We start from the raw sequence: 72,089 nt of genomic DNA on the forward strand, positions 1-72,089 counted from the left end.
CCCTTAGAAGGACTCGCCTGTCTACCCAAAATGTGGAGAGACTGACCTTTGTCAAGATGAATCAGGCATGGAGCAGCCAGGATTTCCACCCAGCAATGCATGATGCATCTGATTAGATCATCCATGCCGCCTCACCCAAACCTTGAAAAAAGAGATTGGTTTCTTCTGGCTACCTGTCTCTGCTTCTACTCTGATGCTGCCAACCAGCTGATGCCACACATCTGATGCCAAGTGCTCCTTCTTTCACACACCTTCGTCAGCGGGTACTGGTATTGCCACTCACCGCCCCACTCTGTCACCGGGTCACTTTGTGGTCTCCTGACGCTGCTGCTGCCATATCCACACTATGTCACCTTGCCACTCTGTGGTATCCTGATGCTGCTGCTGCCATCTCCACACTATGTCACCTTGCCACTCTGTGGTATCCTGATGCTGCTTCTGCCATCTCGAAACTATGTCACCTTGCCACTCTGTGGTATCCTGATGCTGCTTCTGCTGCTACCATATCCACACTATGTCACCTTGCCACTCTGTGGTATCCTCCTGATGCTGCTGCTGCTGCCAACTCCAGACTAGGTCATTGTGCCACTCGGTGGCCTTCTCCTGATGCTGCCAACTCCATACTCTGTCATTGTGCCACTTGGTGGCCTTCTCCGGATGCTGCTTCTGCCGCCACCTCCAGACTCTATTATTGTGCCACTCGGTGGCCTTCTCCTGATGCTGTCAACTTCATACTGTGTCATTGTGCCACTTGGTGGCCTTCTCCTGATGCTGCTGCTGCCACCTCTAGACTAGGTCATTGTTCCACTCGGTGGCCTCCTCATACTGCTGCCAAATCCAGACTCTGTCATTGTGCCACTCGGTGGCCTCCTCATACTGCTTCCACCTCCAGACCCTGTCATTGGCCCACTCTGTGGTCTCCTCATGCTGCTTGAACCTCACCACTATGTCATAGGTCCACTCTGTGGACTTCTCATGCTGTTCCCACCCTTCCCACTTCATGACCACTATTATGGTCCACTATTATGGCTTTAGGCTTGGCTGGCATCATCATTTATTTGACCCTTCTTCTGATCTGTCAGAAGGAAGGAAAAATGAGACACACAACGGATCCTGTCTATGTAGCAGCTGTAAGGCCTGTTTAGTCCCATCACAATTGGCTTATGATTTGGTAGCCAAAAGCAGGAGTTGGTACAAAACATAGAAGACATGCAAATTTTCCATTCACGTGTCATCTCTGTTTTAGATCCACTCCTGTTTTTTTTGGGCATTAGCAATACTGATAGATTATTGAGCAAAGGCTGGGCAAAGGCTGACCGAGTGAAGGCGTATGCTCCACAGACAGGATCCGTTTTTTGTGGGTTATTGTTCTGACGGATCTGAGGAAGGGCAAATTAATCAGTGACGTCAACACAAACTTACTGCTGACACCCTCTCCATTCTGTCAGGGGGCTCTACTTGTATAAGTGTTTAATAGAACAGGTTCTGTAGACATCTACGTAGAATCAGCTGACGAGGGTGTAAAAGGAGTGTGCTTCTTCTTGACGCTAACATCAATCTGTAAGGCTGAGTTGATACTACCGTTGTTTGGTCAGTTTTGGCCGCGTGACTGCCCAAATAAGTGAAGTATGCAGTGATTCTAAGAGCGACGCCTGTCATCTGCATGTCATACTGACTCAAAGTATTATTTCACTACCATAGCAGACTCCCTATGCGTGTTACTGCAAGGCACAGTGTTCTACACCCCTATAAAGGCTCTCTGCTGCCCGTAAATAGCTGTTTTTTAACGTAATTTGTCACTAATAAATTCGAATTGAAGCAATTTTTATTTTTACATTCGGCAAAAATCTCTAAAAATAACAAAAAAAGATAAAAAAAAGGGAAGCCAGCAACTTTTGTGACAGGTTACAGTAAGGAATACACAGTGATTTGTAATATCATACAGCGACATCTCCCTGTATTAAACTTTGACCCGAAGTGGAAAGGGATAGTCAATGAGGGGGTTAAATGTGCGGCCCGCAGAGCCACAACCATAGGACAAAAAATTAGCGCCAGTCTTTTCCAGGAACGATCAGCAACTCCACCTATGTGGCTCACCTATAAAGGGAGCTACAAATGTGGTAGTATCAGATATATCTGTTGTAAATACATGTCAGTGTGTGAAAATGTGACATCTCCTGTGAATGGCAAGAATTACACCAAAAAACAATATTTGAACGGTAACACAGATTATGCAATTTATTTAATCACCTGCAGAGATTGTCTTCTAAAATATGTAGGTTGCACTACAAAACAAATAAAAAGCAGAATACGCAAACATTTATCAGATATACCATATTATGAAACTCGCAATGAATCTGCAGCCAGTTTTCACTTTACCACTGTGCACAAAGGAGATACAAGAGCGTTTTCTGTTCAGGTAGTGGAAAGGGTTACTCATCCCATCAAAGGAGGAGATCACAAAGGTAAACTCCTCAGCTGCGAGGCATTTTGGATGTTTGAATAGGGAAGTTGCTTTCCCACAGGTCTGAACAGAAAACACGATCTAATTTTACAATATCGTTAAAAGAACAATTTTTATAGTTTTTCAGTACTATATACATGTTGTCTTTTCTTTCTGATGCATTGGGTGTTGGTTTCTGGTGTCTGATTAGTTCTCCTCCCTTTTTGAGCATGTGATGCCGAAGTCTTGATTACCTGGTGCACCACATGTTTAAAGAGAGGTGAACATTCACTTTTCTGTATGTCATGAATAAGGACCGAGATTGTGGAGTCTGAAACGCGTGGACATCGTGGATCTTGTATGTGATTAGTGTTTAGATAACAGTTTTTTATTGTTATTAATAAAGCTGCAAGTTTTATTGAGAAGCTGGGCCACAAGTTTTTTCTTTGGAGCCGTGAGACATGTAACATCTGTGGATACTGCATTTCTGTGGTACTGCATACTGCATCAGTTGCTCCATTACAAGGAAGACCTGGCCTGAATTGTTTGCATTTCAATTCTTCAGTAAAGTAACCAATTTATTGCATGACTTTCTCCTTATCATTACTTCCTGCACCACATTTGCACCTCAAGGTGCTGACGTCACGACAACATGGACCCTACCTCACACTGTAAAACTGTCAACATTAAGGGCACCTTGATCGCCATCAGGCAGGAGGATCCTGAGAACCTGAACATGCCCCGAAGTGAAGAACCGGTGCTCCCTTCCCGTCACTGCACATCAACACAGGGAACTTTAGAACCATCAGTACGACTACTGCATCCATCCGGCCACCCACACTCCCGAGAGACCCTGCTGCCCACATTTTGCAACACCAGCACCTGATGACTGATTTTCAGCTTGGATATTCATATTCCAACTATATTTTATTCCAACTTCACTATTGTGTTTTCATCATTTTAATGATACATTCCAGGTGTTGTTTTTCTTAGGCAAAACTCTCTACCTTTGCTCTATTAGGACTTATAAGTATGATAGAAGGAGACCCGAAAGTGGTGGAGTGCACACTGCTCATGCGGGCCCGCCTTCCTTTAATTTCTATGGGGCTGCTGAAAATAGCTGAGCGCTGGCTTGGCTATTTCCTTTGGGCCCATAGAAGTGAATGGAAGCGGAGGCCGGTCATGCACGGTGCACTCCCATACACTTCTACGAGGAGAGGGTTTGGTGGGGGCTGAACCAGAGTCCTCCAGCCACCACTTTGGCCCGTTCCGTTCTCAATATAGGTGCAGGTCCCCACGGTGGTACCCGCACCTATCAGGCAATGGGGGCATATCTTAGCGATATGCCCCCATTGTCTCAGATGAAACAACCCCTTTAGGAAAATCAGCTGTATATGGATACAAAAACTATTTTTTCCATGCAGTCATAGAAGTACATTATCCAACATCTTATCTGCTGGTTGAAAAAAATGAATAGTAACCCGATACAACTAGCTACCAGTGGGAAACTGGAGTTCCTTAGGGTATAGATGACCAGGATAGGTGGGTAAGGTGGAATCAAATATTCACACACAAGTATGCTCCATACACTCTCTGTACACCTGTGACATGTATGCCATGGTGGTTAAAAGGGCTAAAACCAATTATTTATTTAATGCCTGAAGAGTTCCTTTAAAGAGAACCTGTCACCTGGATTTTGGATATAGAGCTGAGGACATGGGCTGCTAGATCGCCGCTAGCACACCCGCAATATCCAGTCCCCTTAGCTCTCTTGTGCTTCTATTGTGTCCAAAAATTTTTTTTCTATAGATATGTAAAATAACCTTAGATGAGTACTGTATCCTCCATACTTCAGACATGAGTCCAGGGTGCTCTACTACTTTAGGTGGTTACAGCCGCTGCTCCACTCACTCTTTGTCTGTCACAGGTCCAGCTCTCTGGCAGCAGACCTACTGCCTGTGTCCTGTGTGGCTATTGGGAATATTCTTCATTGAACCTGACCTCTATCTACAATACTGCAAGAGTTGAGCCTTCCTTTGGTTCTGTGTGCTGCTGCTAGGCTGTCTCTGATGTGTAATCAGCTTCTGCTATATATGTTATGCAGTTTGTCTCATTCTCTGCCTGGACAATAGGTTTATTAGCTTGCTAGGTCCTGCAAAGGTGCTAGAATCTGTTTCTCTACCCGTGTATTGAATTCTGGCTTATTACCAGAGTCTAACCCTCTCCTGCCTGACTTGACCTGTTCCTGATTACTGTTTTGACCCTGTGGTGCCTGTCCTCGGGATTGTTTCTCATATTTGCACGTACTCTGCCTGCCCTTATTTTGACCTCTTTCTGATTTTGTGCATTGCCTGATCCCCCGGTGCTTTGCACCTAGTGTCTCAGACCCCAGCGGAGTCAACAGGCAACTACATTGGGACTATTGAAAGAGGTAGCTTGCAAGTAGCTCCCCTGCAGCAAAAGTCAGATTCCTATATAGGGGTTAATGGGTGAATACCAAGGGATTGCTTGGAAAATGCCCTTAGGTTTAGTCCAATGTCAAACTGGTGGATTGACACAGTGGTTCCACCCCGACTGCCAATAACTAAGCTGATAAGTACAGGTACTACTCTGGGCTGAGCCAGCTATGTGAAAGGATGTGTGTGCCATGTGTCTGGTAGCTCTGACAGAAACTAATTACAGACACAAACCAGTAATCTTAAGGTGTTGCATGGATAGTTTAGGGATTTATTTAGTTACGTAGGTAGATTTAATTAATAGCTAGAAAAAGGCAGAGTTTTATCAGTAGAGAGGCAGAGCCAAGTCTAAAGGTACTGTTCTGTGTGTGAAGCCGGCTGGAGTTGTTTATGTAATGCACTGCAGTCACAAAAATCTTGCTGTATCTGTACAAACATAATTTTTCTCTGTGCATGAGAAGGCAGAATAAAAAATTAAATAAAAAAACAACTCAGACTTCTACAGTTCATAAGTGTTTAACAGGCATATTCTTAGCACCTCCAGCAGCATACATTTCTCTGGATATGCTGCACAAAATCCCCTTTTTATTTCTAAAATCCAGTTGTAATTTTATTGCCATTTATAACTTGGCAGTTCAGCGTATTTCAGTATGTCAATGCAACGGCCGGGTTCAGCGTCTGGGGGATCCCTTGCCCCTTGGGAGGTTTCTACGAAATATGTTCCTCTTATAGTGCAAGTAAATGTGACACCAGTTGCAGTTAAGCAACGGGGAAATGGAGTCCCCTTTGTAGATGGTAGTGTAGGTACCCAGTGTAGGAAGGCCAGAGTGGTGTTAAATAGGCCACAATATCCCTGGAGATGTAGTGTAGCACTTTGTCACGGTGCTCCTACCTGAATACGGGTGAATTCCAGACATGGCCGTCCATAGCAGTGCAAAAGGGGTTGATAACTTGGATGGGGCAGAACAAGGTTGAGTCTAGACTCGGTAAACGGTTAAACAGTTGCTTTACTTTGCATAAACGGTAATCCATACAGTTTCCAGTCTTTATGTTGGTTTCCAATAGGTTTTAACAGGCAAATGGCAGGGAAATACTTTCTCTGCAAACAAACTCCTCTCTGCTGTATCCTTAGTGTAGCTCTCTCAGCTCTGCTATGTCAGCAATAGTAGTCTGTCTCTTACAGTAGGCAATCCTAGGAACTTCTTGTCCTGGCATTTAGTACCTCAAGATTTAGCTTCAGCTTGGAATTAGGCAATGCAAGCCCAGGAGGGGACAAGCAACCATGTAGCCCTTTGCAGGCACGACCTGCAGGCCCAGCAGAGCAGTCAGTGCTCTGCTGGCCTTCACACAACCTCTCCCTTAGGAGGGTAGACTAGACACTCACTCACATTAGCCAAATTCCTCCTCTCCTTCTTCCGCTAGAGGGAGATCCAGTCCATTCCCTGCAATTAGCACTGCCAAGTGTTTGCTTCCACCCTGTGGTAAACCAGGCACATAACATGAAATATAATAGTTACATAGGAAAGAATATGCACATTATTAGGAGATAACATAAAATATATTTGGATGATGTAAGTTAGAGTACAGAAGATAGTAGCAAGGTGCAAAAGAGTGGTAATGGCACTCCGGGTCATTACATCAATACCAGTGTGCTCGTAGGAGGAGACATTTAATCACCAAAGACTGTTGCAACATCAGGCCTGGCATGGAGAGGGTGCCAGGGGTGAAGATGGGAATAGTAGTCTGGATGGTGGCAGGAATCCCGATCCAACACTCCCCTATGTAGCCAAGTCCACAGTGAGAACGTGATGTACAATCTCCACCAGGGCATACCTTAGCAAGAGGGGTTGCAGCATCCCACTACGTGTGTGTGGGCACTGCTTAAAAACACTTTTTACATTATTAAAAGCACTAGGTTGTAATGTATAATTTTGTATGTATGTATCTGCAAAATCCCTGTTAACAGGCCTATTAGGTGTAATTTATACATCCCACCACTAGATGGGGATAAAGTTCAGGTCCTAGATATATCTAGGTTAGGCCTAGTGAGGGGGTGGTGTTTTAGTTCTGAGAAAAGATGTACAGTACAGACCAAAAGTTTGGACACCTTCTCATTCAAAGAGTTTTCTTTATTTTCATGACTATGAAGGCATCAAAACTATGAATTAACACATATGGAATTATATACATAACAAACAAGTGTGAAACAACTGAAAATATGTCATATTCTAGGTTCTTCAAAGTAGCCACCTTTTGCTTTGATTACTGCTTTGCACTCTCTTGGCATTCTCTTGATGAGCTTCAAGAGGTAGTCCCCTGAAATGGTCTTCCAACAGTCTTGAAGGAGTTCCCAGAGATGCTTAGCACTTGTTGGCCCTTTTGCCTTCACTCTGCGGTCCAGCTCACCCCAAACCATCTCAATTGGGTTCAGGTCCGGTGACTGTGGAGGCCAGGTCATCTGGCGCAGCACCCCATCACTCTCCTTCATGGTCAAATAGCCCTTACTTTCAAAGTTTTCCCAATTTTTCAGCTGACTGACTGACCTTCATTTCTTAAAGTAATGATGGCCACTCGTTTTTATTTACTTAGCTGCTTTTTTCTTGCCATAATACAAATTCTAACAGTCTATTCAGTAGGACTATCAGCTGTGTATCCACCTGACTTCTCCTCAATGCCACTGATGGTCCCAACCCCATTTATAAGGCAAGAAATCCCACTTATTAAACCTGACAGGGCACACCTGTGAAGTGAAAACCATTTCAGGGGACTACCTCTTAAAGCTCATCAAGAGAATGCCAAGAGTGTGCAAAGCAGTAATCAAAGCAAAAGGTGGCTACTTTGAAGAACCTAGAATATGACATATTTTCAGTTGTTTCACACTTGTTTGTTATGTATATAATTCCACATGTGTTAATTCATAGTTTTGATGCCTTCAGTGTGAATCTACAATTTTCATAGTCATGAAAATAAAGAAAACTCTTTGAATGAGAAGGTGTGTTCAAACTTTTGGTCTGTACTGTATGTATTTGACATCTATTTGTACTGGCCTGCAGTAAAATTGATATCTAATGATTGTCTAATAGATCTCCAGCCACATAATTACTTTTTCTTTTCTGTCCGGTGAATGCCTAATGTTTGGGGCCTGTACTACACTGGCCTGCAGTAAAATTGTTATTGAATGGCCGTTTAATATACCTCCGACCACATAATCACTTGATCGTTTATGTACGGTCAATGCATCATTTTTGGCGCCTGAAATCTAACTGGCAACCAGTAAAATTGTTATACGATGACCGCATAATTTACCTCCAGCCACATTATCAATTGTGCTTTTCTGTATGGTGAATGAATAATTTTTGGGGCCTGTAGTCCAGTGGCCTGCAGTAAAATTGATATCCATTGACTGTCTAATATACCTCCGGCCACATAATCACTTGATTATTTAGGTACGTTGAATGCATAATTTTTTGGGCCTGTAATCTAACTGGCCAACAGTAAAATTGTTATACAGTGACCGCCTAATGTACCTCCAGCCACATTATCAATTGCTCTTTTCTGTCCGGTGAATGCCTAATGTTTGGGGCCTGTACTCCACTGGCCTACAGTAAACTTGATATTAAATGACCTTCTAATATACCTCCAGCCACAAAATTACTTGTTCTTTTCTGTCCGGTGAATGCCTAATGTTTGGGACCTTAGAGAAATTCAACGCCTATTGACGACGACCACGTGTTATCGAATTTCAACTGTTATCATTTGGGGTTTTTTCAAGAGGGGGGATTTCGTTAGCCATGTTTTTTAATCCAATTTTATATTTTTTGTTCTTTTAAACATATGTATTTGTATTTGACATCTATTTGCACTGGACTGCAGTAAAATTGATATCCAATAACCTCTAATATACCTCCAGCCACATAATCGTTGATGTTTTCTGTCAGGTGAATGCCTAATTTTGGGGCCTGTACTCCCGTGACCTAAAATTAAATTTTTAACAGTTTCCCTTTAAGACGCATAAAAATGGCCCCTGATTAAAATAGATATTTTTTGTAGGAATTTTTGCCATTGATCCCCCTTTGGTATGTCACTGTCCATGTTGTTGGACGATTTGTGCACTTCTTGTAAATATTTGGTGGCTGCAATAATGACCTAAAGGTTTTTTAGGTTCACCTGCCATTAAAGTGAATGAGGCACGCCGCGAACTTGCGGTTCGCGAACATTTGATCACGTTCACGAATCGTCCTGGCCGATGTTCGTCCATCACTAGTCTTCAGCAAAACATCAAAAAGTATTTTGCCTTCGAAGGGGAAATATTAGATTTAATGTTACCGTTATAAGATCAAATTGTATTGCGATTGTATGTGTGTGGGGTCTGAGCAATCGGATATTGGCCAGCTGAGCAGAGATGTACCTGTCTAGTGAAGTGACGGTACGGTATGGGGTGTACATCTGGTTCGCCTCCCTGTGGTGCACCCTGGGTAACTCTAAATAAACCAGCAAATTCTTACGGTCAGACAAAGAAAGCTTCTCCTGAGTCCTGACCAACAGGACACAAACTCTAATTTATAGACTGTGTTTGTGTGTGTGTGTGTGTGTGTGTGTGGGGGGGGTGTATATAGTGTGCGGTAGGAAAATGGATGTGCAATGTGTGAGAGATATTTTTCTTATATCTATACGTACATGCTACAGACATAGTGCTGTGATGTCACAACAATACTTAGTGCACAAATCAGTAATATCTACTTAGACCCGATAAAAAGTGAAGTTATATGTATCGCGAAAAAAAAATTCGGATTATAAGTGGCTACTTTCGCTATCACAAATATTTTATAACACTTTATCTGCATATAAAGCGATTGGTCTGACATGCATGTGAAATGTAATTAAATACACTAGTGTAATGTGAAATTACCTACAATGATCAGGAGTTCTTCCTCGCTGTCTCGAAATTTGCTTCCGACCATCTTTTCCAATCGCCTCAAAACTTTGGGTAGTTCGAAAACAGTTGCTAGGCCACGCCCCTTTTTGCGCATGCATATTAAGTGAATTTTACATTGCGATTTTAGTAAAGAGAAAAAAATGTGAACGAAGAAAGCGAATTCGCGATTTCACAAATATATGACGAATATTCTACCATACATTCACGAAATCGAATATTGCCCCTGCCGCTCAACACTAGTGTTAACCCTTGCTGCATTACAGGAAAAATGGTATTAAATTGGAAAATCTGCAAAAGAAGAGAAACCTCTATTTTCCTTTAATTCTAGTGGAGCACCTAAAGAGTTAACTATGTTTTTAAAATCAATTTTGAATAATTTGAGGGGTGTAGTTTTTAAAATGTCATTTCTGGGTAGTTTCTATTATGTAATCCTCTTAAAGTGACTTTATAACTGAATTTGTTCTTAAAAAAGTTGGTTTTGAAATTTTTTTATGAAAATTTTAAAAATTGCTTCCAAAAGCCTTCCAAAAATAAAATGACATTTACAAAATGATAACAACATAAAGTAGACATATGGTAAATGTTAATTAATAACTATGATATTGTTTTATTACTATTGGTCCTAAATGCAGAGAAATTCAAATTTAGAAAATTGTGAATTTTTCTAAATTTTCTGTAAATAAAGGAAAAAATAATCTATTGACTGAAATTTAATGCAATGAAGCACAATGTGTCATGAGAAAACAATCTCAGAATTAGTCGATAAGTAGAAGCATTCCAAAGTTATTAGCACATAAAATGACACGTCAGATTTGCAACATTTGGCTCGATCCATAAGGTGAAAACTGGGGTTAACGAGGTATAAAAGCCATTTTGTACAGTTTTGGAAAATTTCCAAGCCCAGATATGTCTGGTGTGATATTCAAGTCTTTTGGGGGTACAGATGCTTTCAAGTTGAAGTTTTGAAGTATGGTAATTAAGAAGATAAACAGCTCCATTCGAGCCAGACCATCTCCCAAACAAATCCTTTTACCTGGAGCAAAATACAAATATACAGCGTCATTGAACTGCATCATTTATAATGTAATAATCCAAGCAACCAGGGTGTGAATTATTTCTATATTGTGTCTTGTTTCCAGGTTAAATATTCTATTACATATTTCCTGCATAGACATGCTGTTAAATGGTAGAATTTTGGCTGGTTGCAGACCCTATCATGGGAAGTTTAGGAGATAAAAGCGGTTGTCCACATATCCTGCACTTTTTTCAGACTCCCCAACATGGCTGGACCCACGGTAGTGAGCATACTTACCTAATCCCCGTCGCTGGATTCCGGTTCCATTACTCCCCTGGTGCACAACTGGTCCTATAGCTACCATAGCATGATGTTGATCAGGTTCATATGACCGCCGCAGCCAATGACTGGCTGAGTTAGCTACGTCCCCAGCAGCGCACAAGTGGGAGTGATAGAGCTGGAACTCAGCAGCAGGGATCAGGTAAGTATGCTTTCTATCAAAGGTCTGGCCATGCTGCAGGGTCTGAAAAAAAGCTAAAGAAAAGGAGGACTATCCCTTCAATGCATTACATTAAAGGGCATCTGTCAGCACATTTGTACCTATGACACTGGCTAATCTGTTGGATGTGCACTTGGCAGCTGAAGACATCTGTGTTGTTCCCATGTTTATATGGGCCCGCATTGCTGAGAAAATTCATGTTGTAATATATGCAAATGAGCCTCTAGGAGCAACAGGGGCGTTGCCATTACTCCTAGAGGCTCAGGTCTCCCTGCAACTGCTACGTCCACTGCTCTTTATTGACAGGACCAGGCAGGGTAAACGTGATCACACCTGCCTGGCCCTGTCAATCAGTGTGCAGAGGGCATGGCAGTTGCAGAGACCTGAGCCTCTAGAAGTAATTACAACGCCCCTGTTGCTCATTTACATATATTAAAACTTAATTTTCTCAGCAATGCGGGCACATATGAACTTTGGACCAACACAGATGCCTTTAGCTAACAAGTGCACATGTAACAGGTCAGCCGGTGTCATAGGGACAAATCTACTGACAGATGACCTTTTAAAGGTATAAATTGTATACAGTAATCTCCCATAGTCCCTCTAGTGGTGGCAGCCGACAGAAAGAATTGTTATCATTAATCCCCTAACAGTCACATTAAAATTGGAAAAGAAAACTCCCTAATAAGTTACTTTGATCGTAGATTCTGAATTCAGGTCTCCGATAATTATAATTGACACAACTCAGGTGAGTTTAGTGCCTTTTAACCCCTTAATGACTCATTTTAGCCTGAAAGGCTTTTCCAGGATTTTTCTTTTTAAATACCAAGCCCCCTTCCCCCCTCTACTGGTACCTTTTAACATGTATACTCACCTGCTCCCCTTCACTCTGTTCTGGCTCTGGTTTGTGTTCGCTGAAATTATGGTACCTACAGTACCTATCAACTTTTGCACGGACGTAGTCACGTACCCCACTGCAGCCAGTGGTGACGTGTCCCCAAGAGATACATTACTGCTTGTTTATGTGTCGCTTGGGAACATTTCACCTCTGAAGCCATTCATTGGCTGCAATGGCGTAGGTGACTATGTCAATGCCCCATCTGAAAGAAAGCAAGACGGGGACCGGACAATGGTAGAAGAGGAGCCAGCATGCAGGACCAGAGTGGTGGAGGTAAATATGAATTGTTCAGATATGGAGAAGAAGATATAGATCGGACATCCACATGCCATGCATTGTTTTACTTTGTCTCTCAGTAAAATTTATAAATATCTTTATTGCTGTACTTTTTGATCAAAATACATAGACCCACTCACCATGTTAAGCTGACCTCTATTGAGTAGATCCCTAATCTAAGTATGAATTGTTCAATAGGCTATGCAGGCTAGGGCTCATTAGTTAATAGTTCATTATTTCCAGAAACCCCCTTTAAGGATTGGCATTCATTAACATATATTAACCTGCCAGCATGTCAAATTAAATCTGACTGGTCACTGTAGTCTAGAGGGGAAAGGCACCTTAAAAACTTCAGCATTCCCTGCTTCTGGGCAGGGCTGACATAATTTTCTCGCATTGTCTCTGAAAATAAGTACAGTCCTTGCAAATTTGGAACTGTTGTAGAGATGGGTGAATCAATTATAAACAATACATTTCACAAAAATTATTTTGTCAAACGAATCTGAACTTTTGGAGATTCGCTTTCGGATGATTCACTCAGAATGGTGCCCGCTCAGTATTTTAGCAAGGAAACAGGGCAGGGAGGATGAAGACAGAGGATCACATGACCCCAGGCAGGGCCCCGATCAGTGCCTGACAGCCAATCAGGAGGGAGGATAGTGGCTGGTCCATTAGACTTCATGTTAGCTGTTAATTACAATGTGGAAAAGTTTAAGGGCTATGAATACTTTTTCACGGCACTGTACAGATGTTATTGTGAGCTCAGCCATTCATGTGAGAGCTGTATAACCTTTTCACATACTCATGGAGAGTGGCACATCCATGAGTACATGAATAGGCAGTGCAGTGATAACAGCTTCTAGCTAGGCCCTAACCCAAACATGTACATACTATAGCTGAATATACCTCTAGCCAGAGGCATGAAGGCATCATTCTTTTTAAATTCATCATTTTCATCCAAGAAATTCTTGGGGTTGAATTCATTTGGGTATGGGAAGCAGGTGGGGTCTTTCAGGACAGAAGATAATATGGGATACACGTTAGTGTTCTGAAATAAGACAGAATAAGACAGTGTAGTTTAAATCAATTGTTAGTTTCAGAGAAAAAAAAAGATTTTGAAGGGTATTTAGACTTAAAAATGTAGGGTTCATTGTTTAGGACCTCCATCAATTAACCAAAGCTTTGAATGGCGATTAAGATAGCTCTGGTTCTGGCAATCAGATAGCCTACTGTTTCAATGGACACTGTTTAATCTGTCCCTGTAATTTCCCTGTGATGGCTCTACAGTTTTCTGATGTTCTCTGAATGCCAGAAAATGTCCACCCCCAACTACATATAGTGATGCCTAAAAGTTTAAGAACACTTTAGACAATGACCCTAAGCAAACAAGTCATTCTACAAAAAAATAAAGAAGAATAAAGTTAAACTTTTGGAATAGTTGAGTCAAAGTTCTGCCCTTAATCCAATACAAATGTTGTGTAAGGACCTGAAGTGAGCAGTTTGAGGAGGAAACCCATAAAGCTGTTTTGTACAGAGGAATGGGCTAAAATTCCTTCGAGCTGATATGCAGTCAACAATTTCCAGAAACTTTTAGTTGCAGTTTTTGTTACACAAGGGATCACACCAAATACTGAAAGCAAAGAGTCACATAATTTTGCCACTCACAGACATGGGATTATGGATTATTTTCAGTGTTATATTTTTGACTCATTTGTTTAATTTGGTTATCTTTATCAACTTTTAGGATTTGTGTGAACATCTGATGTAGTTTAAGGTCAAATTTATGCAGAAATATAGAAATTTATGTAGGGCTCACAAACTTTCAAGCACCAATGTAAATGGAACATCTTAATCTACTTCCCAGAAGTCTTTCCATCCAAACATTTTACGATACCTACCATAGGTATGGAGTACCCTCTGTATGTAATGTCTTTTGTTGTCTTCCGTGGCAAACCCATTGGAAGCAAATCTGCGAAACGTTGTATTTCATGAAGAACAGCATCAGTGAAGGGCATCTGCTTCTGGTCTTGAATCTTTGGGCATCGTTCAAGACCAATGACCTTGTCAATCTCCTTATGGACTTTGTCTAGTAATAATGAGAAATGGAAGTGTTGTATAATACATTTTTAAATGTCGATTTTTCATTATGGTAATGTTAATATATCGCATTAGGAACCCAATAAGACACATTTTGTAGCCTATTCTCACTGTTGCCAATCAGTTGCCATTAGGGTCTTTCTCTTATGGAAAGATTTTCATTGCAGTTAGTGCAAGCTAGAAGTATGTTGGACATATAGGGATGAAAATAAAGAATAATAAAAAAGGTCCACATTCTGTTGAGGTGTTGACATCTTCCCATTAATATACTACATTTTTAAAAGAATAATTGAAAAGTTCTTTATCTACCAAGGACATCAGGATATTTCATAAGAAGAAGCAGAGAATAAGTTAGGGTTGTGCTGATGGTCTCCACCCCAGCAAAGAAAATCTGCAAAGTACTGTTCACTAAGTTGGTGAGGTGGAATTCACTTTTGGGATTAGTATTTTCCTTTAAATAAAAGAGGAAAAAATATTACATATGCATTATATCTTACTATCATATTACTATTATCATTATGTTGATTTTTCCATTGAAATTAGTGTAAAAGTGATTTTCCCCTCGTATCTCCCTTCTGTTTACCATTCACAACGCCAAAGTCTTAGTATGTAGCAGAGGGATCTTTGAGCCCCCTTCACATTAATTGTTGGTCAACACATTTAATTATTTGTTACAAAAGTTATGGTTGTGCACACAGAATCTGAGTTGTCTATCCATATTTATTCTTCTGTTTAGGTTAAGTGCCCTCATGAAATGGAAGATTTTATGATATTTCATGTGCTTCTTGAACTTTTATATGGCAGGACAGAGGTGGCATGCTAAATCTCATGCCAATTGCAGAGGCATTTTATATTAGAGGCAATATTTCTACTACAGATGATAAGTGCGTGCAGGACCCAATGGTTCAATCGGGGTCCCTGACAAGTCAGCCAAGAAAGAATATGTGTATTAGAGAATCCACTTGGAATCTGTTGTGATCTTTTTGTGATTTGTTTCAGGTGAGCGAGAGAGAGAACCAAATATGCTACTAGGGTTTTCTGGGCAATATGTATACATTGACTTGGGGTATTATTCATTACGGAGAGCGCCTAGCATGCATAGTATGTGTGTGGAATATTGTAAGCCAGGCAATGCTTTTGGAAAAAGCCTGCCTTGTGATATACCTCATAATTGCCTACTATCTATATTTTCATTGTGTCACCCATCTTGCCCAGTAAACAGTGTTATTTGTTATAACAAAGCCAGCATAGTCATTGCTTCCTGCTATCCATCCACCATCAAGGACACACTAGGTTGTATCCCAAAGTGAAGAAGGGTTACACCTCTCCATTCACTGCTCATACAACCCAGGGAGCGCTGGAGCAGGAATTAGCCACCGTGAGGACTGTAACCAACTTTATTGCCAAAGCCACCACTCCTATCATCCCACCCTCCCGTTTTTAATTTACCTTTTCCATTTTGATGAGAAAAGCATCAACATAATCCCTGGGGTTATTCCTATTCAAAGATTTCTTGTTTATTTCAACTATTTTTTCCACAAACTTAAGGAGTTTTTTTAGATAGATGAAGACCTTCTGGTGTTTCCCAGGGATAAACAACATGATCCACGGGAACATTTCATACAGCTAAAGTAAAATAAAGTGGAGGTTTAAAACATAGTAGTAGGTGTGATAATATGAAAAACATTAGCATCATAATATATGTTATGAAGCAACAGATACATTGCAAAATGCTCCACCGAATCATTCAATTATACAGCATCCTTCCATCGCACCCCAACTTGCCTCCTCCTAAAAACTTTAGAAAAATATGCAAATATATATACACCCTTTCCTCTCCACAGTCTGGATCATGTGAAGCACCCTGGTCTCTAATGCTCTCATTCTTTTATAATTTTCTATCATGCTTTGCCAAAATACTGAAGAAACATAAATTGCCACAATTTCAATGTTTTGCTCATCTCTAGTAAGAATCAAACCTTCTTTAGTTCTAACCTGGCCCCAAGTTGAGCTGGCAATGGAGAATGTTTTATGCATCAAGGAAATAACATTCAGGAGTTCTGCATCCTCGTAATCACAACGATTTCCAAACATGATGGAGAAAATAACATTGCAGGTAGCTTTACTGATGTACAATCGAGGTTCCACCAAAGATTCTAGGGCACAGAGAAAGATGAAATGCCTGTAAATTTAGAGATTTCTGCATTATACAATTTTTTGTCCAATAGGAGAGGAGTCTCTGACATGTATTGGAAGTTAAAACTCTCAAAGAACAGAACTCTGGCCTGATGGGTGTAAACTGACCCAAACTAACACTCTTATAGGTCATCATGATGCTGTGACTTTACATCTTTAGACCAAGAGTCTGTCTGAATTTCTGGCCGCATTACAGACATCTGAATGAGACCTTGGTTTGTGAGCGTGTTCAGTATTTGATGCCCCTAAATGGGCAGAGCTTTTCTAAATGTTTGTCTCAGACATGTTTATAGGTACCCACATGTGTCAGGCTTATTGCCTCTTATCAGTTAAGAATAGGAATTTGGTTGACTGTGTGAGATGATGTGTTTATTTGGCACATATTTTGGATGACAACCCAGATCATGTTTTAAGTAGTGTTGAGCGAACTTGTGTTTTAAGTTTGGCGTCTAAAGTTCGGGTTCGGGTTATCGAAGTATCCCGTTATGGATTCCGCTAGCACGGACCATAACGGAATTTAGAATCCATAACGGGATACTTCAATAACCCGAACCCTAACTTTAGACGCCGAACTTAAAACACAAGTTCGCTCAACACTAGTTTTAAGCCTTTTTAAATGGGTTGTTTCATAAGTACAACCCCTGTCTATATGCCCTATTATGGCATATGGACACCATAAAGGGGGACTCCCCTCTATAAGCTAGCGTGAAAAGCTGCTGTGCATGACCATCTCTTGTTCTGATGGGCTTCAGTTATCCTTGTATTACAAAGATGGCCATTCATCTGAATGGATGGCATGTAATATTACTTGTCCTCCTCGATGAATGCATCAGGAGAAGTGCCTTGCTGCAACTATTTGGTGGAGGATGTCGAAAGTAACTAGGGGTCACATATCTAACTTCTGGAGTTTTTTGCCTACTTTTTTTCCAAAGAACATTGCAATAAAAACTACCTATGTTTGGCTGGATCTCTGCAAGGAGAATCAATACTTTTCCTGTGTCAAAGTACACGATATAGCTATAAAGTACTGTCTCTATTTTTTACCCAAATCTCATCCATTGGTCTTTGCTCCTTAAGTCATCAATAATTAGCTGGGCCTTATGTGACTCTACCTTGGACTAGATCTAAAAGGAAAAAAAGGAGTATCTTTCCTTTTGATTTTTATCTCAGTCATGATGGCAGGAGCACACATCAACACCCCAAAGAACATATGTGAGACTAGACTATAGTCATTTTTACACTGCAGGGAAAAGCAGAATTATATGGAAGGAAGCATTCCATCCAGGTAAATGCCTGCTTATTTTGCTTGTTCATGGGGTGATCTGCAGCACCTTTACATATGCCAATTATCGGGAAAAGCATTTGTATGCACATTTGTTCCCGATAGTCGAACCAAAAATCAGGCCATGTAAATCCACCATAAGTGTCCCTTCAGGTAATAACTTCAGAAATTAATTTCTACTGTTAAAAACCTTTTACCCAACTCGGGTTCGGTTCCAAGTGGTACCTTGGTTCCTTGGAACCGAACCCGAGTTCGGTAAAAGGTTTTTAACAGTAGAAATTCATTTCTGAAGTTATTACCTGAAGTCTCAGCAAGACTTCGCAAAGTAATAACTTTGGCTCATCAGAGCCAATACATTCTAATACTGTACAAAGCGCTTGCTCCGTACAGTATTCTAATGAAGTTTTAATGCGAATCGACTTCATCCCAACTTTACATGTATATGACTTTCATAGACTTTTGTTTTATAATATGATTTTTATAAAAATACTAAGATTACATAGTAGAACACCTGTTTTCTTAAGTTCCGTCACTAGACAGGCAGCCTCTTCTTGAATCCGTTCCTCTGTGTTTCTTCTTCCCATGCCCAATTCCCGCAATGTGGAAAGTGAAAATTTACGAAGCTCCCTCCATCTGTCCATGTTACTTGTGAAAGCAATCCCTGAATGGTGAAATTGAATTTATATTTTTCGTAAATATATTCATGCATGTGTACATTATAGCAAAATAAATTATGTCTTTATGGTATGTGAAGAGTCGTGAGCCGGCTTCACAAATAACTTTTGGCAGCCATACATATTAGATGAATGCCAAGTGAACCCACCGACATCAGCAGACCAGATGACCATCTAATGTGTAATGGAGTCTTCTGAAACTTTCCTGACAGCAGATATCTCCAATCTCAAAGGATATACATGTAAGCAGATGTTGAACCAAGCATTTATGTGTATGGGGGGTAGTTGGATGGTTCTAACTCTCCATGGGCTACAGAAATATGTTAACAATGCACATTGCATAAATTAGGACATATCCCACCAGTTTCGGCAGGATCTAATGTCAATCTAATGTGTACAGTGGTAGCCTAACAAGGATTTTAACATGTCAGATCCTTTGTTCTCCAAGAATACAGCATAAGCACAATTATAAGTGTTACAAGGCCAAATAAGTGCCCTTCTGACAGTCATCCACAGATCCCCCATAAGTGTCATCCACAGATCCCCACAAGTGTCATCCACAGATCCCCACAAGTGTCATCCACAGATCCCCCATAAGTGTCATCCACAGATCCCCACAAGTGTCATCCACAGATCCCCCTAAGTGTCATCCACCACAGATCCCCATAAATGTCATCCACAGATCCCCACAAGTGTCATCCACAGATCCCCCTAAGTGTCATCCACCACAGATCCCCATAAATGTCATCCACAGATCCCCTCCCCGCCCAGCGCTGCCTCCTAGCTAATTTATTCACTTCACTTGCCTCTGTGTATTCTCACACAGGCGCACTGGCAGAGGCATCGTCGAACAAAGTGCGCTGGAAGACGGCGCATGCGCACTTCGCTCGACGATGCCTCTGCCAGTGCGCCTGTGCGAGATTATACAGAGGCAAGTGAAGTGAATAAATTAGCTAGGAGGCGGCGCCACGGGCCGGGGGCCGGCGCCTCCAGCAAGAGTGCGCTCTACGCGGTGGCGTACCTTGCTTATGGGTGGCGCGGCCCTGGTACTGCCAGCATTGCTGCAGAGGTTAAAAGGGTTGGGGGTCAGCCTGCACAGACCATACGCCGCACACTGTATCAAATTGGTCTGCATGGCTGTCGTCCCAGAAGGAAGCCTTTTTCTAAAGATGATACACAAAAAAGCCCACAAACAGTTTGCTGAAGACAAGCAGACTAAGGACATGAATTACTGGAACATGTCTGATGAGATCAAGGTAAACTTATTTGGTTTAGATGGCGTCAAGCAAGCATGGTGGTGGGAGTATCATAGTTTGGGGCTCAATGGGTACTGCCAACTGTGGGGATCTACAGTTCATTGAGGGAACCATGAATGCCAACATGTACTGTGACATAGTGAAGCAGAGCATGGTCCCCTCCCGTTGGATACTGGGCTGCAGTACAGTATTCCAACATGATAACGACCTCAAACACAACTCCAAGACAACCACTGTCTTTCTAAAGAAACTGAGGGTAAAGGTGCTGGACTGGCCAAGCTGTCTCCAGACCTAAACCCTATTGAGCATCTGTGGGGCATCCTCAAATGGAAGGTGGAGGAGCGCAAGGTCTCTAACATCCACCAGCTCTGTGACATTGTCATGGAGGAGTGGAAGAGGATCCCATTGGCAACCTGTGAAGCTCTATTGATTTCCATGCCCAAGAGAGTTAAGGCAGTGCTGGAAAATAATGGTGGTCACACAAAATATTGACACTTTGGGCACAATTTGGCCATTTTCACTAAGGGGTGTACTCACTTTTGTTGCCAGCGGTTTAGACATTAATGGCTGTGTGTTGAGTTATTTTGAGGGCACACCAAATTGACACTGTTATACAAGCTGCACACTGACTACTATACATTATATCAAAGTGTGATATCTTCAGTGTTGTCCTATTAAAAGACATAATAAAATATTTGCAAAAATGTGAGGGGTGTACTCACTTTTGTGAGATACTGTATATATAGGTATTTATAGGGGTTTTCCTAGATTTTGATAATGATGACCTATCCTCTGGATAAGTCATCAGAATCTGATCGGTGGAGGCATAACACCCTGGTCCCATGCGATCAGCTGTTTGAGAAGGCACAGGCTCTCCTATGAGCACCGCGGCCTTCTCACAGCTTACTAAGCACAGCACCGTACATTGTATAGTGGTCGGGATCATGCTCAGCCCCATTCACTTCACAATGTATGGCGCTGTGATTGCTAAGCTGCAAGAAGGCTGTGGCGCTGTCAGGGAAGCCGGTGCCTTCTCAAACAGCTGATCGGTGAGTGTCCCAGGTGTCGGACGCCGACCTATCAAATACTGATGACCTATACTGAGGAAAACCCCTTAAACGACCCTTTGCACTAACCAAAGGATACCGCATGGGGGATGAATGATCTGTTATAGGATTGTTCATCCTACATTTACATTATGTCAACAGTATATCCCATATTTACACATAGAGATGTGCTGTCGACCAGTTAACGTTTTTCTGATGACATTAAAGATCTAATCGGCGGGGGTTGATGTGATGACGTAGTCACGCTACGTTTCGCCTCCCTCCTCCACCTACCATGCCTTGTAACCTATGCGCTACCCTGAGCGAACTGAGGGCCTCACCGCTTCTGACCCTTGATACAGGTCTGGATCTCTTCAATACCCTCCCTGTCTCCGTGCTGTGACTGCCCGCTTTAATCTGGCATTCCCTGGAGGGCTCTTGTCTTCGGTCTTCGCCTGCTCTCTTTTGCCCTTCCGCTCCTTGCTCCTCCACCTCCTCGTTCTCCGCTCCTCGCCGGTCCCTGGATCAAAGTTTGAAGAGACGCTGCTCTGTGTCCTCCCTGATTTGTTTGTTTGATCCACCCTACCTTTTGTCTCCTTGTGCATATCCTCCGACCCTCCTGTGTTTGCTTCCTCATACCAAAGGTCTGCTTTATTTGTTTTTCTCCTGAATATATTATCGGACTGATATTGGTTATACTTTGGATGAACTATTTGGATGAACATTTTTTATTTATTTTTTATTTTTTTTGCTTTTTACCACAGCAAGTCTTGATATTTCCCCTCTGGTAATTAATATAAGAAGGTAGAGAAGGTAGAGAGGGGAGAGACGACGTAAATGTCTTGTCAAAAGATGAATCCTCACCACTGATTGAAATATTGGGCGTGGTTAAAAAAAATGGAGAGTTAATAAAAGACATATCAACTCAAATTGGGGTAATGACTGATGTGGTTCTGATAAAAGATGACATCTCCAAAATATGGGACAGAGTAACTACCATAGAAAAAACTGTGGAGGTCCTAGAGAAGGAAGTTAAAACGGAAATCCCCATGTTGAGATCTGAGGGTAACACCTTAAAAAAATAGATGGTGGATCTGAAAGATAGGTCTAGGTGATGCAATGTGAAAATTGTGGGCTTCCCTGAAGGCATGGAAGGGCACAATCCTGGTGATATGATACACAAATTAATTCCGGAGAGGTTTGGAAGGGAGCATTTGTAACATCCCAGAGTTATGCTACGAAACTCTCTTACCCTGCTACAACCTGTCAAGTGTATCTGCATTGTCATCCTGTGTAATTTAATGTCACATCCTCACTAATGTGCATTATAATCCTTGTTAAATGTATTTGCTGTAATTTCTATGTACATCAGCAGGTGGCAGCAATGTGTTTAGCAGAGAGTTCAGTTTAGTGTTTCTAGACTGGAATAATATAGTCCAGTTTAGCTCCCCCTCTGTGAGGAGGTGTGGAATGTTCCCATATCCTGCCTCATGGGTGGGGAAGGAAGTTAGAGTTAGTGTGCCAGCCACCCCGGCTAGGGGAAGGCTGCGTGTGTAGGAGCTCCCAGTTCTAGGGATCCAAGCCAGTCTCTTGTCTCGGCTGAGACAAAAGATCATCATTCCCAGTCTGAGGCCTTCAGCCTCAGCTGGTGGAAAGCAAGCAGCCACCTCCAGTTTTCCAGGAAGAACCATACCCTGTGAGCACAACTGTGAGTTCCGTCCAGAGACCAGGAGAAGCTAAATGCCTCCTCAGCTAGTCAGTCCCCAATACAGCAGAAGTCAGATAGAGCAGAAGATATAGATTCCTGCCACATCACAGAGCCATAAGCAGACAACTTATCCTGCAGAGAGCTCCAGGCACATGATAGAAGCAGAAGATAGATTCCTGCCATACATTGCCAATACCTGCTGGGACTTCAGACTATTGCTGTACCTCATATGGATTACTGCTGCATCAAGTAAAGACCAGTTTGAACTTCATTACAAGTCTGGATCTCATTTACTGCTACCAAATCCCTCAACTACTCCTACTAGCAACACACTCATTTTATTGCAAGTGAGCCAGGATCCAGGAGTCCAGCCGTACCAAGGTAGGAGACACCGTTGACACCATTGCTATTACCACACAGAGACATTACACCACTCTGGCATTCCTAACCTGGTACGTGAGTTGCAACACCTTAAAGGGCCCTGAGACTGTACCCTGTGCACGCTGCAATTGGCGTCACAAACAAAAACTATAGACTATTATATCCATATCCGGACCTACTGCATAATTTGGCGTCCGTGTAACCGTACCATGGTCCGGCTCATTGCACATTTCTCTCCATTATTTTTTGTGGAAAGGGCCCATCGGGTTCCAGGGGGTAAACGTACTTCTGGAAGGTACCCGCAGACAGTTCTTGTGAAGATACTTGTTTTACGAGACAGGGACATGATCTTGAGAAGGGCAAGGGAGTGCCCCCCTATTTTATACAATGGAAATAGACTGCCATTTTTTCCAGATTTTTCTAAGGATATTCAAGAAAAGAGACATAGCTATACTGAGGTTAAGAGATGACTTTGTGAAAAGAACATTAAATATTAATTTGTCTATCCGGCAAAACTGCAGATAATCTTTAATAGTAGGACTCACTTTTTTGATACTCCTGACCTTGTGGTAGGCTGGCTTGATCAGGATAACATCTGATCCTTTTTGCTTTTTTCCATTGTGGCGGGTGGGGGGGGGGGGAGAGGTGGTCTCAGTTGAGAGATCTGTCCTAAGATGGTGGCGGATCAAGAGTTGGTGGGGTGGGGGTCAGGTATGTAGTTTGTGGGGTGAGTTGCGATGCATCTCCCAGGTTGGGGAGGGGGAGGTAGGGACTGAAATGTTTTCCTTTTTTTTTGGCTGATTGATGTCGGTTAGAATCCTAACCTGGAATGTTCTGGGTCTTGGTGATAAATTAAAAAGACAGGCAGTTTGTGATTGGGTTTGGAGACATCTTCCAGCGATTGTCAGTTTAGTGGAAACCCACTTTACTGAGGGGGAGATCCCTCAACTCGGTGGGGGTTGGGCCGTGCAGACCTATCATTCCACTTTTACTAGTTATTCAAGAGGAGTAACAGTATTAATTCACAAAGGGATTTATTTTGTCTGCTGGGTCTCCTCCATCGATAAGCAGGGGAGATTTGTTTTCCTTTATTAAAACTTATCTGGGAAACTATGCATCTTGGCTTTTATTTATATTCCATCCCCTTTTTCTCTTTATGTACTTAACAGTTTACTAACTTTTATGGATCAGTGGCCTGAATTCCCTGTCATTGTGATGAGGTACTTAATTGTGTTATTGATCCGGAAAAGGATAGGTTCTCCATGGAGAGAGATACGTGTATTCACGCGTCAAGGGTCTCTTTTGTCCCGTTTTTGCCCCTGATGAAGCACGTGAGCGAAACCCGGGTCGGGCAATGGGAGGATTTGTATTAGTGATATGCCTTTTACAAGTTATTGTATAGTGCTTCACTATCAGTGCAACCCCTTGATATCCTGCAGGTTTCTGTTGGAGGAGGGGAGGTTACCTGAGGAAATCGTGTGTTTTCCATGTCCAGACGGACTGAGGAGAGCATTGGGTGGAGGAAAGGATTCAAAGAAAACTTGCAGCGTGGTCCTATAAATAGAGGATGGTAGTCTTCCGGAATCAGAGGCGGTAAATGTACTAATATTGAAAAAAGGCAAAGATCCCTTAGACATGGGTTCATATAGGCCGATTTTTTTACTCAATACAGATGTTAAGCTTCTCTCAAGGATTATTACTACTAAGTTGTCTAAAGTTATTTCATCTCTTATACATCCTGACCAAAATAGTTTATAATTTCCATCGCCTTTTTGCCAATATTCAATTCTCCCCCCCCCCCTGTCGCTCCATCCTGTCTTTGGATGCTTCTAAGGCCTTTCACAGGGTGGAGTGGAGATTCCTCTGGAGGGTGTTAGAGAAGATGGGATTTGGTATCAAGTTTCTAAATATGGTTAAACTTCTGTACAAATCCCCCAAGGAGAGGTTGAACATTAATAAGATGCTTACAAGGTGTATTTCCTTGGGGCGAGGTACTTGTCAAGGATGTCCACTTTCTCCACTATTATTAGATATTTATATTGATCTCCTTGCTGTTAGAGTCAGGCAGGATTCTAGGATTGAAGGATTTGGAATATTGGGCACAGAAGATCGTATTTCCTTATATGCCGATGATGTTTTATTTTACATACAACATATTAATACTACACTCTTGAGGGTTATTTGAGTTGTTAATTCCTTTGGTGAAGTTTATATTAACTGGTCTAAAACTATTCTTATGCCTTTAGATAGACTAGAACCTCTTACTGAGGAGCTGTCCAGCAATTTGAGGATCTCTGATTTATTTGAATATTTGGGTATGATTATTTCTTCTAAGATTGAAGATTTCTTACAGCTTAATTTGATCCCATTGATAACTAAATTGAGATCTAAAATAAAGATATGGCTCTGACTCCCGCTATCTAGAGCTGATAGAATATCCCTGGGGAAGATGGTAATTTTGCCCCAACTACTGTATATCCTCGGGAACTCTCCAGTATGGATTGAAGATACGTTTTTTAAACTGATTGAGAGAATCATTAATGACTTACTTTGGGGGAGAAAGTGAGTAATGCTTAAACTGGAGTATTTTTATAAGCCTATGGAACAGGGAGGATTAAATCTTCCCTGTTTCAAGGGCTATTTTATAGCATCTCAGTTATGGTTGTATTATGAATGGGAGATAACCCCACTTTGTAGAATTTTGGTAAAGACTTCTTCACATGATAATATCTTTGCTTTATTGGAATCCCGCCAATTAATCAATCCCCAACAGGAATATAGAGTTGCTGTGAAGCTACTTATCAAGTCCTGGAGTACTATTAGAGATTAGTTGGGAATAAAGGCGTCCCTTTGTTGCACTCCCCTTTGGCATAATTATTATTTAAAGGCCTTGATTGGTTGGGGATCAGTATTGGCAAAATAATAATATTTATTATCTTGCACAGGTGGTTGGGAATGGCCACATTTTTTCTTTTTTGGAGTTAGCACAAAGAGAAAATATATCTAATTTGTCTTTCGGTATTTTCAGCTCGGCATGTTCGGCACTTTCTAGTATAAAAGAAAAATCGCTTTTTTATATATAGACACTTTTCTCAATGTTATAAATATCTACTTAAAGCACGATTTATTAATGTACACTCTCCTGGGCAAAAGGCCTGGAGAAGGGATAGCCCAATGATTCAATTGGATGATTGGTATAATATAATGGTGAATGTGGGATTAGTTTCTCATAATTTTAATCATATATTGGTTCAATTTAATATTTTACACAGAATTTATATTACTCCTTTAAGGCTTAATAAACGGTGTTTGAGAAGCACTTCTAACTGTCCACAGTGTGAGTCACCTGAGGCCGATCATTTACGTATGTTTTGGACTTGTACAGAACTAAAAGAATACTGGGAGGTAATACATAATTATACTACCCAAAATTTGAAAGTGGCAATTCCATTTACTGTAGAGTCTCTTGGATTTTGAGTGATCTTTGCAAGGTTGGGTGCCATAAAAACAAAAGTAATTCTTTTGGTTAAAATAATGTTTTTGGCAAGGCTTGTGATAGCACGGGCTTGGTTCTCATCTAATACCCCAAGTATAAATACATGGTTAAATCTTGGAATAGAAGTTTATGAGACGCACAGGAGTGGGTGAGGCCACAGGTGGAGGTGCTCACAGTAAAAAAGGATTCGCCCCTCCTTTACAAGTAAAACAATATAAAAAGGTATACTGGGCACTCACACTGTAGGTAGAACCACGAATAAAATCGATACTGATTACTAAATTCAAAATTTATTAGTATTTATTAATATAGCTGATGGCTTAATGGATCACTAAAATACAATAAAATACACTGTGATAAACTCGACTGTCTGGAAGTCAATAAAATAACAATAGAATATAATAATGCATTAGAACCTAAAAGAAATTAGAAATAGTGATTATTAAACAATAAATAAGAATAAAATAACGAATAATATAACGAATAATAAAGCACGGCTGGTATCAGATAATTTGTAGGACAATCGGGTTCCTGGCCCAAAGAAATGCTACTACTGTTGGAGCAAATTGTATGGATGATCCAATTCAATAGAACGGTAAAAGAGCAATGTTAATGTTGCAGTGGGTGTAATATGCGGCGTCCCGCTAGTACTCACTGTTCGATAATTATTAGTGTGTAATAAACACTACTGAAGCTCCGGTTCTCTGTGTCACCCAGTAGCTGTTCCCAGGTTGTCTTCCGCCTCCGGTTTAGTACGGCTCCGGGCACCGTTCCGTACAATTCAAGAGCCGATGACTTTCAAGCCTGTGTCTGCCTGCTTCCACGCTGGATTAAGTTGGCAGTCGTAAAAAAGGAGTGTGCTCGTTCTCAGTTTGTTTAAGAGATTCGAGCTCCTGATGACTTAGCGTGCCAGGTTCTCTTAGACAGTTTTCCGGTTCTGTGGCGTCAGCCTGGATGAAATTCCACACTTGGTATGACACGGGTTCGATTGGAGATAGGCTGGGGGTCTTGGATCAAACGCGTTTCGGGGCTTCACATTGCCCCTTCCTCAGTTGATCACTGAGGAAGGGGCAATGTGAAGCCCCGAAACGCGTTTGATCCAAGACCCCCAGCCTATCTCCAATCGAACCCGTGTCATACCAAGTGTGGAATTTCATCCAGGCTGACGCCACAGAACCGGAAAACTGTCTAAGAGAACCTGGCACGCTAAGTCATCAGGAGCTCGAATCTCTTAAACAAACTGAGAACGAGCACACTCCTTTTTTACGACTGCCAACTTAATCCAGCGTGGAAGCAGGCAGACACAGGCTTGAAAGTCAACGGCTCTTGAATTGTACGGAACGGTGCCCGGAGCCGTACTAAACCGGAGGCGGAAGACAACCTGGGAACAGCTACTGGGTGACACAGAGAACCGGAGCTTCAGTAGTGTTTATTACACACTAATAATTATCGAACAGTGAGTACTAGCGGGACGCCGCATATTACACCCACTGCAACATTAACATTGCTCTTTTACCGTTCTATTGAATTGGATCATCCATACAATTTGCTCCAACAGTAGTAGCATTTCTTTGGGCCAGGAACCCGATTGTCCTACAAATTATCTGATACCAGCCGTGCTTTATTATTCGTTATATTATTCGTTATTTTATTCTTATTTATTGTTTAATAATCACTATTTCTAATTTCTTTTAGGTTCTAATGCATTATTATATTCTATTGTTATTTTATTGACTTCCAGACAGTCGAGTTTATCACAGTGTATTTTATTGTATTTTAGTGATCCATTAAGCCATCAGCTATATTAATAAATACTAATAAATTTTGAATTTAGTAATCAGTATCGATTTTATTCGTGGTTCTACCTACAGTGTGAGTGCCCAGTATACCTTTTTATATGGTTAAATCTTGTTAACAAGATTAAAAGGTATGAAAAAATCTTATATAAACAAAGAAACTCTGAGGATAAATGGTTTAAGGTGTGGGAAGAATGGAATTTAAAAAAAATTCTGCCTCAACCTTTTTCTGCCTCAACCTCAATCATAACAGGAGAGAAAGTATATATACAAGATATATCATCTCCACATTTTTCAAACCACTCCTGGTTTTGGCTTCAAAAACTGCATCAAAAAACCTTAACATGTGGCAGCACCCTTAGGTCACACACATATAATAGTGTTCTATATGGCACTCAATCTGAGACTATGTTCAGGTGTCTCAAATTGCGCCTATTCAACCTAGAAACTCTGAAAACAGTCTATTGCTCTCAATCAATCTGGAGATGTAGCCTAGTAGTGCTACCAGAGGGTAAATAATACATACACGATCCTCATTAAAAATCAATAGAACATGTAATACATGGACCTGCTGAGTCCTCTCTGCTCTGGCTTATAATGGCCCTGAGAACAGAACCCCTTTCTATTAAGTTAGAATTCCCTAAAAGACTTTATACATGAAAACATTTGGTTGCTTTTAATATTTGTTCACATGTGGCACATATGTTACAGAAAGTTCTGTGGCTGTGCCATTCAGCTGAATGGCTCTTGCAGGATTTGAGGCTCCTGTACCATGTGCGAGCATGCAGAAAAACATGAGCAAAAACAATAGAAAATAGCCTTCAACTAGAAATAAATGCTCTTTTATAGCATATCTTGTGGAATATAATCATTCTTAGGCCTCATGCACACGACCGTATTTTGTTTCCGTGTCCGTTCCGTTTTCTTTTGCGGATAGGATGCGGACCCATTCATTTCAATGGGTCCGCAAAAAACGCGGACAGCACACCGTTTGCTGTCCGCATCAGTTTGTCCGTTCCGTTGCGCCGCAAAAAAAATAGCGCATGTCCTATTTTTTTCTAGTTTGCGGACAAGGATAGGCATTATTACAATGGATCTGCAAAAAAAACGGATCCGCAAAAAAAACGGATGCCATACAGAACGTCATCAGTTTTTTTTGCGGACCGCAAAACACATACGGTCGTGTGCATGAGGCCTTAGTGGTAATATTAAAGGGGTTGTCTCACTTCAGCAAATTGCATTTATTAAGTAGAGAGAGTTAATACAAGGCACTTAGGCTACTTTCACACTAGCGGCAGCCTTTTCCTGCAGGCTGTTCCGGCGGGGGAAGAGCCTGCCAGATCCGTGCTGCCGCTAGTGCACCGTGCTGCCGGAAGTTCGCTCCCGCCCCATTGACGGAATAAAACTACGACATGTTTGCAGTGCTGCGGCCGGACCTCTGGCCCGCCCCCATTATAGTCAATGGGGCCGGGTTGGACTTTCATGCGGCACGCGTGCACTAGCGGCAGCACGTATCCGGCAGGCTCTTCCCCCGCCGGAACAGCCTGCCAAAGAAGGCTGCCACTAGTGTGAAAGTATCAGTACTAATGTATTATTATTGGCTCTATTGCCTCATTTGCTGGCCGGATTCATTCCTCCATCACATTATACACTCCTTGTTTCCCTGGTTACGACCACCCTGCAATCTATTATCGGTGGTCAAGCTTGCACACTATAGGAAAAACACTAGACTATGTGCGCTCCCTCGGTCCCGGCCACCAAATATAAAAGTGTTTTTTCCTATAGTGCTCAAGCACAGCCACCATTGCTGGATTGCAAGGTGGTTGTAACCATAGAAACCAGCAGTATATATTGTGATGGAAAAATGAATCCAACCAGCAAAGGAAGCAATATGGACAATAATAAAATATTAGTAAGTGCCTTGTATTAACTTTCTCTACATGATAAATGCCATTTGCTGAAGTGAGGCAGCCCCTTTAACTCTGTAACGACAGGTGAAAATGTAGTCCTTTCAAACCAAACAAGCTTTTCTAATCTTTGCCTATGGTCGGCGGTCCATCAGAGAAGTCGGTGGGGGTTTTGCTAGAGAATTGTACAGGTGGTGATCAACAATACATACTTTAAGGCATTTTTTAGATTCAGAATATTAATGGCTTCTCCTCAGGATAGACTATTAATATAAGATCAGTAGGGGTCTAACTCTCCTCAGCCATTTGACAGACCCTCCTGCCTCTTCCTTGTCTACCTGCATGGTGTGTACTTAGTTGCGACATTGCAGGATGTTGCAGCTTTGTCCCACTCAAGTGAGTTAAGCTGCAATATCCTGCGCCGGTGCTGCTAAGTACTGTAGTCACACGCCTACTGATATCATATCCTAAGGCCTGGAAAACCCCTTTTAACTATTTGTTCATTGGCTCTGGGAGACCATTGGCCCACAAAGAGCTCTACTCGTAGGCCTTTTGCTATCTCCACCATTCCTGCCTCACGTTTGATTAGTAAAACTACAGTAACATAAAATTAGATAAATCACTCACCGTAGTTTTTGTAGATAAAATCGAAGGAAGAAATATCACCTCGACCTAAGAAATCATCTCCTCTGTCCACGTAAACCTCTTTTACTGATTTGTATCCAGTGACCACTATAACTCTTCGGGAACCCAAGTAAATGGTGAACACCTCTCCATATTTCTCACTCAGCTGTAAAGAAATCAAAGATATATAATGTCACATTAAGTAATGAGTTTCCTCGTACAGTTCACTCATTGGGTGTTGGTGTGATCGTCTTGATCCAATAATTACATTCAAGTATATGCTTCACATATATACTAGCACCGGAATGCCACAGTGTACCTGCCCTGTTTTACCCAGACAGGGCCCATAAACTTCCAGAAACACCCCTATAGGACTAATGATGAACGTATCAATTTGTTCATCTGAACGGATTTCCATTTTTGAGAGAGCATCCTCAGAGCTGTAGACAATCCCTGCGCCAGCAGATTAACATTGGCACACATCTCACGTAGCCCTAATAATCTCACTCATGTGCTGTTACTGCTAGTATCGCTGCATGCTCAATGATAGAGGTGGGACGAATCCAATTTTTTTCGAATCCGAATCCGAAAAGGTTCTCGAATATATCGAATCTTTCGAATCTCGAATCCTACGAATCCTGTACATAATTGTGTGAACGCACGGTGTAAGAAACAAAGTCAGACCGCGTCAGTTTGTCTGAACCTCCACCTCCCAGTCACGGTCGCACCCTATATGACCGCGATGACCCCTGCTCCTATCACTACAGAACATACAGGGTAATACAGCGCCACATACCTCTTACATCCAGTGACGTCTCCTTTGATGTAGATGTTATCTGTCCTCATCTTCTCCTTTCAGACCTTCAGACCAGACCACCATTTTTCGTCTATGCAGTTTTAAAAAAAAAAAATCTTAGTTTACTACTTTTCCATCATCCTCCCATCTTCTGGACAAATCATCCTAACACCCCCAATACTGTTCCACTGTGCTCCCCAATACTATACTGCAGAAACAGATAATACCCCTGATAATACTAGTACCACACAGAGCCCCCCATATAAAATACCCCTTCTTTGTGGCCTCAGTAGATGCCCCCATAGTGCCCCCCAATAATGTGCCAATAAGAAGTGGCCCCACAGTGCCACCCAATAATGTGCCAGTAAGTGTCCCCATAGATGCCCCCCTAATCATGTGCCAATATCAAGTGCGGAGTGCCTCTCTCCTCCCCCCATGTGCCGGTATCATAGTGCCATCTCCCCCCCAATGTGCCAGTATCATAGTGCCATCTCCCCCATAATGTGCCAGTATTATAGTGCCACCACCCCCCATAATGTGCCAGTATCATAGTGCCATCTCCCCCCATAATGTGTCAGTATCATAGTGCCATCTCCCCCATAATGTGCCAGTATTATAGTGCCACCTCCCCCCATAATGTGCCAGTATCATAGTGCCATCTCCCCCCATAATGTGCCAGTATCATAGTGCCTCCCCCCCCAATGTGCCAGTATCATAGTGCCTCTCACCTCTCCCCCTGGCATCCACAGATCCCCCATCCTATAACAGTGCCATCCACAGACCCCCCCCCCACCCCATAACAGTGCCATCCACAGACCCCCCCACCCCATAACAGTGCCATCCACAGACCCCCCCACCCCATAACAGTGCCATCCACAGACCCCCCCCACCCCATAACAGTGCCATCCACAGACCCCCCCCCCCACCCACCCCATAACAGTGCCATCCACAGACCCCCCCACCCCATAACAGTGCCATCCACAGACCCCCCCCACCCCATAACAGTGCCATCCACAGACCCCCCCACCCCATAACAGTGCCATCCACAGACCCCCCCCACCCACCCCATAACAGTGCCATCCACAGACCCCCCCACCCCATAACAGTACCATCCACAGACCCCCCCCCACCCCTTAACAGTGTAATCCACAGACCCCCAATGCCGCTCCAGTACAGTTATAAAATGTGTAATTTAATTAATAATAATTGATTCATGCTGCCCCCTCTGTCTGTAGTACATTCAATACATCCTACTTACAGGGCTACTGATATCGTAATGCAGGCCGGCCGGGCAGACGAGCGGCAGAGTGACTGACGTCACGTCCCTGCGCCGCCTGCTTTATGAATGAAGCCGGCGGCGCAGGCAGGTGACGTCAGTCACTCTGCCGCTCGTCTGCCCGGCCGGCCTGCATTACGATATCAGTAGCCCTGTAAGTAGGATGTATTGAATGTACTACAGACAGAGGGGGCAGCATGAATCAATATTAATAGAATTACATATTTTATAACTGTACTGGAGCGGAGGGGCCGGAGCACAGTGAACGCACCGGCCCCCAGCTCCTCCTCCCAGTCCCTCCCACCGGGATTCGTTGGATTCGTTTCAGGTAAATTACGTCGGGATTCGAGTCCACGAATCCCCCGAATCCAGCAAGATTCGAGGGATTCGTGGATTCGACGAATCCCCCGTCCCATCTCTACTCAATGATATCAAAACTAACCTGCATCAATGATTTTGCATGCGTTGCCAAATGAATTTTTGGTTTACCAGATAGATCATTTGTGCATGAGCTGATACTCACAGTAACAGTGCATGCACAAGATTATCATGGCCACGGGAGATGTGCGGCCATGAAGGATGCTCCCTCTCAGATGTAAAATTCGTTCAGAGGAACAAATTGCTTCATAGGAGATGATTCACTCATCTCTACACAGTAAACAAAGTGGTATGCCCTTGCTGAAGTCAGTCATTGGCCACCTGTCACAAGGGTGTCACGACCTATCGCTGACCCTGTTGTGCCTGGGGTCATAAGGCCGCAGCGGGTGGCTACGTGCTTGGTTTCTCAAAGGATCGCTTCCGGTCCAGGTTTTCCTGATTAGGTTTGCGATCCTTTGTGTCAATTTTGTCAAGAGCCAGTTTTGCCAGGGGTTGTCAGAGAAAATAAAAGACGTGCTTGCGCTGTATGAGACTCCTATATCCCTTGAGGCCGCTATGTCGCTATCTATAAGAATTGATACACGCCTTAAGGATAGGCTGAGGAGTTCTTGTCCTCCAGAGACTTTTCTCAGGCAGGAGTCTGTTTGTTCTGACTCAGACGAACCTATGCAACTAGGGGGAGCCACTCGTCAGGTTGGTCCTCCTGGGGTTCACCGTAAGACAAGGGTTTGTTTTTTCTGTGGTCGGAGGGGTCATTTTATTAGAGCTTGTCCATCTGTACCTAAAAAGAAACAACCGCCGGAACTACTGACCCCAGGTTGTGCGGAGGATGAAAATCTGGGTTTATACATCTCCTCCATACAAACGTCTCAGTTTGTTTTGCCAACTATGGTAGTCTCGGGTAATAAAACTGAGACGATCTCAGTTTTTTTGGACCGTGGGGCTGGGGTTAATATGGTGGATACCCGATTCGCTCGGACTCTGGTTTTGTCTGTTAGTCCTTTATCTAGATCAATCCCCATATTCGCCATTGACACTGCTCCTCTTACTCAGGGGAACCTAACACACATTGTACATAACATACATCTTTGGTAGTGTTGATCGAGCACCAAAGTACTCAGGTGCTCAAGTAGAACACTTTGAGATGCTCGGGTGCTCGGCAGAGCACCCGAGCACAATGGAAGTAAATGGGAGAACCCGAGCATTAAACCAGGCATCCCCTGCTCTGAAAAGGGGAGGGTGTCTGGTTCATAGGAAAAGGTCAGAAATTGATGGAAACACCACTGAAATGGTTCGGGAACAGCATGAGGAGGATGTCTGGATGCATCTTGGACTCCCAGGTCGCTGCTGGGAACGATGTTGTCCCAGTAGTACACAACTTTTACAGACTGACAGTAATACGCGCCAAACCGAAGATAAAATTAATTTTAGAGGAAAAATTGTCAGGAAGCATTCTTTCCTGTATATTTACTTGTATATAAAGTGCAAGTGCTGCCAAAAATTATAAGGAAGAGGCACTCCGATATAACCTGTATATCACATAAAGAAGGGCCTCATTCACATTGTGGTACAATTGATCAGGTAGTGGGACTCCTACACTCATGAAGCCTATGCAGTATATGAAAGGGCTGCCAAAAATTACAAGGAACCGCCACTCCAATACACCCTTTATTACACATAAAGGAGGTCATCATACACACCCTTGAAAAATAATGATTGCTGGCCTGCTAGTGACCCTCAAAAACATTAGGAGCAAGGGCCTGCTGGCGACCCTCTAAAACAATAGGGGCGAGGGCCTGCTGCTGATCTGAGCATCTAAAAAATTAGGGGCGTGGGTCTGCTGCTGATCTGACCATATAAAACATTAGGGTGAGGGTCTGCTGCTGAGCTGAATATCTAACAAATTAGGGGTAAGGGTCTGCTGCTGAGCTGACCATCTAAAAAATTAGGGATGAGGGTCTGCTGCTGATTTGACCATCTAAAACATAAGTGGTGAGGTTCTGCTGCTGATCTGACCTTCTAAAACATTAGGGTGATGGTCTGCTGCTGATCTGACCATCTAAAACATTAGGGGTGAGGGTCTGATGCTAATCTGACCATCTAAAACATTAGGGGTGAGGGTCTGCTGCTGATCTGACCATCTAAAACATTAGGGGTGAAGGCGTGATGCTAATCTGACCATCTAAAACATTAGGGGTGAGGGTCTGCTGCTGAGCTGACCCTCTAAACCATTAGGGGTGAGGGTCTGCTGCTGAGCTGACCCTGTAAAATATTAGGGGCGAGGGCCTGCTGAGCTGACCATCTAAAACATTAGTAGCGAGGGCAGCCTAATAAGCATGTTGATATGATGGAGGAGGAGGAGGACGAGAAAAGTAAGATTGAACCATATACCCTTTTTTTGGTGGAAGGGGTGTATGGGAATACAGTGTATTCAATACACCATAAAAGCCACAATTAAAGTGCCTTTATGTTCAGCCGCTTTCCTCTGGTGGAGTAGAGAAGTCAGGGGCAATCCAGGCCTTGTTTATTTTGATAAGAGTCAACCTGACAGCATTTTCAGTTGACAGTCGGGTGCCCCAGCAACACTAGATACCAACTCTGACAAAACGCTGGCGGCAGGGCAGGCCAGCACCTCCAAGGCGTAGAGAGCCAGTTTGTGTCCAGCTTGTTCACCCAATAGTAGTAAGGTACAGAAGGATCATTGAGGATGCTAACACGGTCTGCTACGTACTCCTTCACCATCTTCCAAAACTTTTCTCTCCTTGTGACACTAGGCCGCGCATCAGGATGAAGGTGCTGGCGTGGTGTCATGAAACTGTCCCAGGCCTTGGAGAGTGCTGCCTTTCCTTTGTTGGAACTGCTGTATGTTTCCCTCGTCTACCCTCTTCGGCTGCTCAAGGAACTATGTACTCCAGTTGTCAGCTGGAAATTTTTTGAGCAATTTTTCCACAAGGACCTTCTTGTATTGCACCATTTTGCTAGTCTTCTCCACCACAGGAATGAGAGATGAGAAGTTCTCTTTGTAGCGGGGGTCGAGAAGGGTATACAACCAGTAATCAGTGGGGAATTGAGTCAGCACAACCTGTATGTAGGTGCACATCACTATGGCGAAATACATATACAAACGGAAAATACAAATGTGATAGCACTCTATATCCAGCATTCTGCCCTGCCTCCATGCTGGATGAGGCATTGGTGTACATTTTGGCCAAAGCGTTTGTATATGTATTTCGCCATAGTGATGTGCACCTACATACAGGTTGTGCTGACTCAATTCCCCACATTTTTTCTTTGTAGTATATATTGGAGGCGTGGCGATCTCCTTGGAGTCATGCACACCTGACCAGTCAATCTGTCCTGGAGGCTGGTTTTATAGTCAGTATAAAACTGAGTCTGCTTATATAGAACCTACCAGTAGCCATTTGGCTCCAGGAGAAGTATATGGTGGGCTCAGCGTGCATGTTGGTACTTGCATCCCTAGATCCGATGAAAGCTGTAATGGCACCGGACGGGGTTAAAAGCAGAGTGTGCTTGGCGTGCACGCTGACCTGCATTCCCTGGACTTTGTGTGGCTGTCATGGCCCATAAACAGGTAGGAACTAGTGTTAGGGACCACTCAAATAGAGGCGACCTTGACGTGGTGAGTGGCTTATTACGCTTTGGCCAAAATGTACACCAATGCCTCATCCAGCATGGAGGCAGGGCAGAATGCTGGATATAGAGTGCTATCACATTTGTATTTTCCAACCAGTAATCAGTGTTGTCCAAAATGTGTACAACGCGAGGGTCACAGGAAAGGCAGCATAACATAAAGTCAGCCATATGTGCCAGAGTCCCAACAGACAAGACTTCGCTGTCCTCATCGGGAGGATAACTCTCAATCTCCTCTTCCTCCTCTTCGGCCCATCCACGCTGAACAGATGGAATAAACCTTCTGTGGGTACTACCCTCTGTAGCGGAGGCAACCGTCTCCTGTTCCTCCTCATCATCATCATCCAATTCGTGCTGGGAAGATGAATGGAGGGTGCTCTGGCTATCACCTGTGTACTCTCTTACCCCATTTCCACCTCTTCCACATGCAAAGCGTCCTCCTTCATTGTGAGCAGCGAGCGTTTGAGAAGACACAGCAGTGGGATGGTTACGCTGATAATAGTGGCATCGCCGCTCACCATCTATGTTGATTCCTCAAAGTTGCATAAAACCTCACAGAGGTCAAACATCCATGCTAACTCCTTGCTTGTGAAGAGCAGAAGCTGACTGGAAAGGTGACGACCATGTTGCAGCTGGTATTCCACTACTGTCCACTGCTGCTCACAAAGCCTGGCCAACATATGGAATGTGGAGTTCCAGTGCATACTCACGTAACACAACAATCGGTGAGCTGGCAATTGCAAGCGCTGCTGCAGCGTTGCCATACCGGCGGCAGCTGTAGATGACTTTTGGAAATGATCACATACGCGGCACACCTTCACCAGTAGCTCAGGTAAGTTGGGGTAGGTTTTGAGAAACCGCTGAACCACTAAGTTGAACACATGGGCTAGGCAAAGTATGTGTGTGAGCTTGCCGAGCTCCAAAGCCGCCACCAAGTTAGGGCCATTATCAGACACAACCATGCCTGGTTCTAGGTTGAGTGACAAGAGACAATACTCATTCTGGTCTCTTATCCCCTTCCACAGCTCTGCGGCGGTGTGCTGTTCATCACCTAAACATATTAGTTTCAGCACGGCCTGTTGCCACATCCCCACTGCAGTGCTACACTGCTTCCAGCTACTGACTGATGTCTGACTGGTGCTGCAAGATGCTAATTCAGAGGTGGAAGTGGAGGAAGAGGTGGAGGAGTAGAATGGGGGGTTTGCGGCCACTAATGTAGGTGATGGCGGAAATCCTGATGTAAGTAGAGCCCGCAATACTTGGCGTAGGTAGCACCTGTGCCATCCCAGGGTACGACTCGCTCCCAGCCTCCACAACTATCACCCAGTGTGTCATCAGGGAAATGTAGCGTCCCAGGCCACAAACACTTGTCCATGTGTCAGCCGTTAAGTGGACCTTCCTAATAACTGCGTTGGTCATGGCACGGGTCATGTTACGGGACACATTCTGGTATAAGACGGGGACGGCAAACCGGGAAAAATTGTGGTGGCTGGGGACTGAGTAACGAGGGACGGCTGAAGCCATCAGGCTGCGGAAAGCCTCAGTGTCCACAAGCCTAAATGGCAACATTTCCAAGGCAAGCAATTTGGAAAGGTGCGCATTTTGGGATATGCCCTATGGGTGGTTGGCTGGGTATTTGCGCTTTCGTTCAAAGGCCTGTCATATGGACATCTGTAAGCTGTGCTGGGACACAGAAGTGGATGTGCTAGCTGATAGTGCTTGCGAAGGTCCAGGTGCAGGGCGGGAGGCATCCGGGGGAAGAGGAGGCAGTGGTGTGACCCGCAGACACTGATTGTGGACCCAGGCGTTCGGCCCACCTATTAGGGTGCTTTGATGCCATGTGGCGGATCATGCTAGTGGTGGTGAGGTTGCTAGTGTTCACACCCCTGCTCATTTTGGTATGGCACAGGTTGCAAATGACAATTCTTTTATCGTCTGCACTTTCCTGAAAAAAGCGCCAGACTGCGGAACACCTACCCCTTGACAAGGGAGATTTCCGCAAGGGGGTGCTCTGGGTAACAGTTGCGGTCCTGTTTGGTATGGCCCGCATTCTCCCTTTTGCCACCCCACTGCCTCTTCCAGCTTGTTGCGGTGCTGCGGATCCCTTCCCCTCTGTACTGCTGTCCTCACTCGGCTTGCCACCTTCCCAGGTTGGGTCAGTGATTTCATGGTCCACCAACTCCTTTTCCACTTCCTCATTCTGGTTACCCTCCTGGCTTGTTGACCTAACAACAACCTCACTTATTGACAACAGTGTCTCATCCCCATCATCAACCTCTTGAGACACTAATTGCGGTTGACTTATTGGCAATTGTGTCTCTTCTTCTTCATCCACCTTGTGAAACACTAATTGCTGTACCCCACCGTCATCTTCTTGTGACTGTGGATGCTCAAGAGTTTGGGCATCAGTGCACACAATCTCCTAATGTCCTTTTTCAAGCAGGTTTGGAGAGGGGCCCAAATCAAGGAATGGTGACGAAAAGAGCTCCTCAGAATATCCAAGTGTGGAATCACTTGTTTGGCAAGACTCTTCATGGTGGGAGGAAGGAGGATCAGGGTGAGGATTCTGTTGACCAGACTCTTGGCTACTGAGACTGGACTTTGTGGAAGACAGGGTGGTGCCTAACCGACTGGAAGCATTATCTGCTGCAATCCAACCGACCACCTGGTCGCACTAGTCTGACTTCGAGAGTGGTGTCCTGCACTGCCCTGAAAACTGGGACATGAAGATAGGTATCATGGATGAGTGTGTTTCTTGTGCTCTGGCAGCAGGCACAGTTTCACCGCGCCCAGGGTCACGGCCTCTGCGTGCACCATCAGCAGCACGGCCACTTCCCCGTCCCTTACTGCTCGCCTTCTGCATATTAAATGGTATTTATACTTGCAATTATGTCACACGTACAGTAGCGCAGGTTTTGTAAGAGTATGCACAAATAAATTAAACTGAATGTGACTGATATTTAGGATGTGCAAACGTTATTAAGGAGATGTAGCGCAGGTAATGTCGCTGTCACCAGCGGCGGAAAAATTTAACTGAATGTCACTGATATTTATGATGTGCAAACGTTATACAGGAGATGTAGTGCAGGTAATGTCTACAGTGTTCATTTTAGGACATGGTCAGATATCATAGTCAAGTATCAAAATAATGTCAATGTGACACCTGACCCTGACCCTGACTCTGACACCTGACTCTGACACCTGACTCTGACACCTGCCTCTGACAGCTGAAACTTGACACCTGACCCTTGACACCTGACACCTGACTCTCACATCTGACTCTCACATCTGATTTTGACTTATGCTCTTCATAGGTCAGGGTCAAAGTTACAATGAGTTATAGATATACTATGTATTTGTATGCTAAATCACACAACCAAAGTACGTCTATTGCTGAGCTTATAGCTCTGTGCCTAAAATGCTGTAAGCTAACACATTACAGTGTTATTTGAGCGCATAGCTGATAGCACAGTGGTAAAGCAATTGCCTCATACCCAGTGTTTCTGTGTTCAAAACTCCTTTAAGCCGTTAATTTTTTTTTACATTTTATTAAGCCGTAGATAAGAGGCAAATTTAATGATGTGTGACGCTGATATCTGACTTCCTTCACTTGTCAGTGTCACAAACGATTTTAGGTTTACTGTGTTTTTTGGTATACTACATCTCATAGATCAAAAAAAAAATCACCACTTTTGGTGTCTAAAGCTATAGCTCAGTAGTAAGACACTTGCTTTGCATGTAGTGTTCATGAATTCAAAACCCCTTTCAAGCATTTTCTTTTATAGAGCTCTAGATCAGATACAAATTCAGGTGGTGTGTGATGAAGTAGTCCTTTTTTATTTTATTAAGAGTACATGGGCAGCACTATAGTAAAGGGGCACTAATTTACTGTATCTTCAGCTATTTCCAGGTGACTGAGTTATTATTATTATTTTTTTGTTGTCTTGAAACCGTCACTGTACAATATAATAATGTATTCTTATTTCTTAGGAAGGAGTCTAATTATCAGATCTGTAAATCACTTGATTGCAATTATTTGTCGGAATCCACCCTAACATAAGCTGCAAAGATATGACCACTAGGGGTCTCACTAGTCCACTGTGGTTAGGCATGTTCCAGCTCTCCCAGCAAATACAAGCAGGAGGAAGTTTGGGCGTGTTCTGGAGTAGCTGATGAGGAGACTTGCCAGATTCACTGCCTCTTCACAGATCTGCCAACCAAATTATCTTACTGTAACTCTGCTGTCCTCCGCTATCTTACATGGCATATACATTGATTCACCTCTCTCAAGTGTGTATGCAGTTCCATATTAGCCAGAATCACAGTATTTCTGGGACCCCTGATAAAGTTGATTATTCACTGTATACAGAGCTGTGTCCTGGATTATACATATCTACTGTATATATGTGTATTATACACACAGTGTGCTATAGCTTCACCACACTGAGATCTGCTCAGAAAGCTGATATACATATTACTGCTTTATCCACAGACACAATATATGATCATACAGATTGCAGTACTATGTGATAGCTTCTAAGTATAGAAAAACCATGTGGTAATGTCCCTATGTGGTAATGTCATAGCTTGGAGTTTGCATTAATGGCTTTGCATGTAGATATCCCAGGTTTAAGTCCCCAGAAAGACATTTTTTTTTCTTTAATAGCATATACTATAATAAATAATATGTCATTAACCCGTAGGATACCAGCGCTGTACATGTATGTCGCTGGAAACACGGTCACAAATCCCAGCGCCGTACAGGTACAGCGCTCTGATCGGGCGGCCACAGGAGCTACTCCCTCCCAATCAGCTGCAGGGGTCCGGCAGTCACTGATAGTTGGACCCCCGCTGTATGCGCCGGCATTGGTGAAAACAATTATGCCGGCTCATTAACCCTTGCACTGCCGCGGTCAGCGCTGACCGCTGCGCGTGCGGTATCCTGCCGGGTGAAGGGTGTCCATCGGGTCCCCGTGGTGCTGTCACGTCAGCCTGCTGTCTAGCCCTGTCAGTCAATGGGGGGAGGGTGGGGGGCTGAAGAGCACAGGGGGTGTTACAGAGAATTGCTCAGAATATTTAGCCCCGCCTCTGAGTGCTCGAATTGTTTATTTGCATATGAATAAAAACACAGATATCTCTGCAGCTATTTATCATACATAATCAGCATAATGAGCCCTACCAGGCAGTCTGTGTGGTCTAATAGGGTTGATTCTGGTGACAGAGCCTCTTTAACCTCTTACGGACACAGGGCGTACCTGTACTCCCTGATGTCCGAGTCCTTAAGGACACAGGTCGAACAGGTACGCCCTATGTATTTCCGATCACCACTGCGCGGCGGACGGTGATCGGAATGGTGTGCCTGCTGAAATCATTCAGAAGGCACCCTGTGACAATGCTGAGGGGGGTCCTGTGACCCCCCCCCCCCCTCGCCCCATATCGGCAATCGCTGCTAACCGCAGGTCAGTTCAGACCTGCGGTTTGCAGCATTTCCGGGTTATTTGGGTCTCTGGTGACCCGATGACCACGAATACGAGGGTACTTGGTGGTGTAATATGAAAAAAAAACTAAAAAAGTCATATTCAGTGAAGTCCACTGTGCGAATCTGGATTCCTGGTTGGCCAACAAAGTCAGGAATCAAGGGCTCAAAATACTCTGGGGTACTTTAGCCAAGTACACTGGTAGAGGGCTCAGGTGAACTTGCCTGGTGGGCCAAAAAACTAGTACGAGCCCCAGGGCAGCTCATACTAGTGTGGGTCACAGGGTCCCTGGCATGGGGGGCTCCGGGCTCCGCCTGGCGGCGTCTCTGCCGCCTTGGGGGCTCATCATCATCATCACTAGATGGTGAGGAGAACGAGGATGACAACAGGAAAGTGGGGTCATCCTCGATCTCACTGGGGCTCTCGGAGTTGGAGAGCAGCTAGGCGTATGCCTCCTCGGCCGAGAACATCCGGCGGGCCATCTTAGAATGCTAAAGGGGAATGCATGTGTGTGTAAAACTTTGTTTAGTGTGTGTGGAGGGGGACGGTGTGTTTTTATGTATACCCTACCCTAACCCACCCTAACCTAACAGAATCCCCGAAAAATTGCTCACACCCCAAAAACTCGCTGATCAGCGGTACCAAGCTGATTAGCGGTGGGGTGGGCGATGCGCTAACAGTGGCCGGGCGCTTTTTTATGGCTAAGAGTGCTGGCCACAGTCAGCGCACCAACAAAAAGAAAAAAAATGCGCTTGCGCCCCAATATATGTGGGGGGGCCAGCTGCAGCACCCCTGGGAGGACAAAGGTCGCACAGGGTGCTGTGGACCCCAGACACCCTCAGATCCGGGTGCTGCACACACAAAAAAACTTATTTTTTTTCACTATCCCTGCCTAACCTTAAGCTCTCCGTAAGGCCTCTTTCACACGGGCGTGTCCGGATTAGGTCCGGATGCGTCCCGGTGCATTGCGGCAAACCCGCGCGAGTAGGTAGGCAATTGCAGTCAGTTTTGACTGCGATTGCGTTCCGATGTTCAGTTTTTATCGTGCGGGTGCAATGTGTTTTGCACGCGCGTGATAAAAAACCGACTGTGGTACCCAGACTCGAACTTCTTTACAGAAGTTCAGGTTTGGGTTAGTTGTAGTGTAGATTGTATTATTTCCCCTTATAACTTGGTTATAAGGGAAAATAATAGCATTCTGAATACAGAAAGCATAATAAAATAGGGCTGGAGGGGTTAAAAAATATATATATTTAACTCACCTTAATCCACTTATTCGTGCAGCCGACTTCTCTTCTGTCTTCATCTGTGAGCAATAGGACCTTTGATGACGTCACTGCGTTCATCACATGGTCCATCACATGATCCATCACCATGGTGATTGATCATGTGATGAGCGTAGTGACGTCATCAAAGGTCCTATTGCTCACAGATAAAGACAGAAGAGATGCCGGCTGCGCGAACAAGTGTATTAAGGTGAGATAAAAAATTTTAATTTTTTTTAACCCCTCCAGCCCTATTTTACATTCTGTATTCGTCACCTAGCAACCGTGCGTGAAAATCGCACTGCATCCGCACTTGCTTGCGGATGCTTGCGATTTTCACACAACCCCATTCATTTCTATGGGGCCTGCGTTACGTGAAAAACGCACAAAGAGGCGCATACTGCGATTTTTACGCAACGCACAAGTGATGCGTGAAAATCACTGCTCGTGTGCACAGCCCCATAGAAATGAATGGGTCGGGATTCAGTGCGGGTGCAATGCGTTCAACTCACGCATTGCATCCGCGCGGAATATTCGCCCGTGTGAAAGGGGCCTAAATGTTTATATGCCAGATGGCACTTTATGGGGTCTAAGGGGCCACGGATGGCGGCGGATTGTGTGGGATGCAGAGGAACCGACACGGGCTCCTCTCTCCTTGCTTACACAGAAGTCTGTAGGCGGGGAGAGTGGAGCTCCAGACTTTATCTCCAGGTCAGTCCCTCCAGCCAATCACAGGTGATCTCACCCCTCTGTCACCGCCACCTCACAGGATCTACGGAGGGTTATTGGTGGTGTATATTACACCACCGATCACCCTCCTATTCTGGGCCATCGGGTCACCAGAGACCAGAATAACCAGGAATGCTGCAAACCGCAGGCATTGTCACAGGGTGCCTTCTGAATGATTTCAGCAGGCACACCGTTCCGATCACCGCCTGCCGCGCAGCGGTGATCAGAAATGCATAGGGCGTACCTGTTCGACCTGTGTCCTTAAGGACTCGGACATCAGGGAGTACAGGTACGCCCTGTGTCCATAAGAGGTTAAAGAGGCTCTGTCACCAGAATCAACCCTATTAGACCACACAGACTGCCTGGTAGGGCTCATTATGCTGATTATGTATGATAAATAGCTGCAGAGAGATCTGTGTTTTTATTCATATGCAAATAAACAATTCGAGCACTAGAGGCGGGGCTGAATATTCTGAGCAATTCTCTGTAACACCCCCTGTGCTTCTTCAGCCCCCCCCCCTCCCCCCAATGACTGACAGGGCTAGACAGCAGGCTAACGTGACAGCACCACGGGGACCCGATGGACACCCTTCACCCGGCAGGATACCGCACGCGCAGCGGTCAGCACTGACCGCGGCAGTGCAAGGGTTAATGAGTCGGCATAATTGTTTTCACCAATGCCGGTGCATACAGCGGGGGTCCAACTATCAGTGACTGCCGGACCACTGCAGCTGATTGGGAGGGAGTAGCTCCTGTGGCCGCCCGATCAGAGCGCTGTACCTGTACGGCGCTGGATTTGTGACCGTGTTTCCAGCGACATACATGTACAGCGCTGGTATCCTACGGGTTAATGACATATTATTTATTATAGTATATGCTATTAAAGAAAAAAAATGTCTTTCTGGGACTTAAACCTGGGATATCTACATGCAAAGCCATTAATGCAAACTCCAAGCTATGACATTACCACATAGGGACATTACCACATGGTTTTTTCTATACTTAGAAGCTATCACATAGTACTGCCATCTGTATGATCATATATTGTGTCTGTGGATAAAGCAGTAATATGTATATCAGCTTTCTGAGCAGATCTCAGTGTGGTGAAGCTATAGCACACTGTGTGTATAATACACATATATACAGTAGATATGTAAATCCAGGACACAGCTCTGTATACAGTGACTAATCAACTTTATCAGGTGGTCCCAGAAATACTGTGATTCTGGCTAATATGGAACTGCATACACACTTGAGAGAGGTGAATCAATGTATAAGCATGTAAGATAGCGGAGGACAGCAGAGTTACAGTAAGATAATTTGGTTGGCAAATCGTGAAGAGGCAGTGAATCTGGCAAGTCTCCTCTTCAGCTACTCCAGAACACGCCCCAAACTTCCTCTGCTTGTATTTGCTGGGAGAGCTGGAACATGCCTAACCACAGTGGACTAGTGAGACCCTAGTGGTCATATCTTTGCAGCTTATGTTTGGGTGGATGCCGACAAATAATTGCAATCAAGTGAATTTACAGATCTGATAATTAGACTCCTTCCTAAGAAATAAGAATACATTATTATATTGTACAGTGACGGTTTCAAGACAACAAAAAAATAATAATAACTCAGTCACCTGGAAATAGCTGAAGATACAGTAAATTAGTGCCCCCTTTACTATAGTGCTGTCGATGTACTCTTAATAAAATAAAAAAGGACTACTTATATCACACACCACTTGAATTTGTCTCTGATATAGAGCTCAATAAAATCTAAAATATTAAAAGCCTGAAAGGGTTTTGAACCCATGAACACTACATGCAAAGCAAGTGTCTTACTACTGAGCTCTAGCTTAGACACCACAGGTGGTGATTTTTTTGATCTATGAGATGTAGTATACCAAAAAACACAGTAAACCTAAAATCGTTTGTGACACTGACAAATGAAGGAGGTCAGATATCAGCGTCACACATCATTTAAATTTGCCTCTTTATAGGGCATAATGAATGTAAACATTTTTAGCGGCTGAAAAGGGGTTTTGAAAGACTGGAACATGGGGCAACGTCATTACCACTGAGCTACCAGCTTGCCTTGATGAGCTTGTGATTTTTGTTCATTTATGTGTTGTAGCATATAAAACCACAGTAAACCTAAAATCGTTTGTGACACCGACAAGTGAAGGAAGTCAGATATCAGCGTCACACATCATTTAAATTTGTTCTTATCTAGGGCTTAATAAAATGTAAACATTTTTTAGCGGCTTAAAGGGGTTTTGAACACAGAAACACTGGGTATGATGCAATTGCTTTACTACCGAGCTATTAGCTATGCGCCTCATAATAACACTGTAATGTGTTAGCTTACAGCATTTTAAGCACAGGGCTATAAGCTGAGCAATAAACGTACATTGGTTGTGTGATTTAGCATACAAATACATAGTGTATCTATAACTCATTGTAACTTTGACCCTGACCTATGAAGAGCATAAGTCAAACTCAGATGTCAGAGTCAGATCTGAGAGTCAGATGTCAGGTGTCAGGGTCAAGTGTCAGGGTCAAGGTCAGGTGTCAGCCATCAGGTGTCAGCATCAGGTGTCAGAATCAGGCGTCAGGGTCATGCGTCAAGGTCAGGTGTCAGAGTCAGGTGTCAGAGTCAGGTGTCAGGGTCAGGTGTCAGGTGTCATAGTCAGGTGTCAGGGGTCAAGTGTCAGGGTCAGGTGTCAGAGTCAGGTGTCAGGGTCAAGTGTCAGGGTCAGGTGTCAGGGGTCACATTGGCATTATTTTGATACTTGACTATGATATCTGACCATGTCCTAAAATGAACACTGTAAATGTCACTGCTGTCACTAGCGGCTACGTTATACAGAGATGTAGCGCAGGTAATGTCGCTGCTGTCACCAGCTGCTAACGTTATACAGGAGATGTAGCCGCAGGTAATGTTGCAGGCTGTACCAGCGGCTATCGTTATACAGGAGATGTAGCGCAGGTACTGTCGCTGCTGTCCATCAGCAGCCAAACAATTACACGCAATTTAGCGCACGTTGCACTAATATATTTTCACAGCCAGATAAAACAATAGTCCTTAAAAGGATTGTTGGGTCTCTACATCTTTCAATACTCAAAACTCCCTAAAAAAAATTAGCAATTACCTCTCCCTACACTATCTGTCCTTCTGCTGCAGCTTCGCTCTGACTGAACCGAACCACGGAACGGCCAGCCACCCACTGTAATGCCAGTAACCAACATGGATTGGCTACAGCATTACAGTGAATGGCAGTACTTCCCACGCACGTTTATTGGCTGCATAGCAGCGAACAAACGTGCAGGGAGGAGACTTGAGCATCGCGCTCGAGCACACGTGGTGTTCGGCTGACCCACCGCAATGTGCCGAGCATGTGATGCTCGAGTGAAAAAGGTATTCGGCTGAGCATGTTCGCCCAACACTAATCTTTGGGTGGGGGCCCCTCCATAATGTGTTTATTTCTTGCTATATCCTTGAAGGTCTTCCCACTCCTATGGTATTAGGTCTTACCTGATTGGTAGCACACAATCCTGTTGTTTATTGGCAGGCCAGGGAGATATTGGAGTGGAGTGAGCATTGTAGGGGCAATTGCCTAAGTAGCAGTTGCTCGGCCACCTCCATTACAACCTTACCAGCATTTGTGTCCAACTTTGAGGATGTTTACTCTGAAAGGGGTGTCAGGAGTTACCACCCCATCGTCCCTATGATTGCTCAATTAACCTGCTCACTGGAGCAAAGTTACCTAAGACCAGGTTATATATACTTTCTGGCCCTGAAAGACAAGCATGAAGGACTATATTCCGAGAGTCTGGCTAAAGGACATATCAGACCCTCTTCTTCACCTGTGGCTGCAGGGTTCTTCTTTGTGAAGAAAAAAGATAGGGGCCTGCCTCCTTGCCTAGATTTTCGTGAACTAAATCGGATAACTATCCTCTTCCTCTCATTCCCGACCCCTTTAATCAGATTGTGGGTGCAAAATGATTTTCCAAAATGGATTTAAGGGGAGCCTACAATCTGATTCGCATTAAAGAGGGGCATTATGAAAACCTGGTCATGCCATTGGCCTGACTAATGCTCCTGCTGTCTTTCAACACCTTGTCAACGATAATCTTTTGTCATCTTGTCGGCAGATTTCTGGTGATATATCTTGTTAATATTTTGATATATTCACCCGATCTGGAGACACACATGGTACCTGTCAGGCAGGCTGTTGCAAATTTTACAGACGAAAAAGTTATATGCTAAATTGGAGAATGTGTGTACAATTCCTGGGGTATCTGCTATCAGGGTTCTGTATGGATCCAGAGAATGTCGCACGATCCTAGAATGGGATCTTCCTAAGAACCTAAAAGCTCTGCAGCGTTTACCGCCCCCTCCTATAATTGTCGATGGCAATTTGGAGTTTGAGGTGGCAAGAATTGTAGATTCTGGGTTTTGTCCGTCGCTCCCTTCAATATATGGTGCATTGGAGGGGTTATGGTCTGGAAGAAAGAATGTTGGTACCAGCTTGGAAGTAAACGCAGAAGGTTAATTCATTCTTTCACATTTCTCACCCGGAGAAACCTGGTCCCGAGTGTCCGGTGGCTTCCCGTAGAAAGGGGGTACTGTCATGAGGGTGTCACAACTTATTGCTGACCCTGTTGTGCCTGGGTTCAGAAGGTGGCAGCGGGGTGGCTACGCGCTTGGTTTCAGGAATTGCTCCATGACCCTAATGGATGAGAATGGATTCCAGTCTAGGTGTTCCTGCTTAGGTTTGCAATCCTTTTTGTCCACTTAGAAATCTGTAGCTTTTCCTTTCAGCTGTTCTCTGTCAGCCACTTCTAGCTACTATATATTCTCCCTTTCTGCTTCCCTTGTTGCCAGATATGCTGTAAACCTTTCTTCCAGATCTTCTGACCTCAGGTGGACAACAGTTGCTGTGGAAGCCGTTGGAACTGGAGCTGTTGTCCAGTACACTCCTATTGTTGTCTTCTGTTGTTGTCTCCCTTCAGGGATTGTTTATTGTATTTGTGTTGTTTGTCCTTTCCCTGTTGTTACCCTACGTGTCAGTGGTGAGGGGACTAGTGCTCCACCGCCCTTTTCACTACCTAGAGCTTATTTCATGGTAAGCCAAGGACGAGGCTCTTCCCTTCCCTCTGGCTGCACGTCTGTTACCTGCCATCTCAGACGGGATACCACCACGGTGCATGTGACCATGCCTATACCGGCTGGAAATAAACAACAGAGCCAGGGAGTAGGATCAGCAGGGAGCAGGTCAGTATGCATCTTTCAATAGGTGATACAGGCGATGGGACATAAGTAAAAAGTAATTACAGGAAAACCCCTTTTTTTTTGTTGTTTTTTTATTTTATTGCATAGGTCATTTTTTTACCACCATGCCTCAGGGACACAGAAAACAACTGATATCTAGGTCATGCCCCTAACTTTATGCCCTTCAACACAATAACAGTGCCAGCTACAGCGTCTCCAAATCAGTTAATGAATTAGTTCCCCCATAACAATGTTACCCAGTGTTATCATGATGCTCTTGGTGTTTCAGTATGTCTGTCGGCACAGTAGCAGTTTGTATATCTGAAAAAGCATATATGAGGTGTCTAGTTATGTTTTTGACTCACCAGTCAACTCGAAGAACACTTACTTTCAGCAGAGATTTCACTATGTCCCCTTTACTGAGCTGTAGGCAGTTTCCCAATATTGGCAGGGGAGTAGGTCCAGGTGGCAAATTCCCGTTTCTCCAGAAATGTTTAAAGCTGATGAATAAGATTAGACAAAGCCACCACCACTGTAAGAAGGAGAGTAACATCCTCTGAGAAATACATCCTGACTGCTGATTCTTGTCTTGTTCCAGCAGGTGAACTCTCTGCTCAGGGAATCTTCTCATTATGTACAGGGAGGACTATAGGCGGGGTGAGGGTGTTCTGATTTTATTTATCTTGTATTCAGATTATTCACAGTTCAGAAAATTTTTAGACTTTTTTGTGCCATGAAATTCTATTTCTTGAATGACCTCTCACAGAGGGAGTGTTTGTATTGATTAGTGTTGATCGCGAATATTGGAAACTTCGAGAATTCGCGAATAACTAGAATATAGTGCTATATCTTTCTAATCGCGAATATTCTAGATTTTTTTTATCATTACCCATGATCCCTCACTGCTTCTTGCCAATGAGAAAGCTGCAATATCTTTGACTTTAGGAGTAGTGTTGATCGCAAATTTTCGTATCGCTAATTTTCCGATTGCCGATTTTCGCAATCAAGAAAATAATCACTGGAGATCCTGAATTCTCGAATTCGCAAATATATGACGAATATTTGCCCAAATATTCGCGAAATATCGCAAACTCGAATATTGCCACTGCCGCTCATCACTGGTATTGATCTGGGTTGCTTGACTATGCACCATTTTGTGAAATATCCTATGAATACCATCCCCAAGAGCTATGGTTTCTAGCTAAAGGTACTCCTTTGCTTGACTCTTGAGCAGAAATCTAGGGTAAAGGTGATGGTCAAGGGGTGCTGGGAGTTGGACTCCTGCCGATATAATATTGATGACCTTCCTAGCCTGAGGATAGGTCATCACTATCCTGGCACTGCAAAATCCCTTCAATTAAAAGGCACCTGTCAGCAAATTTGTACCTATGCAACTGGCTGACCTGTTGCTTGTGCACTTGGCAGCTGAAGGCATCTGTGTTGGTCCCATGCTCCCCCATTGCTGAGAAAAAATTTCTTTTAATATATGCCAATGAGCCTCTAAGAACAACCTAGAGGCTCTGCTCTCTCTGCAACTGCTGCACCCTTTGCAATTTGATTCACAGGACCAGGCAGTGGTCCTGTCAATCATAGTGCAGAGGGAGCGGCAGTTGCAGAGAGAGCGGCAGTTGCAGAGAGAGCAGAGCCTCTAGGTGTAACGGCAACACCCCCGTTGCTCCTAGAGGCTCATTTGCATATATTAAAACATAATTTTTCTCAGCAATGCGGGTACATGGATTTAACACAGATGCCTTCAGCTGCCACACGCACATGTAACAGGTCAGCCAGTTTCATAGGTAAAAATCGCCAAAAATATCTTCCCTGAACTCCCTTATCTCTTACAGCATTGGTATTTATTGCAGTTTTTAAAACATCAATGGGAGCAGTACTACAATAACCAGCTGCATCCACTCCCCACAATGGAATGAGTTGTGTAGTACCAGTGCTGAGTTACATCGCTAGAGCTTCTGGGGAACATCTAATCGGCAGCGCATGGTGGGCTTCTGTGTGCGTCCACTCCGCAAAAGATAGGACAAGTCTAGTATTGAGCGAACTTCACTATTTTTGGTATCCGGACCCGAACCCGAACTTTGCTGGAAAAGTTTGGGTTCGAGTTCGGTGTTCGGGCATTTAATAAAGCTTGTTGAAAGGCTGCAGGGCAGCCAATCAACAAGCTTTAAGCTGTAGGCACTTAGAAGCCATCACAGCCATGCCTACTAATGGCATGGCTGTGATTGGCTGGTGCATCATGAGACCCAGCCTCTATATAAGCTGGATCACGTGCACCGCACATCAGCTCTCAGTAGTGAAGGGACAGAAAGCCGACAGCTGAAGTGAGGGACAGTGTTAGTGTGATTTTTTTTGTGGGTGCAATACACCATCTTTGCACCCCTGACACAGAAAGCTAATCATAAATCTGGCTGTAAATTCTGTGGGTGACCTACAGAGACTGTTTTTGTGGGTGCAATGCAACATTGTACTTTGTACCCCTGACACACAAATATAATGGTTAATCCGTCTGTTAGTTAGGTGCACGTCATTTATTGCGTGAAGTACACCTGCACTGCATACGTGCATAATATAGTTAATCCGTCTGTTAGTTTTGTGGGTGACCTCAAAGAACGAGGAGAGCATCAAATAAGGGTCGTGGCCCTGGTCGTAGTGCTGCTGGGGTTGGTGGAGCTCCTGTTGCAGGGAAGGGACGTTGTCGATCTGTGCCAGCTACACGCCCAAATGAAACAACTTCTCAGGTGTACGTAGGCGACAGAATGTTCAGCGTTATTTTGTAGGCCCGAATACCGGTGTACGAATGGTGAGGACAGAACAAGTAGAGGCGGTAGTAGATTGGGTGGCTGATGGTGCCTCCAGTTCCTTCACATTGTCTGCCACATGGTCCCCTGCTGAAATCGCAGAGTTGGCACCTGCAGCCCATGGGCACCTGTCTTTTACCTCACCCCCTTGCAAATCAGCCAAGCAGTCTGAGCCCCAAGTCATGCAGCAGTCTATTATGCTTTTTGAAGACTCTGCTGGCGGGGTTTCCGTGGGCCATTTACCTAGCCCTTGCCCCAGAAGTGAAGAGATTGAGTGCACTGATGACCAACCACCTGTTTCCAGATGTGGACATGGGAGGACCACCGCAGCACATCTCTGATGATCACGAAACACAGGTGCCAACTGCGGCTTTCTGCAGTGTGCAGACCGGCAAGGAGGGCAGGGGTGAAGAGTGGGTGGAAGAAGATGTGGATGATGATAAGGTCTAGACCCCTCATGGAATTAAAGGTCATGCGAGTGACGTGTGCAGTTCAGAGGAAGAGGTGGTGGTCACACAGCACCAGCCGCACAGCAAAAGAGGGAGCAGTGTGCAAAAGCAGAGTGGCCGTCCCCTAGCCAGTATGCCTGCTACTGCCCACCGCAACCAGGGACTGAGCACACCAAAGCCAGGTTTCAAGGAGTTCCCTGGCGTAGCAGTTCTTCAGACAATGTGCTAACGACAAAACGTGAGTAGTTTGCACGCTGTGCAATCAGAGCCTGAAGCAAGGCATAAATGTTCTAAACCTGAGCACCAACCTGCATGACCAGGCATCTAAATGCAAAGCACAAGCTGCAGTGGAGTAAACACCTCAAAAGCCATGAAAGGTCTCAAGCTCCTCCTGGTCCCTCTTCTGCTTCAGTCTTGGCCTCTTCCTCCCCCTCTGGAGTGATAGTGGCACCTGCCCCCCTGCAAACAGAGGATGTGGCAGCAACGCCACCACGTCCGTCACCAAGCATCTCCACAATGTCTCATGGAAGGGTTCAGCTGTCCATCTCCCAAACACTGGAGAGAAAGAGGAAGTACCCCCCTACCCACCCATGATCCCTGGCCCTGAATGCCAGCATTTTAAAATTCCTGGCCTTTAAAATGCTGTCATTCCATCTGGTGAGACGGAGACTTTTAAAAAACTTCTGGCGGTGGCTGTCCCACAGTACGTGGTTTCCAGCCACCACTACTTTTCCAGGCGAGCCATCCCCGCTCTGCACAAACCAAGTGTGGACAAAATTAGGTGTGCACTGCGCAATGCCATCTGTGGCAAGGTCCACATAACCAGTAAGCACAGGCAGGGACGTTATATCTCCCTAACTGCATACTGGGTAAATGCAGTGGCGGCTGGGCCTGAGGCGGATAGCAGTTTGGCGCATTTCCTTCCGCCACCGAGGATTGCAGGACATTTCTCTTTGCCTCCTGTTCCCTCCTCCTCCTACGCTTCCTCCTCTACCCGCCTCCTCATCTGGTCAGCATAACACCTTCACCACCAAATTCAGCACAGCCAGGGGAAAATGACAGGAGGCTGTTTTGAAACTCATGTGTTTGGGGGAAAAACCCAACACTGGGCAGAGTTGTGGACAGGCATGGAACAACAGAGCGATGAGTGGTTGGTGCCACTGAGCCTCAAGCCTGGCCTGGTGGTGTGCGATAATTTGCGAAATCTCATAGCAGCTCTGGGCCTAGCCGGTTTGACGCACATCCTTTGCCTGGCGCATGTCCTGAATTCGGCTCCTGAAAAAATTACCCCGATATGTCAGAGCTGCTGCAGAAAGTGCTTGCACATGCTGGAGAGACTGTGCGAGCAGCAGCAGGCGATAGTGGAGTTTCAGCTGCAGCACGCACGGGTGAGTCGCTCTGTGAACAGCACCACTTCACCACCAACGAGTGGGCCTCCATGCAAGATGTGTGTGCCATGTTGCGCTGTTTCGAGTAGTCCACCAACATAGCCAGTCAATCACAAGTGGCTCAGAGGGTGGGTTCTGCACCAATCAGAGGTCAGGTACACAACTGTCCAGCCAGGACACAGTTCTGGAGGATGAGGAGGATGATGATGAGGAGGAACCGTGTTCACAGCAGTGTGGCACCCAAAGCAGCTCATGGGCATCACTGGAGTGTGGCTGGGGGGATACAGAGGACACAGACTATACACCTCCCACAGAGGATAGCTTGTCGTTGCCTCTGGGCAGCCTGGCACACATGAGCGACTACATGCTGCAGTTCCTGCGCAACGACCGCTTAGTTGCCCACATTCTAACCAGTGCTGATTACTGGGTGGCCACCCTGCTGAATCCCTGCTACAAGGACAACATGCTGTCCTTAATTCCGTCACTGGAGCGTGATCGGAAGATGCGCGAGTACAAGCGCACGCTGGTAGACACGCTGCTGATGGCATTCCCAATTGACACCGGGAGCTCAGTGGAAGCAAGAAGGCAGAGGAGGAGGAAGAAGTCACCAATTGAGCTGGTCCACTGCCAGCAACTCAGAAGGGATGGTTAGCATAGCCAAAATGTGGAAAAGCTTTGTCAGCACACCACAACAACCAGCACCACCAGCTGATATGGAACGTCTAAGCAGGAGGCAGCATTTCAGCAACATGGTGGAGCAGTATGTGTGCACACGCCTACTCGTACTGACTGATGGGTCTTCCCCATTCAACTTCTGGGTCTCCAAATTGGGCACATGGCCTGAGCTTGCCTTTTATCCCTTGGAGGTGCTGGCCTGCCCTGCGGCCAGTGTATTGTCCGAACGTGTGCTCAGCATGGCAGGAGGGGTGATCACAGACAAGTGCAGCCGCCTGTCCACAGCCAATGTGGACAAGCTCACGGTCATTAAAATGAACCAGGCATGGATCCCACAGGACTTGTCCTTACCTTGTGCTGAGTAGACAAGTATACCGGCCGCAATCAGCCATTGTTATATTCCAGCGCACTTTCTCTTTATTTTCCTTTTTATATTTCCCAAAGTTTTGGGGTCTTCCCAAATTTATGAAAAAAAAATAAAAATTGTGTTGCCTCCTCCAGCACCGCTTCCACCTACACCTCCACGTCCACCGCCTCCTCAACCTACTACTCCACTTTGACCTTCGCTTCCTAGTTCAAAATCTTTTTTTTTTACTTTTTTTTTATTCTATGTTTTTTGAATTCATTTCCCTATCCACATTTGTTTGCAAGGCAATTGTCCTGCTCTTACCCCTATTTTGCTTCCCTTTGCAACCCTCTAGCCCTTTCTATGACTTTTTTAGAGCCATTTTAGTGCCCCAAAGTTCAGGTCCTCATTGAATTCAATAGGGTTCGGGGTCAAGTTCGGGTCAAGTTCGGGTCCCGAACCCAAACTTTGCGGCAAAGTTCGGCCGAACCCGGAGAATCCGAACTTCCAGGTGTTCGCTCAAACCTAGTCTGGTCCTATTCTTCGCCGCAATATGCGGACTACTGACCCAATGAAGTCAAAGGGTTTGCATCGTGTACATGATCGATATACAATTTTTGCAGATCAGCGGTTTGCAGACCGCAAAACACTTAAGGTTATGTGAATGCCCCCTTAGATTTATATACAGTCAGGAGGGTCAAGTCTTCCATGTCTTTTTCGCATCCGTATGTCTGTTCTGAAAAAGATAGAACATGTCCTCTTCTTGGCCACAAATCCGGACAACCGACCAGATAAATGAAATAAATGAATGGGCGGCACTGCGCATCAGTCGCGGTCCAGGTGCGCGGTCAAGAGGTAGATACCCGAATATTTGCAGTATAAAGACCAGCACTCCGTAATTCAATGATGAAAAAAAGTTTTCTTTTTATTCGTCACCCATGTGTGACGGGGTGACGAATAAAAAGAAAACTTTTTTTCATCATTGGAATTACGGAGTGCTGGTCTTTATACTGCAAACCGACCAGATAAAGTCAATGGGTCTTCATTTTTGTATTGTATCCGGATTGCGTTTTCCCGTGCATGAAGAAAAACTGAAAAAGCCCAATTCACTTCTATGGAGCCAGAGCTGAGTAAAATATGCACAATATAGAAGGTGCTGCGATTTTTCCTTAACGCAAAGATGATGCATATAAAACGTGAGCGGAACCGCTGTCCAGATGCTTCCTCGTGTGAAAGAGCCCTTGAGCGTCGTTTTTCACGCCTCATCTTTGTGTTCAGGTAAAATTGTAGCTTGTTATATATTGGGTGTTTTTCACACAGCTCTGACTCCATAGAAGTGAATAGGGCTTGAGTGAAAAAGGCAAGACGTCCAGACGCAATGTGTTTTTTGCTGGTGATTACTAGTGTTGGGCGCGAATATTCGAATCGCAAATTTTAATCTCAAATTTCGCCACTTCGAAAATTTGCAAAGATTTAGGCCTCTTGCACACGACCGTATGGCTTTTTCAGGATTTTGTGGTCCGTGTGCATTCAGTTTTTTGCGGAACGGAACAGCTGGCCCCTGATAGAACAGTACTATCCTTGTCCGTTATGTGGACAATAATAGGACAGGTTCTATTTTTTTCGGGAACGGAATTGCGGATCCGGAAGTGTGGGTCCGCAATTCCGTATCCGGGCAGCACATCGTGCTGCCCCATAGAAATGAATGGGTCAAAAATTCCGTTCCGCAAAATGTGGACCAAAATTGCGGACGTGTGAATGGACCCTTAGAACATTGTGCTATATATTCGTATTCTTGATTATTCTAGATTTTTTTTTCCTCAATAACCTCCCTTCTTGCTTGTGGGCCAATGAGAAGGCTGCAGTGTCTTTGTCTGAGCTTAGCAACATCCCTAGCAACCAATAGGAAAGTTGCCTACCCCTTTACTATATAAGAACCTCCCCAGCAGCCATTTTCTGTAGTTTTATGGAGTTCTAAGAGAGACAGCATTGTCATGACTGTGCTCTGTGCTTAACTAACTATCTAATGTAATTACACAGTAAGTTAGCTTATATATATAATAAAGATAGTTAGTGGGAGATAGTGAGTGTAGGATAGAAAGTGATATAGTGTAGCTGATAGGTTCCAGTGCAGGTAGTCTTAGGTAGTGTGACAATACTTTCACACTAGCGTTTTAGTTTTCCAATATTGAGTTCCGTCACAGGGGCTCAATACTGGAAAAAAAAAAAGATTAGTTTTATCCTAATGCATTCTGAATGGAGAATCAGTTCAGTCCCTTTCACATTTTTGGGATGGAGAAAATACCGCAGCATGCTGCAGTTTAATCTCCGGGCAAAAATACTGAACACTTGCCGAAATGCCGGAATACCGGATCCGGCATTCATTTACATTGAAATGCATTAGTGCCGGATCCGGCATTAAGTGTACCGGCAAAACGAATCTGGCTTTTCGCTCTGCGCATGCGCAGACCTTTAAAAATACAAAAAAGAAAATTAATACCGGATCTGTTTTTCCGGATGACAATGGAGACACGGATCTGGTATTGCAATGCATTTGTCAGATGAGCCGCCTCTGAATCTGACTGACAAATGCCATCAGTTTGCGTCCGGATTGCCGGATCCGGCAGACAGCTCTGGCGACGGAACTGCCTACTGGAATCCTCTGCTGCAAGTGTGAAAGTACCCTTGTACACACGTATTGCGCAAATATATGCGCATAATTAATTGCCGATTTGCGCAATCGCGAATATATTGGAGCACTCTATATAAAGCTATTGTAATGTTCTGCCATGCCAACCATTTTCTTCAGTCCCAGGAAACTTCTAGCAACTTGATAAATGTAGCCTGTATTGCGCGCACAATACGCGCATATTACATTGCCGATTTTCCAATCAAGAAAATAATAATAATATATGACGAATATTCGCCCAAATATTCGCAAAATATTGCAAATTCGAATATTGCCCCTGCCGCTCATCACTAGTAATTACTAGGAGATGTAGATTGTTATTCTTCAGAATTTAAGTAACTGGAGTTCAGTCAGGAACTAGAGTAGCTTTTAATCCAGGAGCATGGACTGCTAGCTGTGTGCCTACTTTATAAAAAGACCTGTGACTCTTCATAAATTAGGAGATTTCTCCACTAATGTAGGGGTAAAACAAAGGGGCACATTTATAAAGGCCGGCTTTTTAGACTTCATAAGGCCCTGCACTAGTGGTGGATCCGCCGGCGTTCCACAGATCCACAGCCGCTTCTAAATTTAAGACAGCTTTCTAGCTGTCTTACATTTAGAACATATCCTATGCCTAAACCAAGCATAGAAAATGATGAATGAGACGGGCCTCCCGTCCCCTTCTCCGACAACGCCACACCCACTTTTTTAGGCCTTGCGTGAGCAGGGAGAAGTCGCAGATTGCGGAGCAAAGGACCTTTGTACCGCAATCTGTGCCAGAAATATGCCTAGGCATATTTCTGTTTAATAAATGACTCCCAAAGACCAGCTTAAAAAGCTTGTTATTGTAAATGACCCTCAAAGACTGAACATGGACTTAAAACCATTGTGTCCCAACCCTTTCAGATCTTGTGAGAACAAGCTTGTTATTCAGCTACTTTACATAATTATTTTTGGCACGGGAAAGTAGACAAGTAGGTGCCCAACCCCTCGTCTTCCTCCTCTGGCATCAGTTGATGAAAACTTTCCCACTGTGAACGAGCAAGGGCATCTGCAATGCAGTTAGAAATCCAGGGAACATGAACAGCTACTATCCAAGCATTGATCAACAAGCATCTTAAAACCAGATGTTGCAACAGCTTAACCACCCGAGGAGACGATGCCGTCAAACTATTGATTGCTTGAACTACCCGCAGATTGTCACAGTGAAACCAAACTTTTTTGTTCACGAACTGGTCGCCCCAAAATTCCACAACCATGACAATCGGAAACAACACTAACAGAGCCAAATTCTTTACCCAGCCCCTAACTATGCACACCTCTTACCATTGCCCTATGCACCATTGGCTGTGGAAATAAGCCCCAAACCCCCCACCCCAGCTGCCAGCTGCATCTGAAAACATTTTAAAGTCAAAACTATTAATAACCTCGCCCATCACCAACATTCTTCCATTAAATGCCTCTAGAAAACCCGCCCACACCTCTAAGTCCCCCCGTAATTCTTTACCTAACCTATTAAGATAATGGGGGGTAGATACACCAGTCGTCGCGGAGGACAAACGCCGACATAATATCTACCCCATTGGTATAATGCTACAGGCAAAGTTGAGTTTTCCTAGCAGAGACTGGAACTCCTGTAACCTAATTTATGCTGACTTCCTGGCCCTGTTTACCTCCAGATGCAAATTCGCCAATTTGTCCTCCGGCAACCTACACTCTATTTTTATTGTGTCAATCACAATCCCCAAAAAACATAACTCAGTCGTAGGCCTTTCTGTCTTTTCTGCTGCTAACGGCACCCCAAATGCCTCAAAAACTGACTGCACTGTATGCAATAACAATGAACAAACCCGCAAACCCGCCGGGCCCAAGAATAAAAAATCATCCAAATGTAGCGGGCCGCCCCCTAGGGCCCTACTAGGGGAATCAGGGTACCCAGGGGTAGGAATGGCCGAATGGTATAGGGTGGCCTGAAATGTCCCTTTATGTTTATGAGTGTCATGTGCTCCTACCTGGATATGGCTGGACCCAGGCTTTGGCTCTGAAGCAGACAAATAGGAAGGGAATAATTGAGCGATAAAAGAATAACTTGAGTCCAGACCTTGTGATGAAGTTGAAAAGCAGCTTTACTTTTGTAAACTTTCATCAGACACAAACTTCAAACTTTGTCTTGGTCCCAGCAGGCTTTGGCATTAAAACTCTGGCAGGCAAACTCAACTCTGCTACATCTGTTGCTCTCTGGCTCTGCTGTATAACTTAGCTTATTCTTTATGCTGCAACTTATCTCTTTGTAGTCTGTCTCTTAATTATGAAATGTGCCAGGAAACCCTCCTCCTGGCGAATGAGGCTCTAAGCTGTGGCCTTCACATCCAGCAGAGCTGAAGGTGCTCTGGCTGGCGTGGCTTGGCCTGGGCACGTCCAGCAGAGATGTGCCTATCACACCCTCCTTCCCCTAGCAGGGGGTAAGCTAGACTATCTAAAACTGGTCCCCACCCTTCCTGCAGGAAGTGGGACTCGCCCACTCCTCCACAGAGGGGGGCTAGAATAGAATGGAAATGTCACGGTCCCTCCTGTGACAGAGGTTAGAAGATCTGAGAGACTGGCTGCACATTAGGTTATCTGACAGCCTTTTTTCACTTGCTGCAATGTTGTTGTTGGTAATGACCACACCTCTTGCCTCAGGTGTAGCTTGTGGTCATTACTGCTCCTCTATTTTGTCTAGACTCACACTTCATACCATGCGGTTGATATAATCTGCCTGGAGTTGGAAGAGCTGGTGTGTTGTCCTCATCTGAGTTCCTGCTCATCAATTTTCTATTGAAGATAAGTGTACTTCCTGTAACGGAACGCCTGGCACCACAACTGGGTACCTCCGTTGATGGATGTTCCTAGTGCTTCCCGTGGGCCCAAGCACTCCACTTGACACTGTAACCACCACAGACCCCACGAACCGCTTGGTTGAGGTCTCGCCGTACTCCACCCACGCTGGACACAAGACCAGGCTTCAGCTTCTAGTGGGTGAACCTCTTCTAAATTCAGAGAGCAGGAACCAGGAACAAGCTCTTACAAGAGCTTATACTCAGGGGAGTATTGTGATATAGCAATCCCCAAGAGTGTAGTTATCCCATGTAGTTATCCCATCCCACAAACATGAGCCAAGACTTCATGAAGGGGTAAAGCAGGTCTCTTTAATGAGCACAAAGGTATTTCTTATATACAGTTTTCCCCACAAGGTTACCACCCACGCGGACCTTGCAGAGCACAGGACACAAAGTCACAACAGCCAATCAATACAGTGTTGTACAGTTAGACACTACAAGCTAATGTACACAAACCCCCCTCTGCCTGTGATAGAATTAACAAAATACAATGGTCATTGTTTGTGACACATTCAACAAATACAATGGGCATTGCCTGTGACACAATTATCAAACACAATTAACTTAATCCCTCACAGGCAGAAAACACACATTTTTCCCAAAACACCTCAAAACCCCACATATCCCTATAAATTATACATCCATGGATAGCTCTGATTTGGGCGAACAACATATCTAAAAATCACCCAGATCCGAGCAAGGGTTCCCGAATTCCATGGAAGTCATATTTGACCGACCGCAAGCATGGCTTTCCTGCCCAAAACAGTTCCACAGATTTAGGCTGTGCGGCCGGTCTATCTTCTCCTTCAAAGTTAGTATATGGGCCATAATCCGGAGGCAAGAGGCTTACAAACAGGCCCCTCCAAAACCCAGTGGCGAGGTTATTTTTGCCACACTTCCCTTTGTATTGTGTTGTTTCCTTTTGCTCATTGTTTACTAAGCCTCAGGGAGACACTGGTTCGTTCATCTGGGAAGGAACCAGTGGTCTCAGACCCTTTCACTACTCCTAGAGATATTTAGGGTTACTAAGGCCTAGGTTTCCGGTGTATGAATATTCCCACCTTCAGGGTCTATTTATACTAACAGAAGTCAGGGCTAGGTTTAGGGTTTTCTAGGTGGTGACCTTTTTCCTTTCCCTAGCCATGAGGCCTAGTTTCTCGTCACTTTCCTTCTGTTGTCATTCTGGTGTTCCTCCCCTCCACCTATATTGTAACATGATCAACCGCCAAAAAAACGTCCTTTTGTTTGTGTCAGTGCAGCGATGGATACTATTTCTGTACTGGCCGAACAACTGCAGGGGCTGTCTTTAGAGGTAGCTGACCTCCGCACGACCATCTCAGATCCAGAGACCACAGACGGCTGTTTCCGGCAGCGGGAACCAGGCCTGTACTGAACCTAAGGTCGTTCTCCCGGATAGATTTTCCGGGGAAAGTGACAATTTTATTTTGTTCAGGGAGTCATGCAAATTATATTTTAAACTTTTCTGGGGATGAGAGTCAAAGAGTGGGTATAATCATTTCGTTACTTAAAGGGAACCTGTCACCAAAATATCGCCTATTAAGCTGTTAACAGTACCTTATAGTGCTACATAGTTGTGTCCTATAGCACTTTTTTGTCCTTTTCCTGCACTTATCGTCACTGAGAAATCGATCTTTTATTCAGCCGCTGCCCCGTGTTTCAAGTCAGGCTTGAAGTCAAGGGGGCAGCGGCCTAGGCGTCTCCAATCCTGCTTTTCCGGCCTCTCGCCGCCTTGATTGACATGCCAGGACCGGGCTCTCAACACGCAGTAAAGGGCTGCTGTAGCGCGATCCCGGCTTTGGCTCGTACACTCATCCGGCTTCAGTCTCACTACTGCGCATGCGCCTGCCAGCCTTACATACTCGCGCTCTGTATGCGCAGGAAGAGAAGATGCCGGGCGCGGGCACGAGTATGTAATGCTGGCGGGCGCATGCGCAGTAGCAAGACTGAAGCCGGCTGAGTGTACGAGCCGGAGCCGGGATCTCGCTACAGCAGCCCTTTACTGCGCATGCAGGCTGAGAGCGCGGTCCCGGCACTGAGATGCGGCGTGTCAATCAAGGCGGCGAGAGGCCGGAAAAGCAGGATTGGAGACGCCTAGGCCGCTGCCCCCTTGACTTCAAGCCTGACTTGAAACACGGGGCAGCGGCTGAATAAAAGATCGATTTCACAATGACGATAAATGCAGGAAACCGACGAAAAAGTGCTATAGGACACTAGTATGTAGCACTATAAGGTACTGTTAACAGCTTAATAACCGATTTTTTGGTGACAGGTTCCCTTTAAAGGTGACGCTCATTCTTGGGCTTTTTCGTTGCGACCGGATCACAGCCCCTCCGTTCGGTAGGTGAAATTTTCAGAGCTCTAGGTCTTATCTACGATGACCCAGATCTGATCTCCCTGGCCGAGACATAGTTGCGTGGCTTTACGGCAGGGAGAGCATTCTGCAGAGACCTATTGCTCTGAATTTAGGAGATGGGCTACGGATACAGAGTGGAATGATCCAGCTCTCTGTAGTCAATTCTGTCAAGGGTTATCCGAGAGCCTAAAGGACGCATTGGCGTTTCACAAATATCCTGGAGTCATTGGAAGCGACCATGTCCCTTGCTGTACGTATTGATAGACGCCTGAGGGAGAGATCTAAGGTTCCTCACTCTCAGGATGTACTATCATATGAGGTGGCGGCCCTCTCCAACACTTTGAGTAGAGAGACACTTCAGTTCATGTCTGATGACGAACCAATGCAGTTGGGGGGAGCTACACCCGGACCTGGTGATAAGAACTTTAGGCTTAAGAAGGGACTCTGCTTTTTCTGTAGAAAAAGGGGATATTTTGTTAACGTATGTCCTTATTTTCAGCATCAAGGTGAAAACAAAAGAAAAATGTTTAATCCTCATCTCACTCTTCGTGGTGTGGGTGGGGAATCGGAAAATTTACTTTTGTCATTTACTGTTAGTACCCGTTTTCTCCTGTCTGCCGAGGTGGCGCTAGATTCCAAAACTGTGGGAATTTAAGTGTTTTTTTGACAGTGGGGCAGGGGTTAACCTAGTTGATGGTCAGTTCGTCCGTATGCATGGGTTGACAACCAGTGCATTAGACAAAAATATTTCGGTGTTTGCCATTGATTCTGCTCCACTCACACAAAAATGTTTGTCACAAATGGTGCAGGACATCCATTTAAAAGTGGGTGATTTTTATCAGGAATCCATTTTGTGTTTTGTGCTGGAGGCTCTGCCTGCTCCCCTGGTGCTACGTTTACCATGGTTAAGCAAACATAATACTACCCTCGATTGGCAAGCGAGACAGATTCTTGATTGGAGTGATTATTGCATAGACAACTGAGTATGATTGCCCCGTCAACTTTGTTCCCGGAGCTAGGTTGCCCAATTCTCGGTTGTATAATCTTTCTGAACCCGAAAGAGCAGCCATGCGAGAATATATCACAGAGAGTTTGGCTAAAGGTCATATTAGACCATCCAAATCCCCAGTGGATACAGGGTTTTTCTTTGTTAAGAAAAAGGACTGGACTCTTAGGCCATGTTTGGACTTCCGTGAGCTTAATCGCATTACTGTCCGTGATCCTTATCCCCTTCCTTTGATCCCAGATTTGTTCAATCAGATTGTCGGTGCCGAGGTGTTCTCTAAATTGGATTTGAGGGGGGCATATAATCTGGTAAGGATCAAGGAGGGGGGTGAATGAAAGATGGCCTTTAATACACCTGAAGGTCATTTTGAGAATATGGTCATGCCTTTTGGGTTAACCAATGCTCCTGTGGTTTTTACAACATTTCATTAATGACATCTTTCATCATATGGTGGGCAGGTTTGTTGTGGTGCATCTGGATGATATTCTAATTTATTTTCCTAATAAACTGTATGCTAAGATGGAGAAGTGTGTATTTGCAGTTCTGGAAGTGCAATTCCTAGGTTACCTACTCTCATCTTCAGGTTTTCGTATGGATGCTGAAAAGGTCCGTGCTGTGTTGGACTGGGATCAACCTTTTTTTGGGATCCACTAACTACTACCGTAAATGTATTTTGAATTACTCGACTGTTGTTAAAGGGAACCTGTCACCGGGATTTGGGCTATATAGCTGATGACATGGGTTGCTAGATGGCCGTTAGCACATCCGTAATATCCAGTCCCCATAGCTCTGTGTGCTTTTATTGTGTAAAAAAAACGATTTGATACATATGCAAATTAACCTGAGATGAGTCAGAGCTTGAAGATATGACTCTTCTCTGGTCACACAAGTAAGATATGACTCTTGTATGTTAATTTGCATAAAAGGCGGGAAGTACAAAAATGCATAATGCTTATTGAATCCGTCTGCAAATGAAATTAAAAGTGTAATTTATATGTTTAGGGTAACACAATTTAGAAACGCTCAGTGAGGTAGCATAGTAGAGGTGACAGGTTCCCTTTAAACCTTTAGCGGACATGACTAGGAAAGGTTCGGATGTCTCAGTCTGGTCTGATTACCGATCATAAAAATCTGGCTTACCTGGAGTCGGCTAAATGTCTGAACCCAAGGCAGGCCAGATGGTCATTGTTTTTTACTAGATTTAATTTTGTTGTTGCCTATCGCCCTGGGATTAAGAATGTCAAGGCGGATGCTTTGTCGCGTAGCTTTCCTGGGGGGTGATTCGGAAGATACTGGTCCAATATTGCCTGAAGGGGTGGTAATATCCTCACAGAATGTTGTCATTCTGGTGTATCTCCCCATCCCTACATTGTGACAGGAAAGCTCCATTCTATATTATTACAGCTCTGCCGTATTTACTGCCACCTGCTGGTGAACTAGGTACATTACATTTGAACAACATTCTGTGCGGATATTACAGTTACAAACAATAGAAATGCACAGTGTATAGGACCTGAACAAAATACATAAGATGAAGTTTTGTTAACCCATTAGAGAGAGTAGCAGGGTGGAGAAGTGGTAATGCCACTCTCGGCCGTTACACAACTGATGAATAATGAATAAGCAACCACGTCAACCACTACCCATTCTAGGAAAGAACTAAACATCTCAAAATATGCGCAAGACAATGAACACCCCATAGGCAGACACCTATTCACCAAATAACCCCCTTCCCAAAAACACCCCAATAAATGCTAACTATCACGATGAACAGACACCAAAGAAATGCCGCTTCAATGTCAGTTTTTGCTAACAGCGTCCCCGGGCTTAACCTACAGTACGTACCCAAGCCACAGCCGCGTCAAATGACGTATAAACCACTGAGCATAATTCAGGATCTATACCATTATTAACCGACTCCCCCTTAGGGAAGGAAAGGTGGTGAATGAGCCGAAATGTATTCAGCTCTTTCTTCGTAACTACCCCCAGAGGCGATACCCTCAAATTTGCCAACGGCGGCTCTGGAAACGGACCCGCCATGCGCGCTAATAAAACTTCCTTAGCTAACTTTTCTGAGACTAACCTCAGGGTGTTTAAGCGGCGATCTTAAATTCCTATGCCCGACGGCCCCAGGCGATGATACTGAGGGAATGTGAAAACCAAACCTAAATAACAGCTTTGTCGCCTCCTGATTTGGGTACCTATTTAAAAAATACTTCATCCTTTCCACTACTACCAGCGTCTGCCCCTTTTCCAGAATTGTCACCCCCTTTTTGATTTCCACCCTTAAAACACTGGTTTGCTCCTCATACCGCAGCCAACCTGTAGTGTCCCCACTAGATAAGCGTGGGCACTACACAAGGGTCAATTGGTGTGTGCGTTACTCCTCCTCACTAGGGACAGGGATGTTATCTCTAATTGTGCATTTTATGTAATTTATAAGGTATTGTTTGTATGCAATGTCCCCCTGTAATATGCAATATCAGGCCTAGTTCGATGCAGTTAGTCATCCCAGAGATTAGAGGGAGTTAGAGAACCCCTGGTATAAGTATTCAGGCCCAGACAGGGAGGGGTGTTGAAGGTCAGGAGTCTGCAGAAGCAAGTTAGAGGGGACAAGCCAGAGCCTTCTCCTGACATGCAACTAGACAGCCCAGGCTTCTAGTTGCTACCAGGAGACTAGTAGAGGGATCCTAGTCTACCTGCTGATCAAGAGAGCCATGGTTAGCTCAGAAGATTTACCCCAGGGGAAGAGGTTGCCTCCTGGGAGAAACCCTGTAGTTCCCACCGAGTCAAGCAGAGTCAACATGTCCAGCTAATACAAGTAAGCTGAAGGGCAGAGAGAGTAGAAATGTAAAGCAAGAATGAGTACCTGAGGAGGATTGTTTACCAAGGATAAAAGCCTACATTAAGGTATCCGGGCCTTGGGATCAAAGCCAGACAGGAGTTCTAAGGAACAGTGTACACTATCTCCGAGGAGTCTGTACAGCCTGATTCTGCGCGTGTGGATGTTTACCCTCTGTGTATCTTGCAAGGGAACAGTATACCTGCCATAATTGTGAAACCCTGCTTGCGAAGTGTACTTGATATGTGGAACTGAGTTGACATCTGACTGTATAAAGTTGAACCGATTACAGTAAAGCAAAGTTTGGTTCACCATGCCATCTGTGTACCTCACTTATTAATATTACCAACCGGTGTGCCACCGTTACAGGCACTAGCGTCACGTACCTTAAAGGGACCTTGCCCCAGGCACATAAAACACCTGCAACATCCAGGGCACCTCATCCACTACCAGGCCTGGTCCCTAAATACAGAGTGTGCCCCAGAGGATCCCTGTGCCAGCCTCTCCTTCACTGCTGTATGCCTGCCCAGGGTTTCCCTACAGAACTGTGAGTAACCCTCGCTTGCCATAACCGTGACCTCACAATCGCAATACCCTGCAGGTCTGGCGTACTGCAAACCTGTTCCCCCATAAACCCGATATGCCTCCCCAATTGCGTCTAAATAACAAAATTATGCTGAGCAACATTCCGGCGTCTTTTCCCTAATTACGCTCGCCAAAATGGCAAGCGCTTGACGCCAATTAGAAAAAGTGCGCAGAATGAACCGATACCGGCGCTTTTCCTCTTCCTCCTTTTTACTCTCATCTTTCTTCCCCCTAGCTAAATGAAAGCATTCCAGGGGGAGCAGGGAAAAAATCTCCACATACTCCCCTTTCCAAATCCGCTCCCTCACCTCCTGTTTTGAATGCTCCCCCAACAGGCCCTCAAAACATACCTAAACCTCCCCTTTAGCTGCGTTATCCACCTTTGGCCTATCATATTCCCCCCCGCCTGCATCTGCACTGACACTGAACCCCCTGCCCTGCTCGCTAGACTCCCGACGGACACCCCACACCCAGGGCCTACACCCCAGGCATAAAGAGGAAATACCCCGCCAGCCCCCTAACCATTTAACCACCCCACCAAACCACCCAAAAGTTGCCCTAGCCCCCTCCCCAGCTCCCCCAGACGTACACCCGTCCCGACTGCAAGCAAGAGATAGAAGAGGACTCCATGAACTCTCACCAGGCTGCACAGGCGCTGTGAAACCTGCAGCTGCAGGTCCTGAATCCCGCTGCTCCTGGTCTCCATCATCCATGTTTCTGGCCCCTGATGCCGTGTTGATACTGGACTTCACCATCCTGGTCCCCTCCATGCTGGATGCACTGTGTCTTCTGCCCAAAATTGCTCCAGCCATGGGGTGGGTGGAGCCTCCTGCTTCTTCATCCAAGCCAGCTCTGGGCCTGTGAAGCTCCTCAGCAGCCTCCTGCACAGCCTGACCTCCAGTTGAGCTTCTCCCATGCTGAGTGAACCCCCCGGACAGGACACACCTAGGAGGATCCACAGAACCAGATCCATATCCTAAAGAGCATGCTGCAGAGAGCGGGGAGCTAACCCCTCTCTCTGCTCTGGGTCCCGCCGCTGCCTTGGATTCCTCCCATGGCGGGAGCACCTGTTGGGTGCCTGCTGTGCTGCTCCGTGCTGTGGAGGGTCCCCGGAGGGGCTCCGCATTCGGCGCCGGACCTGGGGGGTTTTGTTGGGGTTTAAGCTTGCCATCGGCCGTACCTGCTGAGGCCGTCTGCCCCCTTCATCAAGGACTGCCACCTCTTCGGTGGCCCCCTGATTCAGGCCTGGTAAGTTTGGTTTTGTACCTAAAATTGCGATTTTGGTGTCCCCGCTCCCTCCTTATATACCCTCCTTGCCACATCCCCTGTTACCATGAATAACCCTCCAACTGCTATTGGGCCTTAACCACTTCTGTGCGTTCCTCGCCAAACAAACCAGTGTCATGCTGGCCTTCCCTCAGCTATTAGCCACAGTCCGGCCCTGCTCACAAGAAGATTTACAATGCAATGTATATATACTGTACAGACCAAAAGTTTGGACACACCTTCTCATTCAAAGAGTTTTCTTCATTTTCATGACTATGAAAATTGTAGATTCACACTGAAGGCATCAAAACTATGAATTAACACATGTGGAATTATATACATAACAAACAAGTGTGAAACAACTGGAAATATGTCATATTCTAGATTCTTCAAAGTAGCCACCTTTTTCTTTGATTACTGCTTTGCACACTCTTGGCATTCTCTTGATGAGCTTCAAGAGGTAGTCCCCTGAAATGGTTTTCACTTCACAGGTGTGCCCTGTCAGGTTTAATAAGTGGGATTTCTTGCCTTATAAATGGGGTTGTATAATGCTTTATAAATCCGTTCAGGGTTCTCACAAGCGGTCCAAAACGGATCAGTTTTGCCCTAATGCATTCTGAATAGATAAGGATCCGCTCAGAATGCATCAGTTTGCCTCCGTTCAGCCTCCATTCCACTCTTGAGGCGGACACCAAAACGCAAAAAACCATTGATATAACTGCCTATTCTTGTCCGTCTTGCGGACAAGAATAGGACATGTTATATTTTTTTTGCGGAGCCGCGGAACGGAGCAACGGATGCGGACAGCACACGGAGTGCTGTCCGCATCCTTTGCGGCCCCATTGAAGTGAATGGGTCCGCATCCGAGCCGCCAAAACGGCAACTCGGATGCGGACCCAAACAACGGCCGTGTGCATGAGGCCTTACCCAGATGTCCTGAAGATGAGAACTAAGATTAAAAATATATATATATATAATAATAATAATAATAATAAAATAATTGCAGGGAAAATTCTATTTGCTGTAAAGCCTTTGCAGAAGCTAAACAATTTCCCCAGAAATAGAGTAAAAAAAAAAAAATCATACTTACCTCATCCATTTGTTCACAATTTGCTGACTGCCGGCATCTTGATTAAAGATCTCGCACGTCATCACGGGCCACGCAAGATTTTGCACTCAATTTTCAATCGAGATGGCAGCGGCCGGCCCGTCACGAGCAAATGGATGAGGTAAGTATGATTTATTTCTTTTTTATTTTACACCCGATTATTGCTATCGGATGCCACAATCATGCATGAACGCGAAATTTGAGAGGTACAACAATGTGGAGCTGCGCAATCGCCGCTCCCTGTCATTGAACCCACTATTTACAAAGAAACGCGCTTTGTGATTAAGTAATTTGTCGCAAAGCAAAACCCAATCTAATTTATTAATACTTTGCTCATCTGTACTTATGATGTTATTGCAGTATTGGCTTCTTTCTCTGTCTACAGTGCCACCTAGTGTCCAAAAAAGACAACTGCATTACATAGAAACATAGAAACATAGAATGTGTCGGCAGATAAGAACCATTTGGCCCATCTAGTCTGCCCAATATACTGAATACTATGGATAGCCCCCGGCCCTATCTTATATGAAGGATGGCCTTATGCCTATCCCATGCATGCTTAAACCCCTTCACTGTATTTGCAGCTACCACTTCTGCAGGAAGGCTATTCCATGCATCCACTACTCTCTCAGTAAAGTAATACTTCCTGATATTACTTTTAAACCTTTGCCCCTCTAATTTAAAACTGTGTCCTCTTGTGGTAGTTTTTCTTCTTTTAAATATGCTCTCTTCCTTTACCGAGTTGATTCCCTTTATGTATTTAAAAGTTTCTATCATATCCCCTCTGTCTCTTCTTTCTTCCAAGCTATACATATTAAGGTCCTTTAACCTTTCCTGGTAAGTTTTATCCTGCAATCCATGTACTAGTTTAGTAGCTCTTCTCTGAACTCTCTCTAGAATATCTATATCCTTCTGGAGATATGGCCTCCAGTACTGCGCACAATACTCCAAGTGAGGTCTCACCAGTGTTCTGTACAGCGGCATAAGCACTTCACTCTTTCTACTGCTTATACCTCTCCCTATACATCCAAGCATTCTGCTGGCATTTCGTGCTGCTCTATTACATTGTCTTCCCACCTTTAAGTCTTCTGAAATAATGACCCCTAAATCCCTTTCCTCAGATACTGAGGTCAGGACTGTGTCAAATATTCTATATTCTGCCCTTGGGTTTTTACGCCCCAGGTGCATTATCTTGCACTTATCCACATTAAATTTCAGTTGCCAGAGTTCTGACCATTCTTCTAGTTTTCCTAAATCCTTTTCCAATTGGCGTTTCCCTCCAGGAACATCAACCCTGTTACATATCTTTGTGTCATCAGCAAAAATACAAACCTTACCAGCGAGGCCTTTTGCAATATCACTGACTTAATAGGATGGAAGAATCTCCTCCGGCTATAAACCTACCCTGTTCCCCCTTTTAAATAAACCACACCAACACTTACTTGCTTGGTATAATGACCATGGTGGCCAACTTTATTATTCCACGCATAACAAAACCACATCGTACACCATATAACATTAATAATAATAATAATAACAATAATAACAATAACCATAATAACATCCGGCATTTTACACACATAACAAGGATCCTGGAGGGCAACCCAAACGAGCCGTATCCTCCTTCACCGCTTCACTTCAAGACTTACCCTTGGCCGCACTCACCGACCCAAGGGCACCAACTCCTTGAAGTATACTAGTATCCCCCCCTGTAGGCCTTGTAGCCCAAACAGGGGACCCATCCTCGTCATTAACAAACCATCTGAGATGCAGGCTCCAACATGTCCTGCACCTCTTAACCATTGAATTGCTCCCCAGGATCCTATTTCCATCAGCCCTACTACTATCACCAATCCCAAAATAATAGCAA

General features: G+C 44.5%; 1 pseudogene; it reads right to left on the minus strand.

Moving 5' to 3' along the window:
* Positions 1-10,444: 10,444 nt before the first annotated feature.
* On the minus strand, positions 10,445-50,404 carry LOC121009423 (annotated as a pseudogene).
* Positions 50,405-72,089: the final 21,685 nt, after the last annotated feature.

The sequence above is a fragment of the Bufo bufo genome, chromosome 8 (genome assembly GCF_905171765.1).
Source record: "Bufo bufo chromosome 8, aBufBuf1.1, whole genome shotgun sequence".
NCBI lineage: Eukaryota > Metazoa > Chordata > Amphibia > Anura > Bufonidae > Bufo > Bufo bufo.